At 42.4% G+C, this 72,089-nt stretch overlaps 1 protein-coding gene across 1 annotated transcript; it reads left to right on the top strand.

The window, feature by feature from the left end:
- The first annotated feature begins 28,707 nt into the window (after positions 1-28,707).
- CLRN1 (clarin 1) lies at positions 28,708-71,434 on the top strand. The gene is made up of 3 exons (XM_047784675.1): positions 28,708-29,312; positions 52,454-52,633; positions 67,960-71,434. The coding sequence occupies exons 1-3, from the start codon at positions 29,060-29,062 to the stop codon at positions 68,223-68,225; spliced, it is 699 nt and encodes a 232-aa protein (XP_047640631.1). The 5' UTR covers positions 28,708-29,059; the 3' UTR covers positions 68,226-71,434.
- The last annotated feature ends 655 nt before the right edge of the window (positions 71,435-72,089 follow it).

Raw genomic sequence — 72,089 nt, 5'->3', positions numbered from 1 at the left:
AGGACATGCTCAGATAGGCACATAGTAATACTATCTTTAGGGGTGGCAAATACTATGGCTAAAAATACAGATAGTGAAAAAGCATACATCACTGTCATCTTTAAGGCAGTAAATGTTCAAGAAACCTCAACTGAACTCTTAATGTCACATTTCTCCAAGTTTTAGCAACAAGAGGAAGGTAATACTTGGCTTAAGCTGGCTCTTACCACAATTGTTTTATCCAGTTTTTAGCTGACTAAATGTGCTCATTCTCATCCAAGGCAAGTTGACCGTGTTTCAGGGAAGTTTAAAACATAAGTCAGGGAAATCCTACCATGGCTCAGCAGTGAACAAACCCGACTAGTATACATGAGGACGCAGGTTTGATCCCTGGCCTTGCTCAGTGGGTTAAGGATGTGGCGTTGCCACAAGCTTCGGTGTAGGTCACAGATGCACTTGGATCCTGTGTTGCTGTGGCTGTGGTATAGGATGGCAGCTGCAGCTCTGACTCAGCGCCTAGCCTGGGAACATTCATATGCCACAGGTGCAGCCCTAAAAAAGAAAAAAATTAAATTAGGAGTTCCTGTTGTGGTGCAGCGGAAATGAATCCGACTAGTAACCATGAGGTTGCAGGTTCCATCCCTGGCCCTGTTCAGTGGGTTAAGGATCCAGCGGTGCAGCCCTGAGCTTGCAAGTCTGGCATTGCTGTGGCTGTGGTATAGAGTGACAGCTGTAGCTCCGATTGGACTCCTAGCCTGGGAACCTCCATATGCTGTGGGTTTGGTCCTAAAAAGCAAAAAGGAAAAAAATTAAGTTAAATAATGAACCAAGGAAAGCATGGCTCCACAGAAGTAAAATTATTATAGAAAGAAAGGAAGGGAAGGAGAGAGAAAGAGTCAGAGAGAAGGTGGTAAAAACTAAGGGACAAAGACTGAGATGGAATAGGAGTCAGAGACAGAGGGAACAAAGGAAAGTAAGAAAAGAAAGAAAGAAGAGCGGGAAGGGAGAAGTTTGAAAGGACAGAGTGAGGGACAAGCGCTAAAAGGAAAAGTAAGGAATAAAGCAAGAAAGAAGGTTAGTCCCCACTCAGGAAGCAGAAGACTGCCTGGGAACCAGCCCCTCCCTTCATCTGCCTTGGGAGTTGGGTCTGGAGCCCCACCTGTAAACCTCTCCTAGTAGGTTCTACAAATGTACACCCATCCCCACCCACACCCTCCCATCCTGCTGCTCAAAGTCCAGCCCTTTCTGTTTTAAAAGGTCTCGGTCAATTAAATGGACAGCAGTGTCTAAGAGAAGCTATAAGGATGTCACTCTGCAGAAATGTCTTCCCTTTTTATTGTTTAACCTCAAGTAAACATAATAGGACACCACTAAGCCTCAAAACCAGGTCTATTTTGCTGACCCAAGTTAAAATAAATTGAGAGGTTTAAAACTTTCTCCAATCATTGGCTGGTTAAGTGATCATGAGTCCTCCACTTAAACACTTAAGTCCCTATAAATTAAAAAAAAAAAAAAAGTCTGTAAATCCATGAACTTCTCTGAGTACAAAGGTACAAAAAACTTGCAACATCCTGTTTTTTTGAGGAGTTTACCAACTCTTGGAGAGGGAGAGCCATAATTTTTTTGTTTGTTTGTTTTTTAATGGCTGCTTGGGGCATGTGGAAGTTCCCAGGCTAGGAGTCGAATTGGAGCTGTATCTAAGACCTACTCTGCAGCTTGAGGCAACACCGGATCCTTCCCTTAACTCACTGAGTGAGGCCAGGGATCAAACCTGCATCTTTATGAACACTATGTCGGGTTCTTAACCTGCTAAGCCACAAACGGGAACTCCTGGCCACATTTTTTTAGGTCATGTCACTACCAGAGTGTCTCTTAGTTGAGAAGCTCTTAGCTTCATCTAAATATTCCTTAGATGTTACTCCAGTTTTTGTTGTTGTTATTGTTGTTGTTATTTTGTACTTGGTGGGATTTTTTTTTGGTTTGTTTTAAATAATAACTTTATTAAGACCCTCACTAGTTTTTTATGTTGTGCTCTGAGCTACCCCACCACCACCTTCCAACTGAATTGACTGCCTTCTTAATCTCCCTGTTCTAGAAAGTCTGGCATCCCAACTATGTCATAGGTCCCCAAGATCATACCCAGCTTTGTTGATTCACTAGGATTCACAAGACTCAGCAAATAATCACATCCATGGCTATGATTGAGTATGGTGAAAGGATACAGAGCAATCAGCAAAGGGAAGAGGCCTAGTCTGGGGGAAATAGACACAGGCTTGCAAGAGACCTCTCTCAGGGCAGTCATACAGGATGCACTTAGTTCCTTCCACAATGCACTGTGACATCATGTGTGAAACATTGCTACCAGGGAAGCTCACTGAGAAGTCAGTGTCAGGGTTACTGTTGAGGGTTAGTCACACAGACACCCTCTGCCCAGTATGTACCAAAATTCCAGACTCCCAGAAGGAAAGTAGCTGTTCAGGCAGTTTAGGCAATTAAGCCACTCTTAGCACGCATATTTCTATTTTATTTTTTTTATTTTATGAAAGGTGAGCTGCGGTCATTGCTTGTAATATTGGTGCCCCTTGGCATGTGAAGTTCCCTGAGCCAGGGATCAGATCCAAGCTGTAGTTGCAACTTCACAAATGTGGCAACTTTGGATCCTTAACCCACTGTGCAGGGCTGGGGATCAAACCTGTGTCCTAGGGCTCCAGAGACAGCAGGGATCCCATCGTGCCATAGTGGGAACTCCATTACTCAGTTTTCTCTCTCAGTGTAGAAAATTGTTTGCCATTCAAATTCCCAGATACCAGCCAAGGTCCAAACTGGCAAGTAGCCTGTCTGAGCATAGCAGCCTCAGGCCTGCTATGTTCATTATTTTCTGCACACCAACATTAAGATATTTATTGGTTATAATAAATTTACTCTGCTAGGGAGTTCCCTTGTGGCGCAGTAGAAACGAATCCAACTAGGAATCATGAGGTTGCAGGTTCCATTCCTGGCCTCTCTCAGTGGGTTAAGGATCCAGCGTTGCTGTGAACTGTGGTGTAGGTCGCAGACGTGGCTCAGATCTGGTGTTGCTGTGGCTGTGGTGTAGGCCTGCAGGTAGAGCTCCGATTGGACCCCTAGCCTGGGAACCTCCATATGCCCTTTTTAGGTGCAGCCTTAAAAAGACAAAAAGGACCAAAAAAAAAGTAAAAAAAAAAACTATAAATAAATTTACTCTGCTATACTACCTTGGAGCCCTTTTCACCAACTACAATGATAATACACTGTATAGATTATTCAGTTGCCTCCTTATTTATTTTCTGCCAGTCCTGCTAGAATGTAAGCCTTGGGAGGGTAAAGACTTTGCCACATTCACTGAAATATCTTTAGCACCCCAGACAGGGCCTCCTCCATCACAGGCACTCAACAGATATGGGCTGAAGGAATAAAAGAGATGGATAGCTCAGCCTTAGCCAGATTTGAGTGTGTGCTTCCTAGGAACACCTGGGGAGTACCACTCCTTCACTGGTGACTATCAGATGAGACAAGGGCCTGAGGGGGACTTTTCAAAGGCAATTTCATCACAGAGGTCCTGGTCTGGTGTGTATCTAAAGGTGGAGTCTCTAGGATCTCACCTGTAGCTGTGTCAAGAAGAAAATACAAAAATGGCCTGTCTCGGCTCATTCCTCTCCCTCTCTCTTGCTAAAGATAAACACAGTACAGGTGAGTTTTTCCCCACATTCCTTCCCACTCTCAGAAACATTTCTAATGTCCAGATTAAGTAGCTCCTGAGGGCAGAAAAAAACCATATTCCTTGAATAAAATGGCAATCCATTCAGCCCTGGAGAAACCCTTAAGGACCCATGAATGGAAAGGGATTTCCAGACTGAAAATCAGTTCTCGTTTAATATCTCCTCTCGCTGTGGCTCTGGCAGTTGAATGGGGGTCAGGCTTTCATCTTACGTAATATGATGGGACCATTCAACTTCCAATGTGTGTAGCAAATTTCCCTAGAGCTACATAGGACAGAACTAAGCGGTTATATAAACACATACAGAGACTTAGAAATTTTCAAGAGAGGCTAGATCCTCAGAGGAATGTGTCACCCCCAGGGGAAATTAACAGTTGGGTCAACGAGCAGAACTCTCCAAGTTACATGTGGATCTCGGACAGTTTTATGACTGCACCACAGGAGGAGGAAATGGCTTTAGGTACACATTCTTCGTGCTCACTCTGAGAAGAAGAAAATAAGCAACACCTTTTTATCTCAGGATACCAGGAGAAAGAAAAAGTTAACACAGGCGGAAATGACCACTGGGTGAAGGATTGTGGGTCAGAGCAATGGATCAGCTGGGGAAACACACACTCAAAAGGATTAATGAAAAGATCGAATGAATGAAGGTGAAGGAAAATAACAAGGAATGGTGAGGGGCCCGGGGATGAACAGGAGCAGGAAGCTTATACTACTTTTAGTACTGATGAGAGCAATGAGCAGAAGGGGTGTGTCACTGGATCCAGCAAGCTCTGGGGGTCTGGAAGAGGAGCCACCCTTTGGGAGCTGCAGCAGGAGGAAAACAGAGACAGAACCATAAGAAAACTGGAGGGAGCAGGGATGGGGGATGATGAGGATCCCAAGTTTCCTTACTCATCAGTTTCCTGCTGATACCTCCCACTGGCCAAAGCCAACAGGAAGCCAGGGGCAAGGAAATCTCTGTAAGACAGAACACAGAGGTCAGCTTCCAGGGGCACAAGCAAGTCAGAGAAGGGGTGGGCCAACCAGGAAAGGCTTGCACACAAAAGTCAACACAAGTGATCTCTACTACTCTTACTGCCACTCAGCCACCAACGACGGTGGACCTTTGTCAATGTATTAGGTGAGATCCCATGTCCCTTACATGGATAATCCTACTACGTACTCATGATTTGCCGTAGAACCAACCAAATTGAAGCTTTAGGGCCTTTTACCTGCACAGACATCTTTGAAGGTCCTCAGAGGGATCCTAATGATTTTACAGTCATATTTTTAGGAAATTTGTAAGTGGAAGATATGTTCACCTTAATTAATTACAATGATTGCCTCTTTCTACTCAGAATCCCTAGTCATTTTCATAGTGTAGTGGTTATCACGCTCACCTAACACTCAGAATCCCCTACCACTGTGTTTCCCCTCTTGTCAGGGGGCATTAAGTATCTATGGGAATTTTTGGAATCTGACTAATGCAAAGTTAAATTGGGATTACACTTAATTTGGGTGGGATGGAACATTTTTTGTTTTTAATCATCCCACTCTAGGGATGGCTTCTAGGAATGTTCCTTCAGTCCAGCTAATGATTCATCATGAACCAAAGTTCAGGGCCAGGGATCATGGCCTGAGATGAACATGACCTACAGCACCTGAGAGTGGATATGTGGGTGTGGAGGAGAAGCACGATTTGAAAGAGACAGAGTCAGAAGCTAGTCTCTGGAAAATTCTTCCAGACATCAGATATGAATTCTCATTGAGGCCAGATTAAATGGACCGTATCTCTTGGCAAGCATATACTATATGATTCATTGCATACAAATTATAACATCATTGTAATTTCCCTCCCATTTTTGATAGGAATCATGTGAAATAATAGAATTCCTGTGCTTGCGGCACATAAACCAGTATCATAACTGATTACACGTAAGTTATTACAAATTCTCTATCTTACTGTGTATTTTGTAAGTCACATAAGTAAAACTAGAGAAATATATATATATATTCTAAAATAATGTAACAATAGGTAATATTTACAGAGCCTCTATGATGTGTCTGGAACTGTATTAGACACTTTACAAAATTAGAGGTGAGATGTGAGTACTTTTCCAGGAAGCATGATCAAAGAAGGACTTTCTAGAACAAAGCCCCAGGGACTGGACCTCAGTGGCCAAGCCCCGGGCTATAGACACACATAGAGGTCCTAAGGATCAGCAAGGCCAAAGTGTGGTGCAGAAATAGCTATAAATTAAAACATGAGAACCTTTAAAATATTGTACAGTGGATAAACGTATTTTGAGAATTCAGTTAGTATATGAAATATTTTCATGTCTGTTCCAAATTTTTTTTTTTTTTTGCTTTTTAGGGCCTCACCCTTGGCATATGGAAGTTCCCAGGCTAGGGGGTCTAATCGGAGCTGTAGCTGCCAGCCTACACCACAGCCACAGCAACGAGAGATCCGAGCCGCATCTGGGACCTATACCACAGCTCACGCCGTATCCCTGACCCACTGAGAGAGGCCAGGGATTGAACCCATATCCTCATGGATAATAGTTGGATTGGTTTCCACTGCACCACAATAGGAACTCCTCTAAAAAGTATTTTAAATACACATAGAATACTCAATAGTCATCAAGATCAAACGAAATCAGCCACCATCACTTGTAAAATAATTACATGTAGTAAATACTAATAAATATTTGTAGGTATATAGATGTAGAAATAGATATATGAAAAATACATGAGTAAATAACACTAATATGTGCAGACCCTAAGGAGACACTTGGGCTGGGACAATGAGCACTTCAGTAGAATATATCACAGGATAGAGGCTTGAAATTACAATGAAGTTGATTTTTTTTAAATTTTAAACTGAATTTTTTTAGATCTCTGAGTTTGAGAACTAAGATGCATATCCGCTATCTAAGTTTAACTCTGAAAACTGAATCAAAGGAATTATATAGCTTAGCTTCACCTCCTTTAGGATCTGGGTTAACTGACAAAAAGAACATTGGCTTTGAGCCAAAAACAAGGCTTCAAATCCCAGTTCTGTTTATTAGCCAAGTGACCTTGGAAAATGTATCAAATCCCCCTAAGTCTCAGTTTCCTTCACAGTAAAATGGGCGCCCTTGTGGGAATTTGCTGCGGTAGTGCCTTTAGAACACCTAGCTTGCTGCTAGGTAACAGGCACTTCAATATTGGTTCCCTTTTAAAAAGAAAGAAAATCTAAACACATTTTCTGAAGGAAAGTGTTGCAGAAGCACCAATTACACAGTCCTGTTCCAACACCTAGCTAGTATGTTTTATGAAGAAACCCAAGTGTAATTAAAAAAAAAAAATTTGATTCACCCAACGTTTTCCCCCTGCTTTTCTAAAACTGGAAACCAAGGAGGTAACGTGTATGCATCTGTGCATCCACACCCTTCTGAAGATGAAATTTACATAAAAGCCTTCTCAGTCTGTTTATCCAGGCCTCCTTGGCTTTGAGGCAGATATATCTGCTTCAATTAGAACCTAATCCTGCTCACCTCATACTAAAACCAGTGAGAAAGAAAAACAATAGTCCATTTAATTAAATTATGCTAAAGCCTGAATTCAATCCATTGGTGTATTAAGAAGGAAGATTTTGAATATTGATTACTGTTCCCTGTGTAAGAACTCCCATACTGCTCCAGATTCTCTCCCTCATAAAGAATGATGTTCCCCACCACCACCCACTACCCTGGAAGTTTTTATTTTATATAAAAAATTAAATAGGTCCAGTTCTAGACAAAAAAGAGAAGAAGAATATGGTTTTCCTTCTCCCTTCTTTTACTGTCTGTTTCTGGTTTCTGGGACCTTCTGTCCTTACCCAACGATGTGATGCCAGGTAGCCACTGACCTCCCAGCACCCATTTTCATTCCTTGGGCAGCACCCTGGGCTATTAGGGTCTCTTTCCTCTGGGCCTGCCCTCTTTATTCTGCCAACTATCTTTAAAGGGGGGCTTGGCTCTGCCTGGGATTAACTCTGAGCTACACTATGCATCGCCCATTTTTGTCTGCCTAGAAGTTACACAAAGGGTTGTGTATAGGAGTTCCCTTGGTGGCTCAGTGGGTAACAAACCTGACTAGGATCCATGAGGATGTGGGTTCGATCCCTGGCCTTGCTCAGTGGGTTAAGGATCTGGCATTGCTATGAGCTGTGGTGTAGGTTACAGATACGGCTCGGATCTGGTGTTGCTGTGGCTGTGATGTAGGCCAGCAACTGTAGCTCCAATTCCACACCTAGCCTGGGAACCTCCATATGCCAGGGGTGCAGCCCTAAAAAAGAAAAAAAAGAGGGGGGTTGTGTATAGAAATCTGAGTTAATTGATGACCTGGTTCTCATCTATTCGGGATGATTTTGGGCCCCATTTAGAATCTGCTCCTCGACTCAGCTCTGAATTATGGTGTACAATAAACTTCTAACTCCCTACCCCATACCACTCTGTGTGAAGGGGCAAGAGCCTGTCCCTTGCAGTAACTGGCCTAAGGAGAAAGAATTAGGTAAACAGACTGGATTCAGGAGTAGGGATTAGAGCAGTTACTCGCAAACCTGATTGTACCATGGAATGACTTAGGGAGCTTTTAAATAATATTGAAGTCCTAGCCCCATTTCACCTGGTTTAATTGATCTGGTTAGGACTTAGGTTGGATATTTTATTTTTATGTGTTAAAAAACATAAAATTTCCCTTATAACCATTTTTAAGTGTACAAGTTCAGCAATGTTAGGTATATTCACATGACATTGTTATTAGAGAGACGACCAGTTCTTTTTCGTCCTACAAATCTGAACACTATACTCATTAACCAACAACTCCTCTTTCTCCCCTCCCTCCAGACCCTGGTCCCCACCATACTACTTCCTGTCTCTATGAATTTGACTACTTTAGATACAGAATTTAAGTGGAATCATGTAGACATTTTGTGACTGGCATATTTCACTTAGTATAACATCCTTAAGTTTCATGCATGTTTTCGCATGGTTTCCTTTTTTCTTTCTTAAGCCCAAATAATATTTCGTTGTATGTTTATACAACATCTTATCAATTCATCTTTTTGTCTTTTTTTTTCCTTCTTAGGGTCACACCTGCAGCATATAGAAGTTCCCAGGCTAGGAGCAGAATCAGAGCTGTAGCTGCCAGGCTACGTCACAGCTACAGCAATACAGGATTCAAGCCACATCTGCAACCTACACCGCAGCTCACAGCAATGCTGGATCCTTAACCCACTGAGCAAGGCCAGGGATTAAACCTGCATCTTCAGAGTCACTACGTTGGATTCTTAACCTGGTGAGCCACAACGGGAATTCACCATTCATCTTTTAATGGACATTTGGTTTGCTTCCACCCCTTGGCTACTGTGATTAATGCTGCTTGTGAATGTGGGCGTGCAAAAATCTCTTCAAGACCCTGATTTGGATTATTTTGGATATATATCCATAAGTGGGATTGCTAGATCATACTATAGTTCTTTTTTTTTTTTCTTTTCATCTTTTGACCTTTTAGGGCCACACCCGCGGCATATGGAGGTTCCGTATGGACCCTAGAGGTCCAATTGGAGCTGTAGCTGCCTGCCTAAGCCAGAGCCACAGCAACACCAGATCCGAGCTGCATCCGCGACCTACACTACAGCTCACGGCAACGCTGGATCCTTATCCACTGAGCGAGGCCAGGGATCAAACCCACAACCTCATGGTTCCTAGTCAGATTCGTTTCTGCTGCGCCATGATGGGAACTCCTTATGGTTCTACTTTTAATTTTGAGAATTTCCATATTGCTCTCCATGGCAGCTGCATCACTTTACATTCCCATCAATAGTGTACAAAGATCCTAATTTCTTCATATCCTTGCTAATATTTGCTATTTTGGGGAATTTTATTTGTTTTATAATAACCATCCTGATGGGTGTGAGGAATGATGATGATATCTCATTGTGATTTTGATTTGAATTTCTCAGATTAGTGATATTGAACATTTTTCATATGCCTAATGGCCATTTGTATATCATTTTTAGAGAACTATCTATTCAAATTCTTTAGGAAATTTTTAATAAGAATATTTGATTTTTCCGTCATTTTTGACTTATAGGAGTCCTTTATATATTATAGATATTAATCCATGATCAAATACATGATTTGCAAATATTTTCTTCCATTCCCTAGATTGCTTTTTCACTCTGTTGATTTTTTTTCTTCTTCTTCTTTTTTTTTTTTTTTGGTCTTTTGTCTTTTGCCTTTTTAGGGCCACCCACGGCATATGGAGGTTCCCAGACTAGGGGTCTAATTGGAGCTGTAGCTGCTGGCCTACACCACAGCCACAGCAAAGCCAGATCCGAATCGCGTCTGTGACCTACACCGCAGCTCACAGCAACGTGGGATCCTTAACCCACTGAGCAAGGTGAGGGTTTGTTAACCACTGAGCCATGAAGGGAACTCCTTTTCCACTCTGTTGATTGTGTCCTTTGATGTATGAAAATTTTCAGTCTGAAGTATTCCCATTTGTCTATTTTTGCTTTTGCTCTCTGTGCTTTTGATGTCATATCCAAAAAGCTATTGACAAATTCAAAGTCCTTAAGGTTTTCCCCTATGTTTTCTTCTAGGAGTTTTATAGTTTTAGTTCTTACATTTAGGCCTCTACTCTATTTAGAGTGGAATTTTGTATGTGGTACTCTTCCCATCCTTCCCTTCCATTCCTTAGGCTCCTAGCACTAATCTATTCTGCCCATCAATACTGCTCTCAGGGAAAGATTTAATTAATTCATTCACACTAAGGCTTACATGACTCATATGTTCCTCTTGTTAGAATATCTACATTTCAAAAGAGGACAAAATATCCCAATAATGAATACAATTTCTAGTGATGGAATTTTTTAATATGAGAGTAGCTACTTATATAAATTGCCTTGGTTCACTGTACTGTCTTTGAAGCCTAACTCATTGCAGACAAATGAATTGTCTATGCCTATATAGATCCATGTGGATCATACAACACAATGATGTAGTACTTTATTTATTTATTTTTGCCTTTTTTGTCCTTTGTAGGGTCATATCCACGGCATATGAAGGTTCCTAGGCTAGGGGTCCAATCAGAGTTGTTGCTGCCAGGCTACGCCAAAGCCACAACAACACCCCATCAGAGCCGTGTCTGCAACCTACACTACAGTTCATGGCAACGCCAGATCGTTAACCCACTGAGCAAGGCCAGGGATCAAACCCACAACCTCATGGTTCCTAGTCGGATTCATTTCCGCTGCACTATGACAGGAACTCCTATATAGCGCTTTATTAATCATTATAGAATACAGCAATTTATAGTAGGCTCATAGTGTACTTTCCTCTTAGGCAGAAAAGTACAAAGTGCCCTCAAAATCATCAAGGGAACATCACCGTCATCAATACTTACTGAACACTTATTACATGTTCTGTATGCTAGACTTCATTCTAAGGAATTTACGTATGTTACCTGATCTAGTCCTCACCGACACTCTATAAGGTAACTACATTACGAATCACATATTGTGGCTGAGGAAATTAAGGTGCAGAGACTTAAGCAATGTGTTCAAAGTAGGGCAGTTGCTATTTGAAGAAAACACTAAACTATTGAGGCACCAGGGTGGAGCTGGCCTCCTCCAGGACTCCTGTGAGGCCCCCAGGATTTACAACCTGGAATCTAATGAAATTGAGAATTAAAAAAATTATTATTTTAGAGTCACAGAATTCGAGAGTGTCCAACATGCCTTGAAAAATTCAAGAAAAACAAGATCCCACCCAAAAATCAGAAATAAAACTAGACGCAAAACTGGTACTTCTAGTCTGTGTTCTTTGCATTCACCCCTTCACTCATGGTCATTCAGTATAAACTTTCCATAGAAAATGTTCATTTACTGTATATGGAAAATGTTGGGGATACCAAAATATAAACATACAAGCACAATAAATAAATAAGCTCTTTGCTTGCAAAGAGACAATAGTGTTGGGGGGAAAGTCTGAAATCATTGCCATGAAGTTTGATGATGCACTGATCAGCCGCCTAGGGAGCAGGAGCCAGATCTGCCTGGAGGTGCCAGGAAAACTTCACAGGGAAAAAAGAGCAGAAGCTTTCAAAGGAGGCTAAGGCAGGGAAGGGCCATCCAGGAGAGGAAGCTACATAGGCCAGGAGACAGGCTGGGAGATAACAGCAGAAGTGTCTGGGGAGGTGCAGGGACCTTGTTGCTGTTAATAAGGCTGAAAAGATGGGCAGACAGGTGGTGAGAATTCTTATGCCAGGCTGAGGATTAACTTTTTTGTGGGATCATGGGTATTCTTGGTCACATTTGCAATGGGAAACAGATCAAAACTTTAAGCTGGGATTAATATATATATACTACTATATATAAAATAGGTAAACAATAAGGACCTACTGTATAACACAGGGAACTATACTCAATATTTTGTAATAACCTATAATGGAAAAGAATCTTTAAAAAATCATATATATACACACACATATGTATGTATATATGAGTCACTTTGGTATGCACTTGAAATTAACGCATTGTAAATTCAATAAAAATCTGTGGAGAAGGGGTTAGAGCTGGGTAGGTGTAGTGGATAGGGGATTTCAAGGATGGAAGTGACCTGGCTAGATGTGCTCTTGGGGTAGGGGCAGGATGGGAATGCTTCTGAATAGCTGGAAGGAGAATGGATGGATTTACTGGGGGTCAGGTTGAGAGGCCATTGCATTATTCAGATGAGAGCACATGAGCTCTCATGAGGGCTGCAAAGATGGGGGTAGGGGTGCATTGAGTGATATTTAGGAAGTAAACTCACAGGGCTTGGTTACTGAGCATATCGGGTATAGGGAGTAAAAGGGAAAGTCAAGTCTGTCTCTCTGGTTTCTGAGCTGGGAGATGGAGTAGAGAGTAAGGCCTCTCACTTCTTTTTTGCACTCATGCATGCAAGCTGTAAAAAATTCAACCATGCAGACCCGGAAAAAGTAACAAGTAATAGTTCCCTTCTCCTTTCCTGCTTCACCTCCAGTGCCACCCTCCAAGGCCACTGTTAGTGCTATCTTTGTGTATTCCTTCAGCTGTTTTTCTACACCCATGCTGAACTGTTAATTTTTTAAATGCAAAGAATGATTCTGCTACAAAGACATCTTGCTAAACTGTTGAAGTTTCTAGAGAGAATGTTTGCAATCAACTCTGCCTATCACGGAGTTGGGCAAAGTTTCAGGAAGGGGGACAGTTTCAGCGATGATACTTCTTCTGGGAACCATATCACTGGGAGTTCATTTGGGCTAGTCATAGATTCACCACTTTTTAGCACAGTCATTCAGAGGACCAAAAAATTGCCACACAATGTCCAAGTACAATGCACTAGTAATGAAACTGATAAACCTTATTTATCTACAATTCTCCTATAATATATCTCCAAAGTTAAATATAAAAATATAATTCTCTTTATTATTCAGTGCCCTGGAAATGCCAACAGGATTGTTTGTATGTACATCAGCTTTCAATTGGAGAATTAGCTTTGGAAATTTTTCTTTCCCTGTGACCTAGATAATATTACTTCTACAAATTAAAAATAAGGAAAATGTCATAGGGATGTGAAGAGAAAATTTTGATGGCATATGCAACTGCAGTTGAATGGGATCTCACAGATACACACACAATACATTAAAGTTGCTCAAGTTTTCAGATGAAAAACAAAACCTACCTTTTTATGGAGCCAGAATAAATCATACTGCACACACTAAATTGTGCATGTTCCTACAGGGAATTCACTGGTTGGGAGCTGCTACCAAGAACTAAAATGGAATAAAATAGCCCCATTTAAGAACTCTAAATCTTTCTAAAGTTACATTTCAGAGAGAACCTATAACAAAATGACATTAGAATGGTAACTGAGCATACTAGGAGGTTGGGCAAGAAAAAATTTAATTCTCAATTTGTCTAAAATTTAAGTCTTATGTTTAATATTTTTAACTTGGTGTAAAAATAGAAACTAATAGGTAGCAAGTGTTAATTCTTGGTTCATTGGTTTTCTTAAAATGTGCTTATTATTGTAATTGTTTCCAGTGAGGCATCTCCCCGGTTCAGAAAGTAATTATAAAATGAACAATAATTATTGTAATAAAGAATAGATAACATCCATTGAGCATTTGTTATGTGCCAGGTACTATTTTGAGATGTTTACATCATTCCATTCATCCTTACAATCCATTATATTCCCCCATTTGAGACATATAACCAATCCTGACTTCTAGTATTGTGTATTATGGACTAAAGGGCTGCTTAATCAGGGAGTCATTTGGGGGTGACAAAACATTCAATGGCTTCAAAAATATTTGTGCAAGGAAACCCTGTCCAAATGAGGTGTTTGAAGCAGCTTCATGGCTGAGAGTAAATTACCCAGATTGGTTACAGCAATAAAGTGGAACTTAAGCTCTTGGTTCCAACCCCGGCAGACAGAGAGTCCAAACTCAGAAACATTACCCTTTGACATCTTAGAATAGAGGTTGAGAGGTTAGGGCATCAAACATGGATGCAGAGGAGAACTGTTTCCAGTTTTCAAATTAGGGAGAGGTTGTATACACCCTGGGGAGGTGCAGTGGGTAGCTGTGGATATGTGCCATGACAAGGGCACCCACATCATCAATGAGCTCTCACCCAGAGTTATGAAAAGTTGAATTTGTTGCTGTCAAAACAACCAGACAGACCAAACAACAAAAACAATCACATATATATGTTCCCATTAGAATGCTCACAAAGACATTTTGTTAAATGAAAAAGCCAGATGTAGAAGAGTCTGCAGCATGGTATATTATCATTTGTTAGAAAGCAGGTGATGAGAGAGAATATATTTACATCTCTGCTAAGATGGTCAGTGAATATAATAGGAAAATTTCACAAGAAATTGCCTCAAGAGAGAGAGCCAGGGAGATTGAAGGTCAGGGATAGAAGGAGACTTAGTTTTCACCTGTTTACCATTTTTTAAATTTTGTAAACCATGTATATACATTACTACTTCAGTTATATAGACAAACAATAGATGAGTGGATAAATAAGATATTGATGATCAGCAAAATTACTTGCCCCTTCATATCCATTTCTCCTTCATATCAGTTTCCCACTCTTCACCCTGCCTGATACCCTGAGAGGCTGATCTTTGGTTTCCAATTAGGTTTGGCCAATGGAAGCACCAGTAGCAGATCAGAGGAGAGGAAAGGAGTGACAGGTCATCCTGCTCCCTGTGGAGTCATAGTGGACTCCAGAAGTTGACAGAAGGGCACAGTTGCTGTCAGGTGTCCCTCTCCACACAGCCTTCTCTATCCATAGATTCTGAGAACTGTGCCCTCTCCAGTCCCCTTCACTTCTCATAGCGACTACATCACCCCTTGTGATTTCCCTAACTCTGCCCACACCCTTATAAATTGTTCCTTTATTAAACTCTCCTGACTCGCTCATGTTTGAGTGAGTCAAAGGTTCTGCTGGGACCCAAAGAGACAGATAAACGGAAAGATTGTAGACTAGAGAGATAGATAATAAGTAAATAGATAAATAGATGTGATAGAAGGAAGGGAGGGAGGAAGGAAGGGAGGGAGGAAGGAGGGGAGGGAGGGAAGAAGAAATGAGGGGAGGAAGGCAGGGAGACAGGTAGTCAGGAAAGAAGGAAGGGAGGGAGGGGGAATGATTCTCTTCCTGGGGGTAGACTCCCATTAACTAAGGTCACAAAAGACTGAAGAATAAATCAGAACACAGTTTCCTTATTTAAAGCTAAAACTAGAACTTCCAAAAGGACTGGTCACTCATCTGCTCTGTACAGCATCTTCTTCCCAGCAGAGGAATCCATGGTTAAAGCCAGATTACCCTCCCCCTCACCCCCCAGGAGCAGACAACATGGGTCAGAGCAGTGGCCGTTCACTGAGCCTCAAGTTTAAAGAGATAAGCTGTCATCATCTTTTTGTGCCTAACTCTGTTGCAGGAATGTCTTTGTATCAGGAACCCAACGTATCAGGTTTAAAGGCGAAAAACCTCCCTCTCCCAGCAGCTGAAGGCACTTCACTAACATTTTTTCTCTGATATTCTCTTTAATATTTTCTCTACTGATTTTCCTGATTGACTCATTTTCTCTTTAGACATGCTAATACCACTTATTCTGCAAAGATTTTAGACAGGCTCTTAAGTCAGATTTTGCTTGTTCTTCTTACTTCTGATTTGGAGAAACATTTTGCCTCTAAGGTTCAAGTTGCATACAAATGCACCCATTTATTCAGTTAGTGCTATTTATTGTTGGTCCTACCTGTGTCAGGAGATATGTGCTCCATGCCCTGGAGACACAATGGAGAACAAGAAATGTTTCCTGTCCTTGTGGAACTCTCCTTCTAGTGGGAGAAACAGACAACAGTCAAGTGTGACCAATAAATAAATCAGACAATACAATTTTAGGTGGTAATATGAAAAAAAAAAAAACAGAGCAATAGGATAGAGTGGCTGGTCAAGGGATGCTGTTTAGGTAGGGTGATCCAGGAAGGACCCTCTGAGAAGGTAATGTTTGGGCTAAGATCAGCATGGCAAGACAGGACCAGCACAGGGAAGAACAAAGTCCCTGGGGCCCACACAAGCACTGAGTGTCCCAGGCCCAGAAAGCAGACAGGTGTTGAGCCCAAGGGAGAGAGTGATAAGAAGAGATGTTATGGGGTAGATGGGCTGGATCCCAGAGGAGCCTGGAAGTCACAGTAGAGTCTAGATTATATCACAAGTGCAACGGGAAGTCACCAGAAAACATCCATCAGGACTGTGATGGAAACTGATTTACATTTAGTTGCACAAGGAAGAGAAGTTAGGAGGTAACAGCAAGAGCTCAGGCAAGAGCCAATGATGGTGAAGGCTGGGGTGACAGCAGGGGAGACAGCAACACATGGCAGGATCAGGATACATCTTGGAAGTAGAAGTGGAAGAACACACTGATAGATTGAGTGTTTCAGAGTAGAAGGTGGTGGCAAAAATCAAGACAAGCTCTGGGTTCTGGCCAGAACTGAGGAGATACAGGGATACCATTAATAAGATGGGAAAGGATGGGGACTGGGGAGGAGGGAAGAGGAGTTCTGTTTTGGTTTGTTAAATGAATTTTCCAATCACTATCATCTGATGATTTATCTTTCAGACTCGGCTCACATTCTTATTCTTGGAATTCCTTGTTCCCTCCTACCATCATCACCCCCCCAACTACTTCTCTGTAATACAAGGAACCAGAAAAAGCAAATAACTGGATTTTTTTTCTTTCTTTTTTTTAAATGATTTTTGTTTTCTCCATTATAGTTGGTTTATAGTGTTCTGTCAGTTTTCTACTGTGCAGCAAAGTGACCCAGCCCCACATATATACACATTCTTTTTTCACATTATCCTCCATCATGCTCCATCACAAGTGAATAAATATAGTTCCCAGTGCTATGTAGCAGGATCTCATTGCTTATTCACTCCAAACACAATAGTTTGCATCTATTAACCTCAGATACCCAGCCCATCCCACTCCCTCCCTGGATTTTTTTTCTTTCCTTCCATTTCTATGAGAAAAAAAAACAAAAAACAAAAAACAAAAAATGCATGACAAATGAACACAAAATACAACTTGCAGGATGTCACAGGCTCAATACTATTTCAGCATAATCTTCTGTACTATCTATACCCTCTGCTCTGCCTGATGGGAGCTGATGGTCCAAGTGGCCGTGGTGATGATCCTGGGATCCTGCAGGGTATTGGCATACTTCTGAATCATCACAGAAAGATGAGCGTATGTGCAGCATCAAGTTAGTGTTAGGTAGACACTGCCTTACCCATATGATGCTCTCAGCAGGATCCCAGAATGAACTAAAATGCTTCACAGAGATGATTTAATCTAGCAATTTTTCAAACAAGTGGAGGGTGACTCCCTCAAGAATTTCAGATGTGTGAGGAGTTCTTGCTCTGGAACATGGGTGAGGATCCGGCGTTGTCTCTGAGGTAGCTCGGAATCCCCAGCCCAGGAACTTCCATATGCCCTGGGCGTGGCTGAAAAAGAAGGGAAGACACCAAAAAGAATTTCAGATGTGTGAGAGATTTCAAAATGTCTCATCACCCCTAAAGATACTAAAATGACCCCTTGAGAGGTTACCTCCTCCCTTGGCTGCTTCCCTTAACCTACTAGAAACCATCATCTGTGATGAAAGCTCTCCCCAGTGACAGTGGATCTTATCTGCTTCCACATAGGCAGAAAAAAGGTTGAGGACTATCTGGGTCAAATTTACTCATGTGAGACAGGAAAAAAATAAAAGCCAAAAAGGAAAGTTATTTGTCCATGGTCATTGGATAAGTTAGTGTGAAAACCTCTAGTTCAACCCAGATCTCCTGACCATGCAGATTCTTCTAAATATATTTAATGTTTATAGAATAAATTTTGAAAGAAGTATTTCCTGAAGTATAACTCTTTCAGAAGCAATAATTCCAGTTAAATAAAATACTGAATTGACTAGTATATTCTGTTTTTCTATTCTAAGAAAGAGGTTAATTCATGTTTATATGGAGAGCTATATGGTGAGTGGCGGTATTTCGAGATATTTTAATTTTTTTTCCCTTTAGGGTATAATTTCAATATAGCTGAATTCTTGCTTTTTGGTTGTACAGTTCTAGAAATTTTGACAAATGTTTTCAGGCATGTAACTCTACTATAATCATCACCCAAAATTCCCTCCTGCCCATCAACAGCCAATATCCCCCACGCTCCAGCTCCTGACAATCACTGATATAATTTTTATCCCAGTAGTTTTGCCTTTTCCATAAGTGAAATCATACAATTGAGTCTGACTTCTTTCATTTGGTAAAAAGTAATTGATATTCATCTATTTCCTTGTATAGATCTTTATCCATTCACAGTTGGACATTTGGGTTGTTTCCCTTTGGGGGGAATTATGAATTAAACCATGATAAACATTTAATACAGGTTTTTATGTGGCCATATATTTCACTTCTCTTTGGTAAATGCCTGGAGTAGATTACTGGGGCATATGAAAATGTGCGTTTAATTTTTTAAGGAGCTGCTTCACTTTTCCCAAAAATGTCTGTGCCATTTTGCCTTCTTAGCAACATGCATTAGAGTTTTGTTTGCTCTGCATTGTTGCCAGGACTTGGTATTGTCAGTTGTTTTGTTTTTTAATTTAATTTTAGCCATTTTAACAAGAGGATTATGGTATTTCATTGTGCTTTTATTTTGACTAATGATATTGAGCATCAAAGGGCTTACTTGCCACTCAAATCTCTTCTTTGATGAAGTATCTGTTAAAATATTTTGCCCACTTTTTTTTCCTTAGGATGTTTGTTTTCTTATCATTGAGTTCTTTATACAATTTGTATACAAGTCGTTTATCAGATACATAATTTTCATACATTTCTCTCGGTCTATGAGTTATCTTTTCATTTTTTAGAATGTCTTTCAAAGAGTAGACGTTTTTACCAACTTTTTAATTTTATGGTTTATACTCGTTTGTCTAAGAAATCTTTACCAAACAAAGATTTTCTCCTAAAAGTTTTATATTTTGGAGTTCCCATTCGTGGCTCAGTGGTTAACAAACCCAAATGGTATCCATGAGGATGCAGGTTCGATCCCTGGCCTCGCTCAGTGGGTTAAGGATCTGGCAGTTCCATGAGCTGTGGTGTAGGTTGCAGATGCAACTTGGGTCCCGTGTTGCTGTGGCTCTGGCTTAGGCTGGAGGCTGCAGCTCCCTCTGATGGGACCCCTAGCCTGGGAACCTCCACATGACATGGGTGCAGCCCTAAAAAGAAAAAAAAAAGCTTTATATTTTAGGCTTTATGTTTAGATCTATAATATATTTCTAATTAATTTTTAATAGAATATGGTTCTCCTTTTAAAATTTCTTTAAATATTCTTTTTCATAATGAGAAAACATTTCTTGTGTCATCAACTTGAAAAAGTCATTGATAGTCTAGCTTTCATGCCAATAGAAGTGAAGGTGGTTTTCCTTCATAAAGATCCCAGGTCCACTGAATTTACATCTATTCTCCATGTGCCTGGTGACTCATAGCCCAGGCATTTTACATCATTTAAAGGCACAATGTCATGTCTTATCTGACTTGCTGATGATTTTCAGCACATGACAAGTCAAAGAGTTCTGGCTCCTAGATATGGTAATTCCACAGGCTGTTTCCAGTCCAGCTTGGGTTTCCACACACTCACCACCCCTTTATTCATCTGTGGGTGCTCATCTTGAAAAGACCCTTTAAAGATAAAGCATTCATAGCCTTCTAGGTTGCTTCATCTACAATCTGCCATTATTTATTTTTTTAAATAGGGACTATGGACAGAGAAGTCAGAAAATTAATAAAGATCTTATATTCATTTAATTATGAATTTCCTGAAAAGGAATCTTTTTTTTTTTTTTTTTTTAGAGGCGTACCTGTGGCATATGGAGGTTCCCAGGCTAGGAATTGAATCGGAGCTACAGCTGCCATCCTATGCCACAGCCACAGCAATGCCAGATCCAAGTTGCATATGCAACCTGCACCACAGCTCATGGCAACACGGGATCCTTAACCCACTGAGCGAGGCCAGGGATTGAACCTGCCACCTCATGGTTCCTAGTCAGATTCGTTTCCACTGCACCACGACGGGTACTCCTGGAAAGGATCTCTTAACCTAGGTATTTGTCTTGGCCACCAGGTTTAAAGTGTTGTTTTGGGGGTTTTTTGATTTGTTTTTTTTTGGGGGGGTTGGCTGCACTCACAACACATGGAAGTTTCTGGGTCAAGGATCAAACTTGAGCACAGCAGTGCCAATGAGCCACAGCTGTGACAATGCTGAATCCTTAACCACTAGGCCACCAGGGAACTTCCTAAAGTGTTTAGTTTTTTGGGTTTGTTTGTTTTTTTTCTTTTTAGGGTCGCACCCATGGTATATGGAAGTTCCCAGGCCGGGGTCGAATTCCGCCATAGCCACAGCAATGCTGGATTTTGAGCAAGGCCAGGGATCCAACCCACGTCCTCATGGGTACTAGGCAGGTTTGCTATCCCTGAGCCACAACAAGAACACCCAAAGTGTTTAGTTTTAACAGTGTCATGTCCCAGTGACTATCCTATATTTACCATCCAAGAGAACAGTATTATTTTGCAAAGGTGAATAAATATGCCCTTTAAGATCTCACAGATGGACAAAATATTTTTCTAATTAAGTCAAGGAAGAAAGGGATGGGGAGGCGGGGAGAAAAATGGTTATGGTAGAAGGAAAAATAATTGAACGATTAATTCATGTGGGATCCACCCTGAGGGTAGGCAGAAAGCATCAGATCTGAGTAGGGTATGTCTTGCTGCATGCAGATTAGCTGAGGGACGTGGTAGTCTGGGAAGGCGAAGAAGAGGGAGGGACCCAGTATTCAAGAGAAGATGTAGAGGGAGACCGAGCTTGAGCTAGGGCTGAGAGTGGAAGTCACATCCCAGATCACCTTACCTAAGGGCACTGGTTTTTGTGGTTGTTAGCCATTTCTAAAATTTAAATATAGTTAATTGAAATAGAGTTAATTTACAATATTGTGTTAGTTTTAGGTGTACAGCAAAGTGATTTGGTTGTACATATATGTACATACATACACACACAAACGTATATATTTTTGGGATTCTTTTCCATTACAGGTTATTACAAGATACTGAGTACAGTTTCCTGTGCTATTCAGTAGGTTTTTGTTCTTTATCTATTTTATATACAGTGGTGTGTATACGTTAAACTCCGAATTTATCTCTCCCTCAGCCCTTTGGGAACCCAAAGTCTGTGAGTCTGTTTCTGTTTTGTAAATAAGTTCATTAGTATCATTTTTTTTTTTAGATTTCACATTTCAGTGATATCACATAGTGTTTGTCTTTCTCTGTCTAACCCTAACTGCACTGCTGTCCAGGCTGCCTCAGGAACGGCTGGTGAGAACCCCTCCTCACTGTGAATGGCAGCCAGCACATGGCCAGCTGTAGACTCAGAGCGGGGTTGCCTGTTTGTGCCTCAGGACTCAGTTCAGGCCCCCTGCCCCACTTTTGTTCCTCTCTTTGAAGTCAATCCTAGGAAGGTCAAAAGCTCAGGACTCTTTTGGTTCCTCCAGGATTGGAGGGTGGGGCCCTGGACACCCATGGGAGCAGTGAGAGCATGAAAAGGAAGTGCTTGTGCCTGATGAAGGAGGGGCCAGACAAGACCGGCCTGAGTGGAAGCTCCCATGAGCTAGGACAGGGTGGGACACAGGGGCCCTGTGACTGGCACTGATACACATGTGCTCACAAACCACACGTGGGGTCCAAGGCAGATACCATACACCCTTCACTGGGGGGACCCAGTCAGTGTCGCTGGGCACAATGTGCCGAGACCAGTTGGCGGGAAGAGCTAAAGGCAGGGCCTCCCAGGGGCTTTCTTCAGAAAGCAAACAAACAGGTAAAAGACTCAGAAAACTTTGGACACAGAGACCTACAGCGCACTTCTGGGAAATAGCAGGGTGACAGCTGGTAAAAAAGTGGAGCAATCAGCTCTAGCAGTAGGGGGCACTTCCAGGCCTTCTCTGTGGGGTGAGACTGCTTCCTTCTCTTTCTGCAGAGTGGCTCCAAGGTGTTGACCTTGTGCCTCTCAACAGCACTTCTAAATTTCCAGGAAATGGATTCTGAGTGGTCCAGATGTCTATTTTTAATCAACACGGGCGAGAAAGGGTGGGTGACTTAGTACAAATGTATTGGCCTCAGAGCTGATATCTGTAGGTACTGAAGGGATTTCTCAAAGAAAGGGCTGAGGGCTCAGCTGACACCCCAAAGCTGTATGTGTTACACTGTAGTAGCACCTGCCATACTCATTTCACACGTTGGCTCCTGTTGAGTTCATTGTCTGGCTAATTGTCTTTTCTTGTGAAGCCCTGCCAAACCAGATGTCCCCAGGCAATTACCTTTTCAAACCTGAAGACATCTCTTTGCTTTGGTCCCATCCTTAGAAACTATTAAGACAATCTTGAGTGTCCAATGGTCATCTGTTATTTTTAGCTGTCTCTGCCCACAGTTAATGCTCAAATCAAGGTTTGATATGAAGCTAACATTTTGGATGAGAGAGAGTCTAGGGTTTTATGCAAGTCACTGATAAAAATGGGTGAGTAAATTAGTCTAAAGAGCTTTCTAGCTAGCATAGCTCCGGAAGTTAACACTCCTTATTTCTAGAGATTGGACAAGCTATATCCACCTAATTGTACTATTATTCACCTCTCCACCTCAGGAATATTTTAGGAGACTTTGTGATCTACCTGGCTGAAAATTAAGCTATGCTAACTACCTGGCACATCTTAACAGAGAAGGGACAGGGAATCTAATAATTGTCCCAGTGGGTCTGAAAAAAAAAATGAGTTGCTACCTGAAGAGCACTTAAAATATAGCGGAAACAGAGTAAGCCTCTCCATGTAACATTTTTGTAAATATTGCTACTATTATTTTGATGCAAATCATCAAGGAAGTTGTCAGTATTTTAAGTGACACACACCCACACAAAGGAAAACATTTATATAATAATAATCGTTGGTAATGACAGACTCAAACTACTCCAAAGTTTACCATCTCAACATATCCAGGTTATAGCAACAAGGCAAATTTTACTATTTCCCTGTATTGGGAATCTGGTTCATCTATTCTTATTAAAGGGGCATTTCAGATGGTGCCTTCCTTCTGTAATAGTGCAGGCATCCTGCTGGGTTGAGGTTTAAGTATCAACGTAGCCTTGTAATGAGACAGCAACAAGAAATCCAAAAAAATTGGGGGTGTCACCCACCTTATTTGATGCGGGCAAAGGTCTTTCTTCACTTCCAACTCTCTCTCTCTGTGGCTACTCTGGATGAGACACCCAGCTCCTGTGCTTAACTCTAAATGTCCCTGCAATTGTTGCCAACCCTGAAAAGCCCCACACTAAATTCTTCATCCCAGCCCAAATCCATGGAGGCTTCATCTGTATTCCAAGACAACTTTGTTTTCTTTTTCTTCCCTTCCCTCAACCCCTCTAATCCTCTAGTTCAAGCAATTAGCTCTACAAATATTAGCTGCAATCAAGGTCTAGCACATGCGGTAATTTTCCCCCTAATAAATCAATCAATTCTTTCTGTGGAGTGGTTCCCCGCCCCCCTTACAGTCATTAGAGAATGACAGTGCTACTTCAGGATCACCAGCAACTTGAATTAGTCAAGGAATGTCAATCAAATTTGCCAGATTTTGCTTTAAAAATTAGGAAAATGGCATAGATTCACAAAGGCCTCTTAGAATAGGACGCTTGATAAACCCTTCTTGAATCTCTCTTAGAGACGCTTTAGAGTATAATGATCCATTGGGAAGAAAACTGAAATCACTATTCCTAGTGACAAATCAGACAAAACCCATAAATTCTCACTAAATAACCTAAAATTAATAACTGGAATAATCAACCATCTAGTGTTTCTCAGCAATGCGATGTTCTATAATACCTAACAGGTTAGCACAGCAAAGGAAAAATGAGAAATAACCTAGCAAATGGACCCATTTTATTTTATTAATAATTTGCTTTTTCTTCTTAGTGCCACAACTGCCACATATGGAAGTTCCTGGGCTAGGGGTAGAATCAGAGCTGCAGCTGCCGGCCTACAGCAACTCCAGATGGGCAACCTGTGCTGCAGCTAGCACATCTTTAACCCACTGAGCAAGGCCAGGAATTGAACCCATGTCCTCACATACACTGTGTTGGGTTCTTAACCCACTGAGGTACACTGGGAACTCCTAGCAAATGGACAAATTTAAATTCTGTAATTTGCCAAAAAAAAAAAAGTTTTAGTTAAAGGATCAATTTGGTCAATGCTTGTCACTGTACTTCTCAGAGCTGACTTTAGTGTAGGGGTTGGGAGCCCTTAGGGAATAAGAAGTGAGGGGGGTATTCTCTTGTGGTGCAGCAGGTTAGGGATTGGTCATTGTCACTGCAGTGGCTTGGGTCGTTGCGGTGGTGCAGGTTTGGTCTCTGGCCTGGAAACTTCCACATGCCATAGGTGCAATCAAGAAAAAAAAACAGAAGTAAGGAGGCCCAGTGACAAAGCTCTTGGATCCCCACCTCTATCAGTATAAAAGCTCAATTTTTATCTCTTATTACACCCAAGAGTTCAGTCAAGGAAGTGATTTCTCTGGTTGAAAATAATTTGAGAATTACCTATACATATAGCCAAGACCACTCTTTTCATAAATGACTAAGACAAATGCCAATTCTTAATTTAGTGATGGGCCTGGAGGCAGACCTTGGAGCACATCTTTCTTCCCAGTGCTCTTACTCTCAGGGAACAAGTTAGGTGAGGATTTTTTTTTTTTTTTTTTTGAATGACCATAAGGAGAAACCAATGAAGCCGAAATTAGTGTGAGACGATATGTAAATGATGTACTGGAAATAAAAACATCATCTACCGTTGTACTCCTTTCTTGATACTGTTTCTAGTCATACTTAGGAATAATTTCATCATCCAGCACAAGAAAGTGGTCATGGGGGGAAGGTGAAAAGGCTTAGCTCCATTTCCTTATGTCACCAAATATATTGCTATTAAGATTGAGAGAAGTAAAGCTTTCAGTAAGATACTTGGTGAAAACTTGCTGACATTAATGACTCAAAATCTCAGAGAGACTGCAAGGAAAATGGTGTCATCACTGTCATTCAAGACACTTAAGATGAAATTTCAAAAGAAGGCTGTCAGGCATAATGACTGCCAGGTTCTATTATATCATCCTCAGAGGGTGGATCACACATACTACTATGCAGCCTGTGGGTGGCTGATATCGAAGTTTGAAAGGGAGCTGCACAGAGAGGAGGGCAGGTGGGCGTAGGACCCATGGGGGCTCTTCACAACCAGGAGACTCACCAGTGACAATCACACAGTGACTTGGGATAAAGCTATGATCCACAGCCTGGTCTTTCATCTTGCTTGGATGTGCTGAAACTTGACCTCATCAAGACAGCTCAACAAGATCATGCTCTTAGTTACAGAGAACAGACTTGTGGTAGCCAAGTTTGGCAGAGGAGTGGGTGAAGAAAGAGTGGGAGTTCGGGATCAGCAGATACAGACTAGTGTCTATAGGATGGACAAACAATAAGATCTTACTGTATAGCATAGAGAGCTATTTTTAACACCTGTGATAAACCATAATGGAGAAGAATATGAAAAAGAATATCTATAACTGCTGTACAGCAGAAATTAACACATTGTAAATATACACTTCAATAAAATTAAAAAGAAAGAAAGATCATGCTCTTGGTACTGAACAAAACTCAGGACAGTCTAAGCTACAAATGGTAGTGCCAGCTGACTAACTGGTCATGAGAACCTTCCTCTCTAGTAACCAGAGGGCCATCCCTGATGCATTCCAGCACAGAGAGACCTGCAAATCCCAGGCCATCATCAGAAGGCAGCTGTACAGAATGGGGTCCACGCCCTTGTTCCCAACCTTGACTGTACATTGCAATCACCTGGGGGCGATTCTACACTGAGGCCATACACAGAAATCAAATAAATCTAAATCTCAGGATTGGGACCCACACATCAGCATTTTTAAAAATCGCAAGTGATTCCAATGAGCAGCTGAGAACAACTGGGTTAGGGCAAAGAGGTCATTCAGGCCACAGTGAGGCTTTAGGCTTCATTGTTTCCACACAGAGTTCCATGGTGTGCATGTCATAGACCAGCAGATTTTTTTTTAACTTGAAACAGATATAGGTTTGCCAATTATATAAGTTGCCAAGCAAGGACATTTAAAATTTAACTACCATTATTTCATTAAAGAAAGGAAGTCTTACAAAAATTAGGAAGGATCCAATTTCTGAATAAAAAATGAACTCGCTGTGTTGTATTTATTTTTCTCAGGTTTCTACAGATCAGGGAAAACTTCACTATAGACTGATGCAAACTTAAGAGCTGATGTGATCCCCTTGCTGTCCACACCCACAGTCAGAGCTTTTCTTCTTGGACAGCTTTATGTACATTTGGCTAGGTTTGTTCATTAAACCAATGTCCTATGCTAACTACCCCTCTGCTACCACGTCTTTTCTTTTCTGTAGAGGTATTAATTGTATTGATTAAGTTGTAGGTAATTTCTGCTTCCAGGCTTGGACATGTTCTGTCTCCTCCAATTACAGAATATGCTGACTGAATAAGCTCTCTGTAGACATCTTAATGTTTCCAGAATGGGTGTGGCATGTGTACCCCCACATAACCACTTCCTGGGGACAATAGATCCCCCCTTGTTTTGCTAATGGACAATGTAGGCAATCACTCTAAATTCAGTGGCGAATTCATTGGGAAGCCAAGTAACCTGTGATGAGTCGTTTGTTCTATGTGTCAAGTTCCACAAGATAAAAAGACTCACTTATGTCGTAACTAATTTTGAATGCCTCCTTGGACTCCTGCATGTGCCCTGTCCTTCTGTAGCCATGGTTTTACACCTCCCCTCCTGCCCTGAAGGGACAGTGACCTCTTGAATTGGGTCTGTATTTAGTTGTCTATCTTCAATAAGACAGCCTCTGGCAATGACTAAAAGAAGGCAGCTTTTAGATTAAACCTCAAAAGTTCTCCTCAGAGTGCTTTTAACCTAGAGACTCATTTATGCCAAAAATGGTGTAGAATCTTCACTTATTAACTTTTTCTAAGATGGATCAAGAGACTAGAAACTAGCAGAAACACATGATTTGACCAACTGTGAAAGTTCTGTTTGCAAATGTCTATGTTTCCTGAGCACCCACAACCAATGTAAAACTAAAGATGAGCCACTGGGCCCTGTTGCTCCCAGCCCGCCCTCACCCAAACTGAAGAGCGTGTCATCTCTCCAAGGTCAAGGGCTGCGACAACTGTCACATAAACTTCAGAATTAGAAGACCTGGATTTGAATCCAGCTCTCCTATGCTTGTGGGCAAGTTGTTTGCTCATTCTGAGCCTCAGCTGCCTTATCTACGAAATGGGGATATCACCACTATCTGCTTCATTATCACCTATATGTTAATTGTGAGAATTAATTTTGGTAAAACACTTAGAAAAGTATCAGACATACTAATTTCTTACTAAAAGTTCACCTTGTAGCTCAGGCCCAGCACAATAACGTGGTATAGACATTCAGCAAATGCGCGCGCGCACACACACACACACACACACACACACACACACACACACGTGCGTGAGCGCCTGCTATACTTGCAAAAAGGGAAATGTCACTGGAAATGCAGAGTTAAAAAGCTGTCACTGAATTCTGAACTTCAGTTTTCAGATCTTGACAATTTAACCAAATGCACTTTGCTGCTTAATCTTGTTCCTGCCTTTCTCTCTTGTCTCCCTGACCCATTACCTCTGCTGGGATCCTTGCTTTTCAGTGATGAATTCTTAGAGCCTTCCATCTGACCACAATCCATTATTACCATGACAATGCCTTTGTCTTCGTTACAGATTCTGGTATTTCTCAGATCCAGAACCACAATCCCTTGCCATTGCCCCAAAGTAGCCAGATGTTTTAAGGGAAAGCATTGAGAAATCTAGATATTTGCACCTGCATCTCCATATTTTTTGTGTGCCAGCAAAAACTGAATCAAATTCTCTATCAACATACTGGTTCCAAATCATGGATCTGAGATAAAAGTTGTTAGGATCCCCAGTGGTTGGAATATGGAACTTCATATCCATGCAGACCCCAATTCAGTCCAATATTTTGTCCTGTGACAATGAATATTTTTCAGAATCAATTAATCACATATATGTTAATTGCATACATATAATTGCATATGTATAGTCAATTAATAGTCTTCCTACCTCTGCCAAAACTCCTCTTATCTCCCCACCCAAAACAAAAACACATCAATAAATGCACTTCTCAAGTTGCTGAAAATTTACCATAGAAGCCAAGCCTATTTCTGCAAGTTTCAACTCACCCAATCAGACAAAAGGCAGAGGAAAGGGGAGGCATTTATCAAGTTACACGGAGGACTTCATCTGTTACCTTAGACTCTGTTACCAAGGGACAGAAGAGGAGATACTTGAAGGCAGTTAGAAAGTTTTATTTTACAGATTCTTAGTCCAAAGATTTCCAATTAGAAGCAGCAGCTGAAAAGGAGAAAGAAGCAAGTAAGCGTGATGAAGCTGCTTGCATCCTGGCATTCTGACCTTTAACCTGGTGAGAAACACCGTCACTGGTGAAACTGCCTATACAGCTGGGATCTGTCCTTTCAGCTTCCACAATAAATGCAGTCAAAGGGGCAGTCACTTCTCATCGGTCACAAACGGTCTTGTTTTTGAACCTCACCCTCACAGAAGCCATTTTTCATCATGCCAAACCAACAGAAGAAAGTCATTTTTTGCATGGCTGGGGTGTTAAGCTTCTTGTGTGCCCTCGGAGTTGTGACAGCCCTGGGGACCCCTCTGTGGATCAAAGCCACCTTCCTCTGCAAAACTGGGGCTCTTCTCGTCAACGCTTCAGGACAGGAGCTGGACAAGTTCATGGGCGAGATGCAGTACGGGCTTTTCCATGGAGAAGGCGTGAGGCAGTGCGGGTTGGGAGCCAGGCCTTTTCGGTTCTCATGTAAGTAACAATTGCATTTGAATAATTTAATACTTTAGGTATGCTCCTTCAAGTGTTGCAAGAAATTATTGAGAGACTTGCCCTATCTATTGCAGGACTTTTTAAACAAGTATGAACCCTTTGAAATACCTAAGACTCTTTTGAGCAGTTTCTTCTTCCTGTCTTTTTTCATTTTGTTTTTATTTTATTAGTTATTCCATTCATGATATTTTTCTTATGACAACGTATAGTGAATGAGTTGCTATGGAGTTAAACCTTTTGAATAAACAATTAAAATTCTTCTTTAATATTAATATTTATGTAAGAAATTATAGGATCTTTTTTTAAAAAGAAGGGAACTTAGAGAGAAAGGAAAGCTTTAAGAGATGATCTTTGTTTGTTCTTTAAAAAAAAGAACCAACGTCATATAAACTGAAACTGCTTATCCTCCTTGTGCATAACTTTGTTTCCTGTCTATACCTCTATTTTCCCTGCTAATACCTTTGCTGTTGATAATTTTTTATTTTATGCTTAACCAATTTGGATCACTTGACTAGGAAATTTAACATGATATGCTGTGCTCCCTGGGACAGAATTAGAGACCTATTTAGGGTAGAAAATTTGTCACCTATTGACCTTCAAAGCATGTAGAGAATATGAGACAGATTTTCCTGTCGTGATATTTGTGAAATGGAAGTGTTACCTACAATATTTATAACCTGTTTATCTTAAGTAGAGAATTTTTAAAAATTACCATGTGAATAGGCAACTCATTAAATGAAAATTAATAAGAAGTCATTTGTTATATCTCTCCCAGCACACATTCAGAAATTATTATTATTTCAAAAGGGCTGGTTTGGAACAATCTTATGAAGATACAGCCAGTAAATTACTGCATAAATCACTCTTCAGGAAAGGAGGTTACCAATTGAGGCATTTAAAATGAATTATTATTTTTCCTGGCTATTTTTTTTCTCTAGCATAGGTAGAAGGCTAAATTAATTGAATTTATTATTAACATATGCAGTATCTAATTAAATTTCAGTGCTGGCCTATTTATATTTCTGCAATATTCCTTATAATTCCTTAGCAGTCATTGGACACCAACCTTCAACTCACATAGGTTATTAAGTGATATGAATTTGCATAGGGTTCCAGAAAATCCCTAAGAATTAGTCTTCAGCTTTTCAAGAAATTATCATCCACTAGATTTGATGAAGTGGATACCCACCCTTTTCACTGAATGGCTTGGGTTCATTAAGGTAATGGGGCTGTTAGAGTTGCTTAGCTTCCCTTAGAGGTTCTGGGGTGGGGGGGGGTGGAACAAAGCAGAATGTCACATGATTTGCAACTGTATTAAAAAGCGAAAAAGGAAAAAAGATGAGTGAAATGATTTAACCATGAGTCATTGGCAGCTCAAGTGTGAGTCAAGCTCCTCACAAATGAATTTAGACAAAAGCGAGGAGCCCACAGGGGATTTTCTGGAGCCTTTGCATTCTCTACAGTGAGAAACTATAGATTGACTTCACTCATACCGTAGGACAAGCCTCAAAACAATAATATGTTTTCTAAATACTTGCTACACAGTAAGCACTACAGCTATTTCGTCTCATTTAATCCTCACAAGGCCATATTCCTCTGCAGTTCAAAGCAGGATTTTTTTTTTTTAATGGCTGTGTCTTACACAGGTCCTGTCCATAATGAAGTTGTTGGAATCAGGTAGCCTTTAGCTTTCCTTAAAGACTCAGAGCTGGTGGGGCTTAAATAGCCTTGCCAACCTCACAGAATTGCATTAGTCCCTGTGATACTCTGAACACTGTCCCCAGCCTAGTGAAGGAAATCTTGCCCTGGAGAGTGCAAATTTAGTTGGAGATTTATTCTGAATGAATTAGGCTTTGACAGTGTCCTTATTCTAAATGAATTTTTGCTTGGTTCTGCTGTTCAAGTTTATGTGTGTTATTTTTATGTGCACTGTCTGTGTCACTTTTAAAACCCAGATATACAGTATAGCATGGGGATGAAGAATGGACCAGAAAAATAGTTAGGCGATACTGTCATGTTTGTTCCTATTAAATGTTCCCTATTGACCACTCTATCTCTTTTAATTATAACAAAAATCTTCCCTGCCAGCGTGCACAATTATGCTGGGAAAACTTCTGCCTCGTTTACTCTGGCTAGTTCTCATCCACTTATGGGTCAGCGGTTCATCTTCCAGGGGTCACTAACATTCCTACCTAGCACACAATTTCATTCATTATAATGAAGAACTGTTTTCCTTTCAAGGCAATACAACTAGTCGGCTTAATTCCTCCTGATATGTCACCTGTAAAATTTTAATGATGATGTTTAAACTCTAAATGTAGCCATCAAGACAAAAAGCGCCGGTACTGAGCTCAGGGTGCGTGGGTGGGTTTCTGTTTTACTGTTTTACTGCAGAGCACCATCAAAATATGAAACCCAAGAATCATATGGTATCAATCATTTCCAGATATGCTGAGCTCTTCATTGCCAAGGCAGTTCAATGAGCTGAGGAAACATATGGATTTTTTTTTTTTTGAAATGTGAAAAATAAAATTTAACCAATCACGTAGCACAGCTTGCCACTTGAGTCATACTTTTTAAAGCATTTTAATTTGAACCTTATGATTGAAAATTTGTAAAAAGCTTAGCAGAGATTTGGCTTACTTCATATTTTAGAAAAGCAGTTTCTTGACCAAATGAGGCATATGGCCCAGTTGCAGAGGGAAGGTCGAAACTACTCTGGTGAGCAAGCAGGTGGCTTCTCAAACATATATTTGGGATAGAATAGTTGGGATTCAGAGTCTCTGAGACCATCAATGAGAGTTGGCATTCTGTCACCATGGTCTCCTGCAAGTGATTCCCGTCTCCTGCTGACCACACCTGCCGCACCCTCCTATACACCTCACATCCCTCCCATCTCCCTGCTTACAGAACTGCAAGTTCTCCCTCCCCAGCAGAACCACATGCCTTCGAAGTACCTCCTTCTGGTAACACTGCTTGTCTCTCCCCCTTTCCTCAGCACACCACCTGTGTGGAAGCAGGCATGTGGGGTGGGAGGGACACCTACTAAGTTCAGGAAATACTACCTGGTGGGAGGGAGAGGGGAAGGAAGTCACTTGTACTATTTCACCCAGCAGGCAGGGCCCTTCCAGCCTTTTAGCTGGGGTGGGGGGTTGTATGTGGGGGCCCTATTGTCTAGTCTCATTCACTCATTAAAACAGTCCATCTAAGAGTTCTTGTGGTGTTAGGAATCCATAGCTCAGGTTGCTGTGGTGGCACCATTTGTTCCCCAACTCAGCACAGTGGGTTAGACTCTGGTGCTACTGTGGTATAGGTCACAGCTGCAGCTCAGATTCAATCCCTAGCCTGGGAACTTCCATTAGCCATGGGTGCAGACATAAAAATAAGATAAATAACAACAACAACAACAACAACAAAAAACAGTCCAGCTAATAGCTATGTTGGGAATTAGTGAGATAAAAGATAGTAATGTTTAGGAAGCACTGGTATGAAGGGAAAAACCAATCTCTCAGCTAAATAATTGTTTCTTCCTCTATCCTTTCAGGACCTTGATGTTCACTCTACTATTTCTAACCACCTTATATTATCAGTATATGAGAATGTGTGTATTTCTCTGCAAGGAGATCCTGAGCCCCAAGAAGGCAAGGGTAGGAGTTCTTTCTTGGTGCAGCAGGTTAAGGATCCAGTGTTTTTGGTGCTGTGGTGTGGGTCATGGCTGTGACTCGGGTTCAGTCCCTGGCCAGGGTACTTCCACATGTCATTGACATGTCCAAAAAAAAAAAAAAGTGAGGGGTCATGTATTACGCATTCTTGCACTCCCTCAAACCAGGACCTAGCACTCTGCATGTCACAAAGGGGGACTTAATAAATAATTGGTAAACTGACACTATTGAGGTTGAGCAATTTGGGATGGTGGCAGGGCTCTGACACTTAATGGGGATTAGACCTTCCGCAAATTATGTCACTTCATTGGTTTTCAGTTCTTGCATCTACAAAATGGGAGGTGAAACTAGGTGATTTCTAACATCTCTTTCAGTTCAAACACCATGATCCATATAATGAGGGGATGACTGCTCTAGGCAAGGTCCTTCCAGCTTTAAATTTGCATGACCCTTCCAGTTTCAATTGCTGGAAGCTTCCACTGACAGACTGTAGCCTCCATCATTAGAGGTGGTGCGTTCTATGTGCCTTTGCTCTTTGGTTCTCAAAGCCCCTGATTTTTAAAGTGTTCTGAAGTACCTACCATTTATTAGGACCCAGATGAATTTCATTATCAAAGTGAATGCTTTGCTTTTTCCCTGTTATAACCTTTTACTTTTTGTGTAGAAAAATTGCAGGTTAAAGAAGGGGAAATGAAAAACAGGATTCTTTGGAATTCTAGGGAGCCAGGTTAGCGGGTCCCAGAGAACGGGAGTGGCCAAACAATGAAGAGGGAATTCTTAAGAAAATAAAAAAGGAGAAAACCGAAAGACAGGGAGATACTGCCCTACTTTCTTCCATTTTTTTTCCTCTATTTTTCCTAGAAACTCTTCTCCCATCCTCACTAAAAACTCCCCCTTTCCGAATTTGATTTCACAAACTGGTAACGGCAGGAACTGAGGAATGGCTAGTGTATTCAACACTCCAAGGATATTCTCTACCCAAAGGCAGAACTTAAGCAAAAATTATCCTTGAATTAGTGAGAGAGATGGGAAAGGTCTTTTGAGAAAAGGAACTTCTGGTTCTCCTTCGCTATTCCAGGACAACAATAACATTTATTTCTCTGTCCCTAATAACTATCTTCAATATCCTTACTAGCAAAAAAACAAAAAACAAAAAACAAAAAAAAACCCCAAAACAACAACCTATAAAATCAGCCTCTTTTGACAATTATAATTTTGCATATATATCTATGTACACACAACACACACACACATATACACCCCTTCTCTGTAAATTACCTTCCACCCTAACAGCTAGTGGTCATTGACCTGGGCTTACCCGAGACATGAAGTAGAGGCTGACGGGTTGGTTTTGAAGCTCAGTGTAGCAGGTCCTCAGTTGAACTTAACTCTGGTGTGTGAACTTTACCTGTTGGAGGATGACTCTTAAATTGTTCTCACAATTTGCTGTTCTGCTTTCTCTTTTAATCTCTGAGGGTGATTCCTCTTCCTTAAGGACATTCAGACAATCAAAAAAAAAAAAAAGATACTAATTCCAGTTGCCCATGTATTGGGTGTCTCACAGGTGCCTGGTATTTTGCCTATATTATCTCCAACTCTTACATGGGAAGGCTTATGATAATACTTCTCTTAAACAAATAAACTGGAAATTCAGAGAGGTCACAAAAAATTTCCAAAATCACAGACCTAGCAATTAGCGGACCTAGGATTAAAATTCAGATGCATGTGATAGATCTGCTCATCCCTCTGCCACAGCCTGTCTCCTTACAATATGCAAAACTGATGCAAAGAGATGAGGGAAATATACTGCCTCAGTTTCACCATCTATTTCTTTTTCTTCCTTCCTTTCTTTCTTTCTTTCTTTCTTTCTTTCTTTCTTTCCTTCTTTCTTTGTTTCTTTCTTTCTTTCTTTCTTTCTTTCTTTCTTCCTTCCTTCCTTCCTTCCTTCCTTCCTTCCTTCCTTCCTTTTTCTTTCTTTGCCTGCCTTCCTTCCTTCCTTTTTCTTTCTTTGCCACACTGCAGCATATGGAAGTTTCCTGGCAGGGATTGAATGTGAGCAGCAGCAGCAACCTACACCACAGCTGTACCAACACTGGATCTTTAACCCAGTGTACCACAGTGGGAAATCCTCACCATTTATTTAAAATATTATGCTGGGTTGGTGAGAATGTAGAGAAAAGGGAACATTTGTGCACTGCCGATGGGACTATAAATTGGTGCAGCCACTATGGAAAACAGTACAGAGGCTCCTCAAAAAATTAAAAATAGAGCTGCCACACAATCCAGCAATTCCACACCTGGATACTTATCCAAAGAAAGCAGAAACACTCATTCAAAAAGATATGCACATCACAATGTTCACAGCAGCCTTATTTGCAATAGCCAACATATAGAAACAGTCTAAGTGTCTATCAACAGATTAACAGAAAAGATATGTTTTATATCTTTTTATATAATTTACATTTTATATATACATATATATATACACACACACAATGGAATATTACTCAGCTATAAAAGAGGTATAAAATCTTGCCATTTGTAATAATGTGGATGGACTTGGAGGGTGTTATACTTAGTGAAATATCAAGTCACACAAAGAAAGACAAATGCTATATGTTTTCAATTATACCTGGAATCTAAAATACAAAAGCAACAAACAAATATAACAAAACAGAAACAGACTCACAGATACAGAGAACAAATTAGCAATTACCAGAGAGGAGAGGGGCAGGAGAGGCAAAATAGGTGAAGGGGATTAAGAGGTATAAACTACTAGCTATAAGATAGTTATGAGGATGTAATGTATAGTGCAGTGAATATAGTCAATATTTTATAATAACTTTGTATGGAGTGTAATCTATAAACATATCGAATTACTATGTTGTATATCTGAAACTAATATAATATTGTAAGTCAACTACACTTCAGTTTTTTTAAAAAAAGCTCAAAGATGAAAAACAATTATGGTGGAATTTCACAAGAGTGACTTCTCATATAACAATGCTATGAGAAGAACTTGGCTTTAAGACTTGAATTCATTCATTGCCTCTTCATTTCACATTCCAGTGGCCCTATCTCAGCCCCAGTCTTTGACCTTTGGAAAGTAAAATAGTCAAGCCAAACCTGTTTAATAATCCATGTTAAGCTGGTCACATGCTTACGACTAATCTTTGGGTTATGCAATTATATTACCTTGATGTCGATAGTGTATGTTGAAGGCAAAGATATCTGATTGCACATGTGATGAGCTGATTAAAATCTCTGCCAGCCAAAACCTGCAGGGTATCACCTTCCAAGTTAGTTACTTGGACTACAACAATTATTTCACAATGGCAATGACCACAGTGGTAGGCTCCTCCCTGAGGTGACTTGAACAGTTTCAAATAGAGGCAGAGACGAAAAAAAGGGGTGAGGGGGTAGACAAGTGTACAGCATTTGATTCATTTCAAAACCTGGTATTTTTATCAGGAATCAATGGGATAGAATTAGAGTGTAAATTAAAATCTCTCCTTTTCAAGAAATGAAAAACAAAAGCTCATCTTTATCTCTGAACTATATCAGAGATTTCATAAAGCTAAAGACATATTTTAAAAAAACTCATTTAAATGAAACAATGACAAATTTGCCTTTCATCTAGTCATGGAGCTAAACACCCAGACAGGTTGTGCTGTGATACCCTTTTATTACAGGTATGATAGCCCTAACGAACAGCGAACTGTACCTGGCAGACTAATTTATGCAGGATTTGTATTTCGCTCCCTCTCAGCATGTTGTAACTGTGGCGAAGCTGTTCTCAGGAGTTATTACCCCAACATAATCATACCCTGTGGATTCGGAGCAGTTAGATGGGTTCTGTTATCAGAGGCACATATGCACCAAAGCAGCTGCCGTCCCTCAGCCACTGTGCGTGATTAAGGCTCACTGACGGGGCTGCTTGCGATAGGCTGGAGTCAGGTAGATACAGTTCAGCCGAGAGAAATTCAGGCGAGGTACTGAGGAAATTGTATTTTAAACGGTTCTATCGTATCATCAAGTCTCCTCGTTGTAAGTGCCAGGGTCATGGATTTCATTCTCTCTGACCACGTAGCCCTCAGAAGCCTGGCTCGATACCTGGGTGTGAAATCAGGGGTGATATTAAAGGAGATGATGCATTGAGCTTATGTCAGGGAATGTCCTCTTACTGGATTTTCATAATGACTGGCTGCAGATGGGCTGAGGGGAAAGTCAAATCAAGAGCATTTCTGTGAGAAGAAAGAAATCTTCCCCCCTTATTCCCTTTCAAGAAAATGAATAGCTGAACACCAAGGGGCCAAATACAACTTTTTTTTTGAAACACATCTTTTATGTGAAGGACAAGTCGAGAAGAAAAACAAGACCTCTGAAGCTACCACCGTGGCTTTAATCTAAGAAGTGGCAGCCCCATTGCTGACATCATTATAGAGGCTGCCTTCATTCTGAGAGCTTCACAGATGGTGTTACCTGCATTTTACATCTGGCCAGATGAAGATGAATAGGGCTGATGAGACCTAAACCATTAGATCAGTGGTCTGTAACCCTGGCTGTGCTTTAGAAGCACCTGGGGAGTCTTTGAAACTACTGATGCCAAGGCTCCATCCCAGACCAATTGAATCCAGCTCTCTGGAGGCAAGGCCTGAGCACTGGGATGGCGTGGAAGCTCCCCAAGTGATTCTACTGTGTAGCCAAGTTGAGAACTGCTGAGGTGGATGATGACCCAGACAGGTGAGGCCAAGTGTCCGAAGCCCTCAATGTTGGGGATGGGCAAGGTCACCAGGAGAAAGGCAAGGGGGAGAAGCAGTATTTAGCATCGTTCCCACATAGTTGAGAGGTTTTCTGGTCAAACTCAAGGTGCAATCCTTGCTTTCCATTCCTTTAGCTGTGCATTTCTGTGAAGGGTCTCACACTTTGTCCAAAGGGTTTGGAGGGAAGGAGAGATCTGATGAATTGGTGTGCAGATAGAAATGGAGCATCCATGGCTCCCAGCCCCATCGGCCTTCCCTCTCTCCAAATCTGCCTCCCAGTTTCAGGTCTGCTCTTCCCCTAGCCAAGGTAAAGGAGCCAGCTCTGCCCCAGGGAGGGAGGCCCTCAGCTGTCCAGCCCTGCCTGTGACTGCATGGGTGAGGGTACCTAATCCAGCAGAATTGGGTGGATGATCTAAACCACATTCTCCAGTGCTTTATCAGAAATAAAGCTGATAGGAGTTCCCTGGTGGCCCAGTGGGTTAAGGATCCAGCGTTGTCACTGCTGTGGCTCTGTTTACAGCTATGGGGAGGGTTTGCTCCTTGGCCTGGGAACTTCCGCATGTCATAGGCATGGCCAAAAACAAAAATAAAACAAACAAAAGAAGAAAGAAAACTTACATTTTGACCTCCATTTGCCTTTCTCCTGTGGAAGGGCTCTGCTCCTTCCAAGAGACTCTCAGGGGCTCTCTCTAGAGGTATGCCATCAGCCCAAACATCGTCTTAGACAAGTCATTACAGAGAACATGAGAGAAATTGCACAAGGGAAATAGAAGCGAGAATGGGAACATTATATCAGACACTGTGGAGGGTATGTGACAGGTAGCAAATAAGTGATTAACTACAAATCCAGAGTTCCTGGGTTATGTACAGCAAATGTTACCCTCCTGGGTACCAAAAAAAAAAAAAAAACAAACCTGAGCTACAAAATGGAAAGCTCACCTGAATTCCATGTAATCTAAGGACTCATGGGAGAATCCTAGGTCCCAACGTACAGATATGTGCCCTGACCACCTGTGGCCCAAATAACTCACACTCACCCCCTACCCCCCGTGATGGATCCTGAGACTTGAAAATGCTGGCACACTCATAGCACTGAGTTCTTAAATCCCCAACTCTTGGTGGAAATACAAATCTCCTGCCAGTCTCATCATGGTAGCAAAATACATTTAAGTGATTGCTTAAAATTTACAAAGAGCTTCCACATAATGATCTCACTGTGCCCCTCAAAAGTTCTGTGACTTATTTCTATTTCCACTCACATTTACAGAATAAGGGTGCTGAGGTCTCAGAAGCCCACATGAGCAGTACATGGCAGCTAGATTAATCCCAAACTTTACATATTCAAAAGCTACACTTTCCCCAACCTGCAATGTTGTCTTTTAGTTAATGCCTGGCTATTTCCTCTCTTCCTACAGGCTCCCTGACCTTCTTGCTTCGGTGGTGCTTGCTGCTCTAAGCACCTAATACTCTTGGTTAATGCTGCAACACAGGTTTAGGCTGGATTTACTGATTCCTGTTTTTAAGAACTATAGGTTGAAAGATACCACTGTTAGACTGGAATCAGTAAGGGATAAAAGGAGAACGAAGTTGCAGGATAAAATATAACAAAAGAACCCAGGAGATAGAAATAAAATAAATTTTAAGGCAGCTGAAATGAAAGGCATACATTTAGAGAGATCAAATAAAATATGGATTAATGGCAAGTGATAAAAGAATATATTTAGCAGTTAGTAAAAACGGTTTTTTTAATCTTATTCTTATTACCCTCCAATGATCTATTGAAAACAGCATGACTTCACATGTAAGACACAAATTCTTTGTAAGTTAAAATACATATGTCCTCATCCCCCCAAAAAATACTGTTGGTGCTTGTGTGCCCAAGCATGCTTCCAGACTCTCTGGATACAAAGGGAATGAGAGGGGGTACCTGTTTACAAACAGCTAAGAATCTAGCGATAGTGTTTTCAAATAACTGACCACTTGTAAAAACTAGGCAGATATATCAGTCAAGATGGGCCCAGTTACGTTGTAATAACATAGAAGTCCAAACCTTCTAGGCTTAAATTAACAAAGATTGATTTCTTGCTCACAGCACTTATTCATCAGAGATTAGCTGGAGGTCCGTTCCAGGACACAGCCACCATCTGGAATGTCACCAGCTGTGAAAGAGCCATGGAGGCTCTCACACCAGCAACTAAATCCTCTGACCCAGAACCGACAGACGCCACTTCCACTTCCACTTTATTGGCCAAGGTTGTTACACAGTCACATCTGCCTTCAAAGCGGCCAAAGAGAGCGTGCCATCCCATCATTCCCCAGAACGGAGAAGAACTACAGCTGGTGGGATAGCACTCATTACTAACACCATGATAATTTCGTTTTTGTTCAGAAAGCTCCAAGAAGGAGAATCACCCTCGGTCAGGGCAAGGCAGAGGGGACGCAGGCAAAGTAAGGACTAGAGTTAGATTTCGCTAGATGTCATTGAAGAAGTTATTCTGAGCAAAGGAACAGCATGAACAAAAACATGAAGAGCTGACTGTGGTGAGAATACAGAGGATGTGTGAGAGACAGGAGGATGAGGAGGAAGCTAAGGCTGGAGAGGAAGCAGGGGAGCAGAGGGTTAGGGACTTTGCCATATGGAGGCATACTTTTATCTTGTGGGCAATGGGATATCATTTAAGGATGCTAAGCAGGTATGTGTCAGGACAGAAGATAGACTAGAAAGAGACCAAAAGGGGGCAGGGATAGACAGAAGGCTCCTCCAATATTTGGAGGTCCAAACCAAAGCATTGTCAGAAGACTGCAAAGAGAGGGAACATTTCCAGAATAATCAGAAGCAAAAATCAATAGAACCTGGTTACAGAGGGTGAACCCCAGATTTCTGCTGGATGGATGGTTGTGATAATTCACTGAGATATATACAGAAAGAGAGTGTTTAGAAAGAAGATGAAATTATTTTTGGTTATGTTTAATGAGGTTCACTTACGGGCCATGAACAAGAGAGGGCCATCAGTCACTCAGATGAGGAGGTCATGAACGAGACCAGGGGCAGGGGCAGAGAGGTGGGAATCGCCAGATCAGAGGTGGCAGCTGGAGCTACACTGAAAGATGAGGTTTCCCAGAAAGGGAAATCGAATGAGAAGGCAAATAAAGATGTGTTCTAGAAAACACCAATATTTTGGAGTAGAGAAGGAGGGACTTGCAAAGGAGATTAAGACGGGATGGTCAGTGAGCTGGAAGGGCAGCGGAGGGGGAGGCGTGGGAGAGGCAACTTTCAGCAAGGGAGTAACAGGCAACAGTCCTGACCCCACAGAGGCATCATGTGAGAGACGCTGAAAACAGCCCTTTGAACCTCACTCCAGAAGGTCAAGGGACCTTTGCTAAAGCAGTCTTGATGGGGTGGTGGGTAAAGGAGGTGCCTGGGGGAGCTGAGGAGGGAAAAAGCAGTCAGGACGCAGAGAAAGACTGAGTCAGGGAGTAGCTAGAAGGGCTCTAAGGCTGGTGTGTGTGTGTGTGTGTGTGTGTGTGTGTACAATGGTAGGAATATGAGTATGATTCTATGCTGAGGGGATCTAGCAGTAAGGAGGAAAAGGCTGAAGATGGAGAGGAGAGGTAGGTAATTAACGGATTTAGAAAGGACCCTGTGAAGGTGGGAAAGGGTCTGAGAGCCCAGGGAGAAGGCCAAGCCTTGGACAGGAGAAACAAAAATTCGTCACTAAGGGAAGTTTGGGCATGGACCAAAAAGAAGGGTGGCACTGGGGGACTGGAAACTTGGGGGGGATTTCTCTAATAGCCTCTGCTTTCTCTGCGAGATGGAAGAGTTGGTTCACTGGATATTTTCAAGCCTTTTGTAAGCCGGGCACATGAGACTAAGGGCAAGGGAGTGCCGGTGTGATGGGTGCTTAAGAGTGGGGGAGGTGTCCCTCTTCTGCGGAGGGACAGAAGAGGGAAAGACTGGAAAAGGCTTTGCAGAAATGGAGGAACCACAGATCAGAGACTTAAGAAAAGTGGGGTCCAGAGGCAAGACACACAGCCCAAGGAATAAAGCCTCCCACCAAATGGTGGCAGGAAGGTACATTTCTTACAGAGAGCTTCCTGTGACTGCATTTTCACCTCCAGTCATTAACTTATGACATACTTCACCCTGTTTCATGATAGGGTGAAGGGATGAGGATACGACTGCCTTTCTCTGGGCCCTGGGTGAGCCATGCAATGTGGGTTTTCTTCTCCCTTCTCCCTCCTGTGACTTGGGTGCCTTCTCTTCTGTTAGGAGAGTCAGCCCAATAACTAGCTTTCTTCTAGCCCTGTTTCTGAGTCACTACCTTGTGAGAGACCTCTGCTTTCTACACCCCAGGGAGGAGAAATTGAGTTTAGAACCAGGAGTTTAACACATATGTTATAGAATATAACCCACCACCTTAAGGTTACTTTGTATCTTTACATATATGGATAGTATTCTTCCAGGAAGCACTCTGGCCCAAGTAATTCCTTTCCTGGGAATTCATCTAAAAAGGCAATTCCTGCTCATCACCCACCCCCATAATAAGGTATGTGCTTGAAAATGTTCGAGGATGCATTAGCTATAATACTGAAATAATGGAAGACAAGTTAATGGATAGCAGTGTGTCAGTGTGATGGAAAATCCATGTAGTTATCCAAATGGTAGTTTTGAAGACAATCTGTATGACATGGCAAGTGCTTATATTCTGAGTAAAAAGTACAGAATGTGACCTCTAAACTTCATTATGATTATAATAATATATGAAATAAATATTACTATTATTTTTTACTTTTTTTGTCTTTTTTGTCTTTTTAGGGCCACACCTGCAGCATATGGAGGTTCCCAGTCTAGGGGTCCAATTGGAGCTGTAGCCACCTGCCTACACCAGAGCCACAGCAATGCCAGATCCAAGCCGAGCAATGCTGGATCCTTAACCCACTGAGACAGGCCAGAGATCGAACCACATCTTCATGTCGTTAACTGCTGTGCCACGACAGGAACTCCCGAAATAAATATTATGATGGACAAAGATTGAAAAGGAACAAAATAAAGGAAAAGCTTACTTTCCTTTTTATGTTGGTGGGATTGTGGGTGAAATTTGCATCTTCATTTCCATTTCACTGTCACAATATTGCTCATTTATAAGAAAGATCCTCCATAAACAGTTGGAACTTTGAACAAACTAACAGAAACATGGAGAAAGCAAGCTGCCCTTCCCCCATCCTCCTGCCTGTTAACAAAAAAAGAGCTGCATCATGTTCAAGTTTGAGATGGATTCTTTCACAAATCCCGGACTTTAAACCTTGTTATTAAACAGCCGTCAGTTTCCATCTAACATGTTGACAATCCCCCAAGTGTGTTGGATTAAAATTTTTCTTTTAATAAAGAGATTTGAAATTCCATTCCAGTTGCCAACCAGGTCTTTCAACTTGAAAGAAAGCAGGAGGAAGGAAGGAAGGAAGGAAGGAAGGAAGGAAGGAAGGAAGGAAGGAAGGAAGGAAGGAAGGAAGGAAGGAAAAACACCAAAACCCCACACTGGCTCCTATCATCCCTTTGGCAACTATTCTATTTTCTCTCCATATTGCCCCAGATTCTCTCCAAACACTCTTTCAATTCAGTTTCTATTACCGCCAACTCCAGAAACAGCTTATATCAAAGTCAACAGTGACTGCCTGACTCAAAGGACAAATTCTGGTTCTCAACCAGAAACTCCCATCACACTTAACACTGTGTTCCTCTTCTTCTTCTCTCTTGGCCCTAGGTTGCTAATTAGACTGTCCCCTCCTTTTATTCCTTCCCTCCTCACTGATGCGGCACTAACTGCCTTCAATCTGAATTACTGGCTTGCAAACCTGCCAACCAGACTCCTTCCCTGCCTCCTGGAGATGAGGATGAACCAAGAAAGTAGATCAAGATGGTAGCCAGTGAGGGAGCAAAACCAGGAGAATGCAGTGTCTGGAAGCCAGGGGAGGAAAGCATTTCCAGGAGGGAGTGAGCCACTGTGGCAAAGGCAGACAAGATAAGATGAATGAGGATAAAGATAGACCATTAGGATTGGCAGCTTAAGCTCTTTGGTGCCCTGGGAAATGTAGTATTAGTGCAGTGGGTTCAAGAGGGGAAATGGAGAGAAGAACGAGATGCTGGGAGTGTAAGGCAACTCCCTGAGAGCTTTTGCTATGGGGAAACAGAGAAAGAGGGTAACAGAGGAGGACTTGAGATCGTTTTTTTTTTTTTTTTTTTGTCTTTTTGTTGTTGTTGTTGTTGTTGCTATTTCTTGGGCCGCTCCCGCGGCATATGGAGGTTCCCAGGCTAGGGGTTGAATTGGAGCTGCAGCCACCAGCCTACACCAGAGCCACAGCAACACGGGATCCGAGCCGCGTCTGCAACATACACCACAGCTCACGGCAATGCCGGATCGTTAACCCACTGAGCAAGGGCAGGGACCGAACCCGCAACCTCATGGTTCCTAGTCGGATTCATTAACCACTGCGCCACGACGGGAACTCCGAGATCGTTTTTTTAAGATAAAAAGATGATAGCATGTTTCTGTGCCAATGGGACTGATCCAGTAGAGGGGGAAATTGATGATGTGGCAGAGAGAGGAGATGGTTCCTTGGCAGTATCCTTGAGGAGGTGACCAGGGATGGATCACGAACAGTGGTGGAACTGGCCTTAGATGGGGTGCACTGCAGCGAACCTCTGCTGAGCATCTACCATGCACTAGGTTCTCCACACTCCAATGTCACTGAGTCCTCACAGGTTGGAGAGAAAGGTAAGATTAGCCTTATTTTTCAGATAAGGAAATCAAGGTTTAGGGAGTTCACAGAGTTAGAAAAGTACCTGCAGCGTGAACTCTCTTTGGCTAAATTCAAATGCCTGGTCCTTTCCCAGGCTGTCCCATGGAACACCCTCATTTTACAGAGAGAAAGAGGGTCCCATTAACCTACTCAGGGCCCCACAGGGATCAGAACCTGGGTGCCTCGCTCCCTCCAGGTACCCTCCAACCAAGCTCTTCCTTCCTCCAGGTCCTTGGTCACCTTTGCTCCAGCTACTGCTCACATCGGGACCACCCTACTCTAGACCTTGTTTCTCCTGCCCTCTTTTTGGCTTTTGGCGAGGGTTATTGAGGTATAACTGCATATAGTACAGCTCATCCTTTGTGGGCATACAGGTACATGAATTTTGACAATGCGGAAAGGCATGTAAATACCACCACAATCAAGATGTAGAACACTTCCATCACCCACTCCCCCTCAATTTTCCTTGTGCTCCGTTGTGGTCAGTCTTTCCCCCACCCTACTCCAAACCCTGGGCAACCACAGGTCTGTTTTCTGTACTTAACATTTGGGTTTATTCCAGAATGTCATATATATAAGATCATACAATATGTAGCCTTTTGAATTTGATTACTTTCAGTTAGCACAATACATTTCAGATCCATCCATGCTACTGTGTGTGCCAATAGTCCGTTCTTTTGTATTACTAAGTGATATTTTAGTTTATGGACAGGCCACGGCTTGTTTGTCCATTTACCAGCTGATGGATATTTAAGAGGTTTCTAGTTTTTAGCAAATATGCATAAAGCCACTGTAAACATTTACATACAGATTTTTTTGTGTGGACATATGTATTAATTCTCTTAGGCAAATACATAGGAATGGGACTGCTGGATCATGTTAAGTCTATAGTCAGCTTTTTCAGTACTGAGCAGTTGGATATTTATAAGCAAGAAAAAAAAATTAGCCTTAGCCATATACAAAAAATAACTCAAAATGGATGAGAAACTTAAATGTAAAGCTAAAACTAAAAACTTTCTGGAAGAAAAACATAGGGGAAATTATTTGTGACCTTGCATTAGGCAAAGACTTAGATTTGATGTCCAAAACATGATACATAAAAGAAAAAAAAAGATAAACTGGAATTCATAAAAATAAGGATGGTTCTTCAAAAGACACTGATAAGAAAATGAAAAGACAAGCCACTAACTCAGAAAATATTTGTGAATTACTTATCTGACAAAGGGCTTGTATCTAGCATGCATGAAGAATTCTTAGAACTCAGTAATAATAGTAATAAACAATTTAATAAAAATGCACAAAAGATATGACAGACACTTCACAAAAAAAAAAATATATGGAAGGCAAATAACCTCACAAAAGGATGCTCAATATCATTAGTCATTTGGCAAATGCAAATTAAAACTGTGAGATAAACTACACTTCTATTAAGTGACTCCAATTTTTAAAAACCTGCCAAGTGCTAGCAAGAATGCAGAACAACTAGAACTCTCACATGTTGCTGGTGGGAAGGTGAAACGGTACAGCCACTTTTGAAAACACTTGGCAGTTTCTTATAAAGTCACACATACAGGAGCTGTGAGTAGAGGATGGACTGACTACAAAGGGGGAAATAAGAAGTTTTGGGAACTGTGGAAATGTTCTCTAACTTGATTGTGGTGGTTGATACATGAGTATAAGCATTTGGCAAAACCCAGAGAACTGTACACTAAAAAGAATTTTTTACTGTGTTAAAATTTTACTTTAGTTCTAAAAATAGTGGTGGGGGGAGTAAAAGCAAAGGCAGCAAGGCCGCTATGCAAATTACCTAACTTCTCTGTGCCTTTGGCTTTTTATTTTTTTAAATTTTTTTTGGGTCTTTCTTTTAGGGCTGCACCTGTGGCATATGGAGGTTCCTAGGCTAGGGGTCAAATTGTAGCTGTAGTTGCCGGCCTACTCCACAGCCACAGCAATGCCAGATCCCTATCCCACTGAGCAAGGCCAGGGATCGAACCATCAAACTCATGGTTCCTAGTTGGATTCATTTCTGCTGCATCACAACGGGAACTCCACCTTTGGCTTTTTTAAAAAAAATCTATACACTCAGGATAAAACAGTACTTTCCTTACATTGTCATAAAAATTAAATGTGTTGACTTATGCAATATACCTAAAGTACATGGCATGTAGCAAATGCCATATAATTACTGGCTGTTATTTTTATTTGTGTTATTATTACTTGCATATTGCTCTTTGAAGTAGTCTAGTAATAAAACGATGGAGAGAAAAGAAGGGTAGGTAGGGGCTTGGGGGTGGGAGTTGAAGGATAAGGAGACCTAGACACCCTGACTGGTAGACAGAATGTAGGAAATCAGTGAAAAGGGAATGAAAGAGATGGAGGATAATGCCAAATGCACAGTCCAGCCCTGTGCTACTAACATGGCATCAGCTGCCCATTTTTTATAAAAAAAAAAAAACAAAAAAAAACTCCCTTTCACTTGTCAACAGCTAATCAAGTAATTTCTGGAGGCCAGAAGTGATTTTCTGGATTAATGACAGCCCCTCCACAGATCAAAATGTTCACATCCCTTTTCTGTGTTCTAATCCTATACCTCAAATAACGGAAAGACCAAACAAATAGACCTCCTAGATATGCACTATACAATATCATTAAAGTGACACTTCCCAATATTTATGTGAATGATCTGCTCTAGACTTTTGCAAAGGAAATGTCATATTAGTGTTGGCTGGAAAATGGAAGGTTGTTATCAGAGCTCTGATTGGTCATTACAGATGAGGGGAATTTTTATCAAACAAAGAAACCAGGTAAATTATAAGCAGGCAGGGATTAGTGCCCTACTGGGTGACTTTCTCACAAGAATGGGAATTTTAAGAGCCTTCATAAGAATTAATATGCTCCATATGACAATTTATTTTAGCTTCTGGCTTTTCTTTCCAGGAGGCAAATCAGTGCAACTTCTGATATTGTTTCAATTTGGTAACAACTCTCAATTTTCAGACGGGCTTCACCTCGCTGCCCTATCAGACACAAAGAGGGGCTCACCTCTTCTACAGGTGGAGAGATGGGAGGAAGCAGAGTTTCTGCACAAGCCAACAGCTAACCAAATGCAAGAATAGCCAGTTGGATTGATTGAGCTGTTGAAAGCTCTAGAGGGTAGGTGGTTGTAGACCACCCGCTGGTTCACTCTACACCCCAGAATACCAGGCAGCATGGACCAGTGCAGTCACTAACAACAGAGGCTCAGCACCTGTGTGCTTTAACACCCAGTTTGCCTCTACACCATCTTCCAAACAGAGCAGAGGCATTTTCTTATTTTATTTTTATCCATCCATCCATCCATCCATGCATCCAATTTCTTTTCTTTTTTTTTTTTTGGTCTTTTTTTTGCTATTTCTTGGGCCGCTCCCGTGGCATGTGGAGGTTCCCAGGCTAGGGGTTGAATCGGAGCTGCAGCCACCAGCCTACACCAGAGCCACAGCAACGCGGGATCCGAGCCGTGTCTGCAACCTACACCACAGCTCACGACAACGCCGGATGGTTAACCCACTGAGCAAGGGCAGGGACGGAACCGCAACCTCATGGTTCCTAGTCGGATTCGTTAACCACTGCGCCACGACGGGAACTCCCATACATCCAATTTCTAATTGATAAAAGACTTTTCAAAACACAACCACAATACCATTAACGAAACCAACAAAATCAGTAATAGTTATGTAATATCATCTAAAATTTAGTCTGTGTTCAGTTTTCCTGGGTTATCTCACAAATGTCTTTTATAAAGATTTGTTCAAATCTCAAATTACTTCCATACATTGCATCTGGTTAGTATGTCTCTTTTTTAATCTGGAGCAGTCACAGGAGGTTTTTTTTGTTTTGTTTTGTTTTTTGTTTTTTGTTTTGTTTTGTCTTCACTTATCCTTTCAACTGTTTTTTTTTTTTTTAAGTATTCATATATTTACTGAATAGATAATGCTTGCAGAATGGTCAAAAAAATTTTTTTTCCAAACTGTAATAAAATGTACATAATGAAATCTCTCTCAATCTCCCTCCCCTGAAGCAATGTTACCAGTTTCATGTGTAATCTTCTAGAAATAGTCTCTGCCTAGACAAGCATGCCTGTCCCCAAGGCTGCTGCAGCCTGGCGAATAAGAGGAAGGACACGAGTTCAAATCTCTATTCTGCCACTTACTAAGTATAAATCTTGGGTCTGTTACATCACCTCTGAGCCCATTTTTCCCTCTGGTAAATAGAAATGTCTCATGGGATTATTGGGAGAATTAAATCACATAAATAGGGCGCTTAAATAATTACTTGTTATTATATACATTCTCCTTTGGCTTTTCCCCAAATGATAAAATGATGACATTTTCTCTTTGGTGTGAGTTTTTCCATCTATTTGGATAATTCTAAACCTGTTCTTAAAGATTCACTTCATTGTTTGAAATCATTGACTTATATTCAATTGTATGGATGCCATACTGATAGACAGGTAAGTTATTTCCAACCTTTTGTTTTTACCAAAAAGAAAACAAAAAAACAAACAAACAAAACCACTACCATGAATATCCTTGTAATATTTTATTGAATTCATGTGCAAAAATAACCATTGGACAAACTATCTATAAATAAGGTGCTGAGCCAAAAGCTACGTGCATTTTATTGCTTTATAGGCGGTGCCCAACTGCCCCAAGGATGCTGACCAATTTACATTCCCAAGAAAAGTATACAAGGCTCTCCATTTCCCTGCACCTTAGCTAACACAGGATACAGCTAAATGTTTTAATCTTTGTAAATATGGTTTATGGAAAATGGTATCACGTAGATTTAGTGTGAGGCAAAGGAAAGGTACTGCAAGTAAACCTCAGCGGTTGAATGAGCTGCCCGTGACTCCTGAGTGAGGCCCCTGAGTGAACACCGGTAGCCTAGCCGATAGCACTAAGCATATTTTATGCATGTATGTATGTAGTTATTTATGTCTAGCAGTGGTGAAGTGTTTGTTCTAAACCAAGGCAACTCCCTCATCTGTTCCCTTTCTGACCTGTGGTCAGGAATTCAGCATTGCAGCCATGAGACATGTATTTGAATGGCAGACCACTTCTTCCTTGAAATATTTTCTTCCCTGGGCTTCCCTGATACCCAATCCACGGATTTGCTCCTAACTTGCAAGTTCTCTTTCTCTTCTGGGCCTCTCTCTCCTATGACTACAGCTTCTCCACAAGCGATAGCCAATCCACTGGCTTTAAATACCAGAGCCAGGACTAGAGTGAGGTCTTTGAGGTACCCAGGGCATAAATTTTAAGGAGACATTCATTCTTGGGCTCCTGCAAGTACAGAGGGGATCCTGGAGCATAGCTGTCTCCTTCAATTTCCCTCTTTGCCTTAGGCACCTTGATTTCCTCACTCGAGTTTCACCTCCTTAAATACCTCCACCTTCTCCCTGGACCTCTAGACACATAAATCCTATTCATCATCTCCACTTGGATATCTACTTTTGCGTGAGGCTGTGCCCATGGCATAGGGAAGTTCCCAGGCCAGAGATAGAAGGCATGCCACAGCCGTGACCCAAGCCACAGCAGTGACAAAACCAGACCCTTTAACTGCTAGGCCACCAGGGAACCCCTCTACTTGGATATTTTAAATGCAGCTCAAACTGAAACTATCTAAAACAGAACTCTTTCATCACCTTCCACTCCCATGCTGAAACCTGCTCCTTCTACTTAATAGCATCTCCATGTATTCACTTATTCTAGGAGTTATCCTTGATGGCTTTCTTACAACGAGTTCTATCTTCCATCTCCAAAATACATTCCAGACCTAACAATCTCTTACCACCTCTTCTGCTATACCTTAGGCCAGACCTCCATCTCTTCCCACTATAAAATACTCACCCCAACCCCGCCCAATATCCCCACTTCCACACTTGCCCTCCTCCTCCCCCTCCCTCATACTCACTACTCAGCAGCCAGAGTGATCTTTTTACATCATGAAGGAGATTGCATCACTCTCTTACTTAAAACCTTCCAGTGGCTTCCAAATGAATTGATACAAAAGCAGACCCTTTATCATGGTCTCAGACCAGGATCTAGCAGGTACAGCAATCTGATCCCACCCTAGCAAACCCACTTCCTCCTTATTCACTGGGAACTGGCTCACTCCTGCCCCAGCTGTGCTCCTTTTTCCCTGGAATGATCTTTCCCAGGTCTTTAGACAGCCACTTCCTTCCCAACATTTAGGTGTCAGCCCAGATGTCACTTTCCTGACCGCTCTGTCCACTCATCCAATCACTCAAATTCCTGGCTTATTTTTTCCATCGCATTATCACTATCTGAAAGTGTCTTATTTCCAGTTCATAATAATAGCCCCTCAAAGCTCAGGGGCTTAAAACAAAAATTTACCAGTTCAGTTGGATAGTGCTTGATTGGGTCTCTCTCTGATGCAGTTAGATAGCAGCTGGCGTTGGAGTCTCACCTGGAGGATTTTCTGGGCTGGACATCTAAGATTCTTCCCTCCTGTGTCTGGTCCCCCTGTGCTCTTCCATGTGGCCCCTTTCTCCAGCAGAGGACTGGACCTCCCGCACCACGGCTCAGCCTCCACGAGAAAAGAAGTGGAAATGGCTGGTCCTCTTAGAGGCCAGACCTGAAAGTGGCATGATATATTTTTGCTGCCATATTCAAATGGTCAAAGCAGTCATAGGCCACCCCGGATTCAAGCAGATGGAGGAATAAATTCTACCTCTTAAAGGGGAAGTGACACATATGTAAAAGGAGGCAAGAAATTAATGGTGTCCATCTTTAGCAATAAAGTATGATATCTGTTCATTTACCTGTTATTTGTCTTTTTCCCTTTCTTTTCTTTTTTTCTTTTTTGGCTTCCTGGGTCAGAGATCAGATCTGAGCCACAGCTGTGACCTACACTGCAGCCAGGCCGGGGATTGAATCTGTGCCCTGGAGCTGCAGAAACAATGCCTACCCAGTGCACCACAGCTGGAGCTCCCTGTTATTTGTCTATCAACTCCCATTAGGTTGTTAACTCCACAAGACAACAGGGACTTGATCTGTCTTACTTTATGGCTCGATTCCCAGCACCTAAAACAGTATCTGGCACACAGCAAGTACTTAATAAATAAAGTTCAGGAAACTAAAATGGACTGAAGTAAACTTCTCCAGATTGGTTTTGCCAGGTCTACTGATACTAAGCATGCTGATGCCTCACCAGATAAGAGAAATCCTACATTTATAAAGCATTTCATTTCCTCCACGAATAAGAAAAACTTGCCCTGAACACAAAAGTCTAGAAATAGATTTGGCATGTTTTCTAAATGGAAAATATTTCTTGTATCGCCAGCAACGATTTTCCCACAGCTTGTGCTACATCAAAATATTAAAGTTGACTGAAAACACCCAATTCTTTAATCTTGGTATGGACTGGAAACAATGTGTGTGTGTGTGTGTGTGTGTGTGTGTGTGTGTGTGGCAAAGGAAATATGAAAACCTCCTGATGTTTGAACCCCCACCAGGTGTCTCCAAACTGAAAATGTCATCAGAAGTTAAGACATATATAAAATGACTGCTGAGAAATATAATTAAAAGTTTGGTCATCAAAATGTATAGTTTTTGGTTATAAAGCCAGCACTTGTTTATTTAAGTAATTATATAGGACCGAGGACAAAAAAAAAGTTCCTTCAAGTTTTCCCCTTTGCCAGTTTTTTACTGGTAAGTTTTATTAGATAATCTTATATTTAAACTCCTCTGTAAATCCTTCATAAATTAGTAAGTGCGAATGTATTCATCAGAAGGATTTTGGTGGTTTTGGAAGTTAAAAAAAGGATTTAATTTTTAAAATTACACTTGCAGTCGCCAACTGATGAAATTTTTTCTAATCTTTGTTTTATCTTCAGTTTTCCCAGATTTGCTCAAAGCAATCCCAGTGAGTATCCACGTCAATGTCATTCTCTTCTCCACAATCCTTATCGTTTTAACGCTGGTGGGGACAGCCTTCTTCATGTACAATGCTTTCGGCAAGCCCTTTGAGACACTGCACGGTCCACTGGGGTTGTATCTTTTGAGCTTCATTTCAGGTGAGTTCAAAATTTCACCTCTGAAGGCAAATGGGCTTTTCAATGAAAAAGACAGGTCTACACAAATGCAATGTGATAGTACATACACACGGATGTTCATTGTAGCATTATTTATGAGAATAAAAGGTGAAGAAAATATAATTATCCAACACTAGGGAATCTAATAAATACATTATGGTAGTCTATTCAAGTGAATATGATGCTGACATTAAACTATATTTTTGTAGAAGATGTAATCAAAAGGATAAATGCCTATATCAAAAAGTTAAGGGAAAAGAACCACATAAGATTTTAAAAACATAAGCCCAATTTGATTTTATATAGAGAGAATATACTTATATAGTAAATGGAATCTCCATATATATAGCCTCCATATAGCTTCATAAATACATATATATATAATATTATATATATATAGAGAGAGAGAGTATTCTGTTGGTAGTAGTTATCTCTGAGTAGTAAAATCATGGGTGGTTTTCATTTTTTCTCATACTTTTTAATATTTCAAAATGTCAATAATGTGTACTTACTTATTCATAATCAGAAAAATAAATAGAAACCATCAAAAAAGAGTAAAGGGTCGCGTTTACTCACACGTGAGTTGCCATATTCAGGCCTGTAGGGGCGTGGTATAGCCTAAGTAGGTGTATCAGGGCAAGGAAAATTCTAAACCCAGAAATGAGCTCATCAATAAGCATGTCCTACTCAATAACCAGGGTTGATGGAAAAGAATATAAAACACAGCCAGTGCCATAGGGTGCTTAGGGTATATTTACAAGGAGGAAAAAGAGACAGACAAGGAAATCGAAAGTGTCTACATAACTCATACGCAGCCATTCTTCTGGGGGAGGACTCTGATTTTACCCCACTCCAAACTTGCAAAAAGACTCAATGCTTTGTCATATCCCCAGGAAGCAGATAATTTTATTAGTGATTTCATGGAGAGACGAGGGAGAATACAACTCACACTAGCAAATAGTGGGTTGAAGATCCATATTCGACTCTTTCCTTCTCCTCTGCAGCTGCCCTTTGGCTGCCAGCCTCTAGTCACCAGACCTCAAACCCATCTTTTGACACCACTCCCTTCTCCCTGCACCATTCAACTCCAGCCACAAATTTGCATAGCTCCCTCTAAAACAAAGCCTTGTAGTTAACAGGTGTTTATTCGTCTTAGAAGGCAGTATATACTAGCACGCATTATTACTTGAGCACAGTTGGTTACCAGGCTGGGTTCTTGAACTCCTCATCAGGAGAAATTGATAAGGGGCCAAATGAGATATTCAGGCAAGGCTTTATTGGGACTATAGCACCAGGGAACGAGAACAAGTAACAGGTGTCCTTGCTCACTCCAGGAGGTGGGGGGAGCTGGTTCCTTAAGTGGGACGAGTGACGTCAGGCAGAAGGGCTGGCTTACGTGGTCTGTTCACCTCCTTGGTGATGCTGTGTGCAGGAATCATGCACAGTACCCTGCTTTTGTTCCCCCCACCTTAGAGGTGGCAGTTGGGTTTTGGTCTTTCCATATCTTATTGTTCATAATTTGTCCCAATAGTGCATGTGTGCAGTGAGTTTTAGTTATTTATAGTTTCTTTGTATTTATTCTGTTGCTCAAAAAGATGTTTGTCCAGGCACGAGCACTACAGCAAATGGTCCCAGGTCCCAGATCAACCTGTCTCAACTTCTTGGGGCTGTAACCTCATCTACATCTTGCTAATCAAATTATTTCCTGAACCAAAGTAGTTCTCTCGCTAGTAGGGGTTCTGCTAATATTTCCTATGTATCTTTCACAAGTAAATAATACAGTTTTCAACTGCACAAAATGACTAGCCTATGAGGGCAGTGTCTAAGGCTTTCTCATCTTTCTATCTCTAGCAAAGGCATCCAGCCTGGGGCTCTGCACCCAGTAAACAATTTAGTACATGTTTGGTGACTTGAAAAAGCAAGCCTAGAAGGAGATGTTGACTGGTCACTTAAACGGCACAGGTTAGAGGAATCAGAATTCAAATGGGATGGGAGTTCCTGTAGTGGCTCAGCAGTTAACAAATCTGACTAGCATCCATAAGGACACAGGTTTGATCCCTGGCCTTGCTCAGTGGGTTAAGGATTCAGGTGTTGCTGTGAGCTGTGGTGTAGGTTGCAGATGCCGCTCAGATCCTGAGTTGCTATGCCTGTGGTGTAGGCTGGCAGCTGCAACTCCAATCAGAAACCTAATTTGGGAACCTCCATATGCCATGGGTGTGGCCCTAAAAAAGCACAAACAAACAAAAACACTGGAATGGGATGGAATTAGCTGAGTAAGTTCCTCGAAGCAGTGATGTGAGCCAGAGGGAGATAGGATGGAATAACATAACATAAAAGAAGTCTGAGGGCTTTGTGATCAGGGCAGAGGAGTAAGAGCATGGGTACTGGGTAGAGACAAAGAGAGTGATTCGGTCTCATGGAAAGCTTAGAAGTGGGTATTGGGATTACTTCATTCCCACTCAACATACCAAATGAAACTGGTGGATCTGGGTGGTGTGCTGTTTTAGTGAAGGCCTTTGAATCAACCAGGGGCCAACTGGACAACAGGATATACACTATTTTAACAGAGGGGATACAATGGTTGGCAGTGGTGCTTAAGGTGGGTTCCCCAGACCAGCAGCATCTGCATCACCTGTGATCTTGATAGAAAAGCAAATTCTGTGGCCTCCCCCAGTCCTCCTGAGTCAGATACTCTGGAGTAGGGCCCAGAAATCTGAGTTTTACCAAGCCCTCCAGGTGATTCTGCTTGCAAGCTCAGATTTGAAAACAAGGGCTGCAGGGAGTTGATTGAAAAGGTGTTGGTGGGAATGTAAATTGGTACAACCACTATGGAAAACAGTATGGAGGTACCTCAGAAAACTAAATATAGAACTACCACATGACCAAGCAATCCCACTCCTGGGCATATATCCAGACAAAACTTTCATTGAAAAAGATAAATGCAGCCCTATGTTCATTGAAGCACTATTTACAATAGCCAAAACATGGAAACAACCTATATATCCATTGACAGATGAATGGATTAAGAAGATGTGGTACCTATACACAATGAAATACTACTCAGCCATGAAAAAGAACAAAATAATGCCATGTGCTGTAACATGGATGGAACTAGAGATTCTCATACTACGTGAAGTCAGAAAGAGAAAGATAAATACCATATAATATCACTAACATGTGGACTCTAAAATATAGCACAGGAGTTCCCATCATGGCGGAGTGGAAACGAATCCGACTAGGAAACATGAGGTTGCGGGTTCAATCCCTGGCCTTGCTCAGTGGGTTAAGGATCTTGTGTTGCTGTGAGCTGTGGTGTAGGTCGCAGACATGGCTCAGATCCCACGATGCTGTGGCTCTGGCGTAGGCAGGTGGCTACTGCTTCAATTAGACCCCTAGCCTGGGAACTTCCATGTGCTGCAGGAGCGGCCCTAGAAGAGCCAGCTCCAGATCTGGGTCTCGCAGAGGATAAAGGCCTATATATATATATAGCACAGATGAACCTATCTACAGAAACAGACTCACAGACTTGGAGAAGAGACTTGTGGTTGCCCAGGGGGAGGGGGAGGGAATGGAATGGACTGGGAGTTTGGAGTTAATAGATGCAAACTATTACATTTAGAATGGCTAGGCAATGAGGCCCTACTGTATAGCACAGAGAACCATACCTAATCTCTTGGGATAGACCATGATGGATGATAAAATGAGAAAAAGAATGTATGTATATGTATGACTGGGTCACTTTGCTGTACAGCAGAAATTGATAGAATACTGTCAATCAACTATAATAAAAATTTATTTTTAAAAAGAGGAGAAATGCCTAAAAAAAAAAAAGGTGCTGGAGGACTTAAAGAAATGAGAAGGAGACACAGAGGTAACTTAGAGATGGCAGTATCAGAAGGCAGCAGCCATCTCTAGGGACAGAGAAGCAGGGAGGAGTAGAGGGTTACCAGAATCTAGAGGCTTGAGGAGAGCCTCAGACCTATGACGAGGTGGCAATGTACCTTGAGGAGATAGAGCTGTCATGTGAAACCAATAGGCAGATCTGGGAATCTGGAGAGGGCTTGGGAGCTCCCCAGCTGCTGCTATGGGGAGAGGTGCTACCCTGTGGCAAGGCCAGCTGGACCCTCCTCCCCTGCCCCAGCATCCTCCCTACTGGGAGAGCCTGACAGGAGAAAGCTGACAGGGCAGTACTAGAGCATGGGGAGTCTGGACCCAGCATCACAAAGCAGAGAAAAGAAAAGCTGGTTTGATGCCAAGACACAACAGCTTATTAACTGGCACAGCCATCTCATCACACTCTGGCTTCTGAATGAAACTGAGAACAGCCCATTTGGAAGACAAACTATTTGACAGTTCTAACGGACAACCAAACTAACAGTATTTGAAAAGCAGGATGACTCAGACAATGCAGAATTTAATCCAAGTCCCAGATCATATCTTGGCCTTTGGCCAAGTCTAATGCAAAGAAAATCTGAGCAGAGAAATATATGCAGGAACACACGGGCTCTGCTTACACTGTATCGTAGTTATCCTTGAACTTGTTGCAAAAGCAGGTGCTCAATAAAGGTTTGTGGATGAGGGAAGGAAGAGAGGGGGAGAAAGGAAAGACAGAGCCAGCTCCAGATCTGGGTCTCGAAGAGGATAAAAGGCCTAGTGTTCCAAGAGCATCTGTTTGTTTGCTTTTTTTTTTTAAGCCCCCAATTCTTATTTTTTAAATACCAAAATTTTCAGCAATTTTTAAAAAACTGTGCATGACAACAAAACATTTTTGAAGGTTGGATGAACTGACAGTCTGTGACCTTGACTCACAAACTACCTCAATCTACATAGAGTAACCAGAAGCCCCTGGAGGTCTGGAAATGTTTACCTAAAGTTGTGATAGTCACAGAGATGCCAGCTCTAAACCTTACTTGTGGAAAGGTGGGGGATTCATAGCCCTTTTCACAAACACACAGAAAGTGAGCCAGTGAATCAGGCATTCAGAGCTGGATCCTGTATTATGGGGTCTCTTAGGGGTTGTGGGGGTCACATTCCATTAGAGCCATTAGAGACGCCCCAGGGCAGCTCCCCTCCCCTGACTTTCCTCCCTGGTGTCTCTGCCCAGGGGCCCTTTCTCAGTCAGGAGAGAAAAACCCCCTCTTTTTTCCTTCTCCTCCCGCTCACTTGGATTCCCCCCAAAGCCCCCCTTTCTTTGCACTGATGTCATTCCAGGGCCATGTCTTCAGCTGTCTACCTCCCTGCTGGATGGGGACCCAGCTTGGCCTCCTGAGGTGTGAAGGTGGGGGTAGGGGAAGGGCAAAGAGGTCTTCCTGCTTGTCTGCCTGGGACCTTCCACCCTCCCCAGAAACAATGCTGTGAGCATCTCTGTGTTTCTGGAGGTGCTACCCGCCAGACCTGGAGGGAGAAAAGGACTAGGCCAAAAAGGGCTTCGGTTACCACAGTTTGCTGGTCCTTACAGCCCAATACCCTATTGCCCTCCTGGACCAGAAGTGCCTTCCACTTCTCATGGCCTGCACTTTGACTCTCATTCCTCAGCCTTCCTCACGTAACTTTTCTGCCCACTGGCATTGTTCCACGAAACCCACCCAAGTCAGTTAATTTGCCCTTTCTCATCTTGTCAATTATAAACTATGTATGAGAAATCTTTCCCGAGTTAGGACTTTAGTAATATCTTAACGGTCTTCCATAGTTCATTTTGGGCAGTGATTCTCTTCCCAGACTATACATTAGTATCATCAGAAGAAAAGCTATAAACATACCAATGCCAGGTCCCACACCACACTAATTAAATTGGAGTCTCTGGGGGTGGAGCCTGGGCACTGGTATTTTTTTAAGGCCTCTCAGGTAATTCTAATGTGTGCCCAGTGTCGAGAACCACTGATACAGATGCAGGCTTTCCATTTGTTTAACAAACCCTAACTGAGTGCCACCAGGTGCCAGCCCTTATGAGAGGCACTGGTGACACCACATCCATCAGGCACACAGGCCTGCCTTCAGGAAGCCTACAATCTAGTGCGAGAGTCAACAGAAGTGCATGTAGGTAATTAAAGAGCATAATAATTACAACAAGGGTGATAAACAGGCTGCTATGATAGAGAATGAAGAAGAGGGGAGATCAGGTCTTAATATAGTGATCGGTGAAGGCTACTCCAAGTAGCTGAGTTCTGAAGATACAAAGAAGCTGGGGACCTTCAGAGAACTTCCCAAGGAAAGGAGCAGGCACACAAGAGGACACTAAGGAAAAAGTGGGTGCTTGCTGTGGGCACCAAAAGAAGACTTGTATTCCTAGAGGGGAGGCAGTGAGGGAGAAATGCCCCCTCCCCCAAAATTAGAGAGATCAGTTGATGTCATATCTCAAAAGCCATGGTAAGTCTTTTTGAAATGATTCTAATTGCAATGAGAAGCTTCTGAAAGGCCTTAAGAAGCTGTCTGATTGCTAACTTACCTTTTAAGAAATGTCTGGTGAAAGGCTAGGCTGTTGGAGATGGAGAGAGATGAATGGATTCAAAAAAAACATTTTGAAAGTAGATCCAAAATGATTTTCAGGTAACTTAAGCAATTAGTAGAGAGTGGTGGCATTAACCATGATGAATAAAACAGGGGAGGAAGAGGTTTAGCCTTTAGGGCAAAAAAAAGAGGTGAGCTAGCATTAGAAATCAAGGGTTCTATTTAGGGGATATGTCAAGTTTGTGATCCTATGAGATGTGCACGAGGAGATGTCAAGTAGACAGTCAGATATATGAGTCTGGAGCTCAGAGAGGAGGTCTAGACAAAAGACATAAATTAAGGAGTTGTCAGGATATAGATATTATTCAAAGCAATGAAAATGGATGAGATCATCTAGGAAGAGAATGCAGATGGAGAAAAACTGGCCTAGGACCAACCCCTGAAGAATACCGTTTTGGGATGGAAGAGGAGAAGGAGCTAGCAAAGGACACTGATTAGGCATGTCCAGGAGGAAGAAAGGAAATCAGGAGATGTGGTGTCCCAGAGGCTACAATAGGGGGATGTTTTCAAGAGTACTGGTCAACCATGAACTTTGTGAAAAGGAGGTCACCTGTGGGAGTAAATGACAGGGAAGGGAGGATGGTAGGGGAAGGCAGAATGGAAAACAGGGGGACAAAACGTCCCTCAGTGTTTATAAGACAGTAGGAGAGAGAGTGAGGTACTCAAATTAAGGAGGCAGAGAAAGAGAGAGAGCCAAAATAGAAAGAGCTGGGTATAGAAGCCACTAGACCTTGAGTTTCAAAAGGAGCACTGATATTTGAGTGTATGCCTTTTATACATTCCATTTGAGACACTTCCCAATTGATGGTAGAGATTCTTACTCAGACATGCATGTAAGAGAGCAGATTACATGGAAGACTGCCACGGATCCATGGTAGAACATTACAGACAGTTCAGTGAATATTCTCTGAGGATGCTATGAAATGTATTGGCTCATGCCTTTTGAAAGTGATGAAAACCACCAGCATATGGACTTATTGCAAATTGTATGTATTATATCTTTTCTTATATATAGCTTCATGTTTGAGTTATATCAAGCAAGGCAAACAAACAGACAAACAAAAAAGACTGCCTTTCTTTAAAAAGGGAATGCTCCTAATATGGATGCAATTAATTATGATAATTATGACTATGGCAAGGGACATAAATAAGCACAGTCATATGTAAAATGTGAAGACAGGAAAATAAAGAGCAGTACAGAAATAGAAGAATGCTTACATCTATCAGTTTCAATATTAATAATATCCTGGCCTCTAGTAATAAATCTAGGGCATATTATTCTGCACTGGGAGTGAAAAACCATCTTTGCCTTATTTCCACTTCAATCCTTATGGAGGAGCTGTTGTTCAGAGTCTGAGAAAGAGATCCAGAGATATCTAGGCATCAAAGCCACAGAGCCTGAGGAAGGACAGGATTGGTGGCAGGAAAAGTCAGCAACAAAATACTCACTAGTTTCTCATCATAAACTTTAGAAAGAAGGCCACAGAAGGAAGAGAAGTCAGATCAGCCAGCCCATGATGGCAATGAGCAAGGAATTTTGTTTTGATATGCAGGGCAGCATCAGAAAGGGCAGAACCATAGTGACTGGATTGCACTTCCAGGTCACACATGGCAAGGATGCAGTTAGAAGGACTGTTTAACTCATTTTTCACAGGGCCCAGCTGCACCTGATCTTGTGTAAGGAGATACTCAGTCTTGTCCCATCACAACTGCAAAGAGAATGGCACATGTGTCCTCCCTTCATCTCATTTAGGGTCAAAACCCAAGTCCTTGCTATGACCGCCAGAACAACACCTGCTGGGTCCACTCCAGAAATCCACATACATGCCTCGCCCCTTAGGCCTCTTTGCCCACCTCTCTTCTCTCTGCTCAAACCACCTGCTTCCTTTGCACTCTTTGTTCCCTCATCTGGAAAGGCACTTCCCCTCAAATAGCTACTTCTTCACTCCCTGACTTCTTCAAGAGGCACCAAAATGTCATCTTTTCTCTGAGGCCTCCCCAGCCACCCCCCTACCCTGCTTTATTTTATTCCCCTTGGTACATATCACACTCTGATAAACTATAGAGTATACTTATTTTGTTGCCTCTCCCTCCCCTGTCTCCACTACCAAGAGCTCCATGACGATAGGGATTTTTGTCTGCTTTGTTCAGTGCTGTATCTCCAGTGCCTGGAATAGCACAGTAAGCCCTGGATAAGTATTTGTTGAGTAAGTGATTAAAACAGAAGCAGCTCTCTATATTTTCTAGACAGAGGACTTTCTCCTTTGCTGATAATCAATTCAAATTAGAAAAAGGTAGCATTTTTAAAAGACCATTTCTTCTTTGCATGAATCGCCCTTCTCACCTAATGTGACACGTGCTAAACTTAAGTTAGATGTGGGCTCTTAAATTCTCTGTTAAAGAAGATGATGGGGAAAAGTTTAAGCCAACCAGTGTCATAACTTCATTTGCTCCTGCTCTTTGGAAACACGTGACCAAATCGCTCTATGATACAACCTCAAATTCTGTTCTTAAGTATTAGCTTGTTTTCCTGTCCTTGAAAAACCATTTCCTGTCCTTTAAAAACCATTGGTTTTTAAAGCAATTTGGAACTAGAGCAGCTTCCCTGTGGGGAAGAAACCATTGCTGGAGACTTTACCACTAACTTTATAACTAACTTTCTAGTGAGATTACATACGTTTGCAGAAAATTAGCAATTACACCTGAAAAGTTGTGGCTTTCCCACCCCATTTATCATCTCTCAAGATGCCTTAAAGAAGGAAAGTGTCAGAGTCCCCATCGTGGCTCAGCGGGTTAGGAACACCATTGGTATCCATGAGGATGAGAGTTCGATCCCTGGCCTCACTCAGTGGGTTAAGGATGCATCGTTGCCAGCAGCTGTGGGGAGGTCACAGATGTGGCTTGGATCCTGTGTTGCTGTGGCTGTGGCATACGCCTACAGCTGCAGCTCCATTTGACTGCTAGCCTGGGATCTTCTATATGCCATGGGCACGGCTCTAAAAAACATGAAAGAAGGAAATTTTCAATTTATTATTCTGTAGGGAAAATAGAATGCCTCTAAGAGTTGTCATTGTATGAGAGGAAAACTTTGCCCTCTTCTAGGTTCTTTGGTTGGCCTCATGATGAAATTGACATAAGACAGATTAACAGGAGAAAAATAAATTTAATTTTGTATCTATAGGAGCTCGCAAAATATGAGACTCAAAGAATTGACCAAGCAAGCCAGCTTTTACAATTATCAGACAAAGAAACAAGACATTTGTGAAAAAATGGACAAGACCAATTGGTTTGGGCTTGGGGCAGCAAATTAGTGAAGAAGTATAAGAAGTATCAAGGTTTATTTATACAGCTATCTTGGCCCTGAATTCCCTGTCTCTACTGATAAGCCTGCTTCTACCCTCCAGGTGCAGGAGGGGCTTCTCACGTGGGAAATTTATTTCCTGCTTTGAGGGAGACAGGGGATGGTTAGAGTGTCCTTCTTGCACTAGCTGTTTCTTAAGTAACTGTAATTCAAAATAATTGTTATGTTGAAGTGGTATATTTGGGGTAGAAAATTCTGCTCCCCCTCATCCTCTCTAAGAAAGTTTAAAGATGACGTTAGCTTTTTGGAAACCTTGGCCATTAATTTAAATGGAATTGCAATTCTAATTTACTACTTCCCAAATGCTATCTTAGTGATAATAGGAGAATATTCCAGAGGATTTTTTTTTTCACCTTTGAGGACATGTTTCTACTGAAACCCAGAGTAACCTGGACTCCCATGGATTCTGGTAGGCTAATGCCACACATAAAAAGCATCCTCGGGGAGTTCCCATTGTGGCTCAGTGGGCTAAGCACCCAACATTGTCTCTGTGAGGATGCGGGTTTGATCCTTGGCCTTAGTCAGTTGGTTAAGGATTCGGCCTTGCCACAAGATGAGGCATAGGTCACAGATGTGGCTTAGATCAGCATGGCTGTGATGTCAGTCTGCAGCTGCAGCTCCGATTCAACCCCTGGTCTTGAAATTTACATATGCCACAGGTATGCTGGGAAAAAAAAGCACCATCGGTGTCAGTAAGGGATAAAGAAGCAGTTTTCTTGTTGGTTGTGACCCTTGTTCCCTGTACAGTAAGTACTGGAGGGCAGAGATGCCCAACTCTGCAGTCGTACACAGCTGCCAGAGGAGAGCCCACAGTCCGGTGTCTGGCACATTACGAATGTTGTTAAAGGACTGATAATTCATGGTGTGACAGCGCTATAACTCAGCTATCCTACTCAGTCAGAAATTAACTCAGTAATCAAAGTCATTAAAAGGAGAAGAAAAAAAAATCTCTTATAGTACCAGCCAGATTTGGAAGGGAGGGGAGTGGTGAATCAAACACGTGAAAGGAAAATAGCTAGATTTAGAGGAAGACGTGCCAGCAAAACATCGGTCCTATGCCTGGTTATATTGCAAATTTGAGCTAGCGCAAGGCTTAGCAGGTTTTCCTAAACCTGACATACTCTAACCTTTCTTGTGAGCTGGAGCAGCACTGGTCAGATAGACAGACATGCAAGGAATCTGTCCAAATGGCCCCAACTGCTTTGGGGCTCTTGTTGGACATGGGGAACTGCGCAAAGAAGGAAGGGCTCATGCAAGCCGGATCCTAACAGCTGTGAGGCCTGGGGCAAGAGCCTGAATGAAAGCCCACATTCCTGTGCCTAAACATTTCAGAGCTACAAGCTAATACGATAGTCAATGAAACATGTTATATCTTTCTCTTTTGACAAATATCTCTCCATAACACCTGGCAAAGCCAGATTCAAATTTCGAAATTTTTTTTGTCTTTTTAGGGCTGCACCTGTGGCATATGGAGGTTCTCAGGCTAGGGGTTCAATTGGAGCTGTAGCTGCCAGCCACAGCAACGCCAGATCCAAGCCACCTCTGTGACCTACAACACAGCTCACAGCAATGCCGGATCTTTAACCCACTGAGCAAGGGTCGGGATCGAACATGCATCCTCATGTATACTAAGTTGGGATCATTAACTGCTTATCCATAAAGGGAACTCCCTCAAATTTCAAATTCTTGAGCCCTGGGGATTCTGCACCTGAATGTAGTGATGGGGGGAGAGCCGGGCCTGTCTGTTCACTTCTCTTCCCATACCTGGTTCCATCAACACTGTAAAAAGCCTTGAGCACCCACGTGGGGACGCTCTACTGCATACCTGAGCTCTGACCATGCTCCCCCAGACAGCTGTTCCTTGGCCACCCTCAGGGCTGTGCAGCACCAGCCACAAAATCCACTCCTGGGTAGACAGACCAAGGGAAGAGATGCCCGTACTGGCCCAGGGCGTGTGCTCAGCACTGTTTGGGAGGAAATTCCTGGGTCCTTGAGTACAGTCTAGAATGTGGGTCAGGGACTCCAGATGGACCTATTCCATTGACTTCAAAGATTCCTCCTGTCCCCCCACCATGGAGAAGGGCATCACAGGAGAGAGAGCAGGACCCTCTAAATGTGGGACCCATAACAGGTGCCTCCTTGCTGGAGTCCAAGGGCCGTACCTGAAATGTGCTGAGCCCTGTTCTTTCCATCACTCACATTCCTCACAAGCTGCCCTCCATGTCCCCCACATCCAGCCCACAGAGAGAAATTTTCCTGGGTATCCTTTGGTCCATAAGCCAGAAAGAGTTATCAGTGGTCCCACATTTCTTTCATTTTTTTTAATTAAAAAAAAAATTCTTTCTTGTTATGGCTGCACCTGTGGCATATGGAAGTTCCCAGGCTAGGGGTCCAATCGGAGCTGCAGCTGTCGGTCTATACCACAGCCACAGCAATGCCAGACTTGCAAGCTCGAGGCTGCAACGCTGGATCCTTAACCAATGCGTGAGGCCAGGGATCGAACCCCAATCCTCATGGATACCAGTTGTGTTCTAAACCCACTGAGCCACAACAGGCAACTCCCCCCAGATCTCCTGTAGAGTCAGGGACAGAGAAAAGCAAAAATATCCTAAATGCACACTGCATTGTTTCCCTTCACATCTCTTAGCAGTTGCTGAGGGGTTGGCAGAGACTCAGGACAGGCTTCCCCACTCTGACTCTGAAATGACCAAGCTGACCTCATGGACAACCCCAGAATCTAGAGTGGAGTCACAGACCACCCTCTCAAAGACTAGATGGTACACTGCTTTGGGCGCTTGTGCGCTTGAAGTACTGCCTCTAGCAAAGGGCTATTGTCTTAAGATACCCAAGCAACTTTTACTTTAAGAATGGGAAATGCAGTCTCACTGTGAGGCTGTCTCCTTAACAAAGTAGTACCTTTAAAATATTTAACAGCTTGAAAAAGGAAACCGAGCTTGAATTTTCCTTTCAAGCACCAAGGAAATACACTGTTTCGCTACTGTCTGAAATTCACCATCTCCTCACACAAAGAAGGTTCTTATGGTAAAAGCAATGGTATTTTCTCCACAATTTTCAGATAAAAGATAAAGAGAAAACAGCACCGCAGCCTTTTTTGTTGGATCTAACAATAAAAGAATAATATGGGGTTGCCCAGGGAGAGCTCTGGTCTTAAGCTCAGAATACAAAAATAGGCTGAACATTTTATAAAGGAATAGTCTCCGAGGCTGGTGAGAAGTGAAATTTCAAGAAAATTATATCATTTAATTATCTGGGGATGTATGGTGATGAGAAGCAAGCTGGTGGGGGCCAGTCCTCGGTGACATTCTCGTAGAAGAAATAACAGAAGAAATGAAATTTCGCCTTTCCTGCTCACCCCAACCCCTACCCCACCAACCCAAAGGGAAAGGAATGGGGGCATCATTTACATGGTAGCACCTGATGTCTGGAACATTCTCCCTACACAGTCTAGGCCTCCCTTTCCTAACTTTTCCTAGAGGCTTCCAAAGAACCTTCTATAATGCTAGCCGCTCTCTCAGAAAATAGCCATCTGCACCTCCCTTACTATCACACTCACTGCGGCTGCTTTATAATTGTTTTATCTGAGTTCCCTGCCAGAATTATACTCTCTGTTAGAGCAGAAACCATATGCATTTTCTTAAATGTTAAAATCTCCACCACTATGCCCATGCTTGGCCCATTATAAGTCTAATTGAGTAAATGAATGAGTGAATTAATGAATGGAAACTTAAGCCGCTACGTTGCTGCTCCCAGGGTATTTGAATTAACTGTAATTGAAGGCAAAAGCACTTACCCCTCCACAAGGAGTCATAAACCTAATGGGAGAGCCTGTGGAGGAACGAGGCACTGTAATATGATCTTTGGGGTGACCGGTGTGATGGAGTCAGGGTTTTCTTGCTGTGTGGTGGTGGTGGGGGGTAAGGGAAGATGGTAAGGATTTGCTAGATGAAAAGAATACATAAAAACCGGAGGATGAGCTACCAGTTAGGACGCATTTATATGTGCCAATTCTGATACCAAATGTTAATCTTGAATCATCTTTACTATCCACATTTTATAGACAAGGAAATGAAGAGTTGGAGATCAAATATTGACTACCTTCACATAGCAAGTGGAGGAATCAGGGTTTGAACCCAAATTTGTTTGACCACCATCAGAAAACCATCTCAGAAGTCTCCTATTAATTAGCACCCCATTGTGGCGGCCTGGGCTGCAGCAGTAGCTTAGGAACCCCTGGAGCCCTGGCCCTCCATGGTGCCCCTCCCCCTCTTGCCACCTGCTTCTGCCTCCTGTGGCAACCACCCATCTGGGGGGCTCCCATTCTCCATCCTTGGAGAAGAAGACCTATCAGAATTTCCAGGCACCACTCTGTTTGATGTGCCCGCCTCCCATAGAGACCTCACCCAGACCATGGTTGCCCAGTTAAGATTAGATCAGGTCACCAGCAAGTGAGAAATGAGGGGGAAATATTCATAATGAGTAAAACACAACAGATATTTATTATACTCTCACATAAAAACCTAGAGGTTGAAATCTAAGGCTGGTCTGCTGGCTCCTGGTGTTTGACATCCAAAATTCCTCTTTTCTTGTTTTTCTATAATATGTGGCTTCCATTCTAAGGCCACCTTGTCCAAAATGTCTGCTGGAGCTCCAGCCATTGCATCCATCTTTTCAGCTACAGGAAGGAGGGCGAGGCAAAGAAAGTGCAGGTCTCTAATACTGCATTCTTCAGGGAAACCTTCCTGGCCCTACATCTCAGCCCCTGTCAGCCAACGAATGTAGCCTTTGTTCAAGGCAGCCATGTCCCTGGGGAAAAAAATCCTGAGTTCTGTAATAAACAAGAATAGATACTCTCGGCCTCAACACCTTATCCATGGCTGCCTTTGCTCAGAGACACCTCTTGGCAGCTCTGGCCTGGTGGGAACTGGAGGAGGTGGGAGGGGCCCTGTAACCCTTCTGAAGGAAGTCCTCGGCCCTTTCATAAGGGGGCTGGGTGACTGCCATTTCTCCTGCATGACCTGTGAAGTTTAGAGAAATGTACTCTCCTGAAGCCACATCATAGCAGCAGCTGCTTTGTAGCCTGATTCCACCACTGTGCTTTTAAGGTGCGAAACAAGTCAGCCTTCTCCTGCAAAGTGGAACATCTCCCAGTGGTTGTAGGATTGGCTTGATTCTACCCTTCACCCCTGCCCCCACTACAGACACACATAAGCCTTCTCACTCAGAGCCATAACCCAGGCACTACCACCCATTGGTTGGAGAATGAGGCTCATGATTACAAATTTGAAGTCTATTTTTGTAGAAGAATGCAAATGAGGATGACGGGGAAAGGCTTTCTTTAGTTTGCATGTAAATCCTCTTCCCTGTCCCTTACAATCAGGAAATATTTGTCCCAACACATTGTTTGTTCCTTCTGTTGCAGGCTCCTGTGGCTGTCTTGTCATGATATTGTTTGCTTCTGAAGTGAAAATACACCACCTCTCAGAAAAGATCGCAAATTATAAAGAAGGGACGTATGCCTACAAAACGCAAAGTGAAAAATACACCACCTCATTCTGGGTGGTATTCATTTGCTTTTTTGTTCATTTTTTGAATGGGCTTCTAATACGACTTGCTGGATTTCAGTTCCCTTTTGCAAAATCTAAAGACACACAGACAACTAATGTAGCTGCAGATCTAATGTACTGAAAGACATACATTTTGGTAGTTTTCACCGCAAGGGGTGGACTGGCTTTGGTCATTTGGATATGGTTAATTCTGTCCATCCTTTTAGACACACAAATGAAAGCACCAAATCCTCGGTGATAATGTTACAAACTGTATACTAAGGATACAGGCTGGAAAGTAAGAGGAGCAGAAAGAAAAATTTGGAAAGTTATTTAACCTGGTGGGAAAATGCTTCACCTGGGTTGTCAAGACAGTTGACTAGAATGGACAAATTGCTACTCCACATCCACACCAGAGTGCAAAAATGCCCGCTCCATCAGAGAGGAATTGAAAGGCATGGGGAATATATTTTACTGCAAACAAACACTATTTCTGATATAGCCATACATTTGTTGCCACAGGCACCAGCAAACAGACTTGAAACTGCTTTCCTAAAATGATACTGCATTAAATGAGCATTGACAAAAATATATCAACACGCTTTTTTAAAAAGTCATTTAAAGTACAATCTTACTATCCAGACCCGTTGATGAAAATCTGTAAAACTCTAAAAGGAAAAAAGAAGAAACACAGTACTTTCAACAGACATGATTGCTGGGACTTCTGAGGAATCGTGAAAAATGATCCTTCCCGGTAAACTTGATACAAAATGATTCGGTGGGGCTGTTGCCTCTAACCTTAGTGCCTTCAAGCACTAATTCCCAATTATGATAATTATATGACATTCTGGGATTACGATAGTATCACTGTGTCATCTTGATTTTTGGTCTGTCACAGAGCATGACCCAAGGTGATTTTTTTCCCCCAAATTACCCATGAAATTGTTCTGCAGCTGACCAAACAAAGGCCACACTGAGCCTGGAACCGACCCCTCCTCTGTCCTCCACCCGCTGCCCGCCAAAAAAACACTCAGGAAGAGGCAGAGAAAGACAAAGAACAAACCGCCAGGCCCCTCATCACAGCTGCTTGGTACTCAGCCCCTATCCAAGAAGTTTTGAAAGTGCTCATTTAAAAAAAAAAAAAAAAAACCTACTTCTTCCTTTTTGGAATAATTGACAAGATACAAACAACTGTTTGTATACCCAAAAAACAGCTTGCTCTGATGGTAATCTGCAGTCCAGAGGCTGACATCAGATCACACACTGCCTTTCCAGATGTTAGCCTCTCTACCTTTATTAGGAAATACACCTGGAGAATTTCTGGAAGCCCACAAGTCAGTCTAGTGATTTAATAAAGAGCTGGTGGAGTCCAGTGATGTAAGTCTTTGTGAAACAGTTAAACAAGGAAGCATCTCATGGTCCCACCTGCTCCCTCACATTGGAATGGGCAGGAAACACTTTAGGAATGATCAGGCCACCAGGGTAATTGGCTTGAGATCCCAGAAGGCCCCCACAGTCTCATCTGAGTCCTTCCCCTCTGTCTCTGTCTCAGAATTTTAAAAAGCTTCTAACACCAAGCTTTCATCTTTAGAAAACACCTCACTGGTTGTTCTCTGTTCTGTAAACAGAGAAAACTCAGAGCAGCGGCTGAAAATCTGGCCACAGCCTAACAGGCCAACTAACGATGTTCCCTGATGGGAAGCAAAGGCAGGGCTGCTGGTCCCTGCGAACTGGGTCACACACAGAAATAACGAGATACAACCTGGGCCCACGGTGGACAGCACTTAAGCTGCCTCCCCCGCTTCTCTCAGATGAAAAGTTTGTCTCACGTGGACTGCGAGTAACCTTGACAAGACGGATGAGATAGGGCCGTTCTCTGTGCCTCTCTCTCTCTCTCTCTGAGGATCGGAGGCCCCGGGATGACTATCATCTTCATGATGGTGCTGTGTCCGATCTCCTGCCCCAGGTGGCAGCTGCGATCTCACTTTCTTACGGGGACGCGGGGCCCCCTGGTGGCTCTGGGGCGGTAAACACAGTGCCACGGTCGGGAGCGCCTTTCCGGTTTCCTTCCGCACCCTCGGTGGGAACCTCAGCGGTCACTCTGCTGCGGAAGAGAAGAGGAGGAATCTGCCAAAGCCGGCTCCTTCGGGGCACAGCCAGCAGTGGACGGGCACTGGAGCAGGAGGAGGCTTCATCACTGACCACGTGCAGACGGGGTGGGGGGCGCTTTCCCTCTGTGCGCACTTTGCAGTTTACAAAGGTCTTTTACTCTCAGGGTCCCACCTGCTCCTTCAAAGGAGCTGCCCTCAGGTCACTTTACCAGCATTCAAGACGGAGCAGTTTGGCTGGCGGCTCACACATCACACAATCCTAGGGCAATTCCTATCCTCTCCAGAGACCCATTTACAGCGGGAAGGGGCTGCCTCTCGAAGCTCTGGTGGAAGGAGGAGGGGTCCACACTGGCAGCACCAGGGTACACCAACTAGGATGGGCCCACACCTCCATTAGAACAGATATTGGTCCCAATCATTCGCCTATGGAAATCTGCACAGGTGGTCAGGCAGAGACTCTGGGGGGAGGAGAGCAAGGAGCTTAACCTCCCAATTTTCGTCAACCTTTCCCCTTCCAGCAAGACCCAGTACAGGTAAAACGGGTGGCTGTTTGAGAAATGTTGCTTTAAGATCCGTCCTGAGCCATTGGTTCTGTCTTTCTAACTGCCTCGCTATTTAGATATTAGGAACCTGTGCTATTTGGGTGCTCAAGATGTGATCTGGTGGTCTGCTCATTCTCAGCCTCCCTCTTTGTGGTTCACGGCAGTCATTTATGGCTCAGAGCCAATGGCTGCTTTGGCCAATAAGCCCCCTCCTCTAAGTAATAAGGGAAGAGAACGCTGGTCAGTTTAGAGAAAAGGTACCTGCTCCTTGAAACTAAAGGACACAGAGAAAGACTGGGGAGGCCTGGGGTCCTGGCTTCCAGGATGAAGTCCCCCCTCATGGAAACATCCTGTTGCTGATAAAAATGCTAATGCAAACCCAATGAACTTATACTTTGAGTTACACACTTGGGGATTCCCCGACACCTCCTTAAAAAACCAGATACACCTGCCTTGTCACACCCAGAGCTAGGACTCACTCGCCTGTTTGGAAATTCTAAAGGAGCCCCAGGCCAACTGGATGACCCTGTCAGAAACCTCCCAAAAGTGTTCCTTGCAGGCCCTAGAGGACAGTCTCAATGGTTGAAGAGACCCTGGGGAATAGCTGTGGTGCTTGAAAGCCACCCAACAATTAAAGGGGGCGCACAATATTGTAAGTCAACTCTACTTCAATAATAAAGAAAGGCACAAATCTTAAAGGGTAGTATTTCTTTGCTAGAATCTTGGTTGGAGGGACTTGGACTCACAAAGAAGAACAGGAGTCACAAGCTAGGTGTGTCCCTTACTCAGTGCAGGTCCCCTCTTTCCCACCATAGGCCATCTAATTCTGGAGGAGAGGGAGAGCCCCTGGTAGTCTTTGTTCCCTTTTTCCTCCAGTCCACTTTGTAAGAGGCAGCATGGAAGAGGTGGCTGAGCCGCTTAAGTAATTCAAGCCCAGGCACCACCAGAAGCATAAGGTCTCAGGACACACAAGCACACCCTGTCGGTACAGCCACCTCAGTTTCCAATTTGTCATGGACTTTACCTAGTGCAAAAAACGATTTCATATCTAATTCACAAGCATGCATTCCATGATGCCATATCTCACAGATTTGCACTTAAATTGCTATTCTTCCATTTAGCCAAGGAAAATGAAGAGTATGGGTCCACAGGGGGAAGGACAGTGTCTGATGCACATCCCTGCCAGAGGCCCCAAGAGAAGTGGGGTAGACACTGCCACATGGATGCTCCCTGCGCCCTGCTTCCCTGCTGTCACCTTCTCCCCACTGGCCATCTGCGTCAGGCAATGCTATGTGCTCCCTACCACGTTCCTTTCAGACACACAGCTAAGCCACATTTCCCAGCTCCTTTGCA

The sequence above is a fragment of the Phacochoerus africanus genome, chromosome 1 (genome assembly GCF_016906955.1).
Source record: "Phacochoerus africanus isolate WHEZ1 chromosome 1, ROS_Pafr_v1, whole genome shotgun sequence".
In the NCBI taxonomy this organism is placed as follows: Eukaryota; Metazoa; Chordata; class Mammalia; order Artiodactyla; family Suidae; genus Phacochoerus; species Phacochoerus africanus.
Note: the sequence above shows the minus strand (reverse complement) of the source record. Positions and strands in the feature narration are given on the sequence as shown.

What these genes read in the sequence shown, in the direction of transcription:
- CLRN1 (XM_047784675.1), top strand. Translation starts at nt 29,060, where the DNA reads ATGCCAAACCAACAGAAGAAAGTCATTTTTTGCATGGCTGGGGTGTTA. An exon ending in CAGGCCTTTTCGGTTCTCAT is followed by an intron (nt 29,313 to 52,453) that starts GTAAGTAACAAT and finishes TTTTATCTTCAG; the next exon opens with TTTTCCCAGATTTGCTCAAA. An exon ending in TCTTTTGAGCTTCATTTCAG is followed by an intron (nt 52,634 to 67,959) that starts GTGAGTTCAAAA and finishes CTTCTGTTGCAG; the next exon opens with GCTCCTGTGGCTGTCTTGTC.